General features: G+C 46.6%; 1 protein-coding gene across 1 annotated transcript; it reads left to right on the forward strand.

Moving 5' to 3' along the window:
* The first annotated feature begins 24,400 nt into the window (after positions 1-24,400).
* MSX2 (msh homeobox 2) lies at positions 24,401-30,382 on the forward strand. The gene is given in 2 exon segments (NM_001135625.3): positions 24,401-24,826; positions 28,949-30,382. Coding segments are annotated over 2 exon segments (804 nt in total). The 5' UTR covers positions 24,401-24,447; the 3' UTR covers positions 29,374-30,382.
* Positions 30,383-72,089: the final 41,707 nt, after the last annotated feature.

Raw genomic sequence — 72,089 nt, forward strand, 5'->3', positions numbered from 1 at the left:
ATCCTGTTTTAGAGTCACCTCCCCAGCTGGCCTTCACCTTACACTGTTCTAATTTCTACTTTCTTCATAGCACTTACCACTACTTAACACAGTAGGTGTATTGTCTACTTATTTATTACCTAGTCTCCTCTAGTGGCCAATCAGTTCCATGGACTTGGTCTGTGTGAATCACACACTTACATTCCCATAAGGGAATGTAAAAAAATTAGTCAAAACACAAACCATTTTATTTTGGTTGCTTTTTGAGATGCAGTCTCACTCTGTCACCCAGGCTAGAGTGCAGTGGTGTGATCTCAGCTCACTGCTACCTGTGCCTCCCGGGTTTAAGTGATTCTCCTGCCTCAGCCTCCCGAGTAGCTGGGACTACAGGCGCCCGCCACCACACCCGGCTAATTTTTTGTATTTTTAGTAGAGACGGGGTTTCACCATGTTAGCCAGGATGGTCTCCATCTCCTGACCTTGTGATCTGCCCGCCTCAGCCCCACAAAGTGCTGGGATTACAGGTGTGAGCCACCGTGCCCAGACTGTGATTCACTTCTTGATCCTGAGTAACTAGAGGGGTACCAAATACCTAAGAGTCACTCAATACATTCTTGTTGCATAAGTATTTTTTTTATTTATCACAGGGATCACTTCCTGCCCCTTACCTTTTTCACTGAATTCTGGTATTCGTTTGTATAGCTGGATCTTCGGTTACTTAATGCATCCTGACTAATGGACACTTATGTCATTTATACATTTTGTTATCAAAAATATGCTGCTATGAATGTCCTTGGGTGTATAACCTTTCCATTCTCTTGTGAGTAGATCCTTCAGGTGAATAAATGTTGACCAGGGGAACTGCTAGGTCAAACAGCATGTGCATTTTTTTTTTCTTGTTGTTGTTGTTGAGATGGAATTTTGCTCTTGTTGCCCAGGCTGAAGTGCAATGGCGAAATCTTGGCTCACCGCAACCTCCGCCTCCAGGGTTCAAGAGATTCTCCTGCCTCAGCCTCCCGGATAGCTGGGATTATAGGCATGCGCCACCACGCCTGGCTGATTTTGTATTTTTAGTAGAGATGGGGTTTCTCCAGGTTGGTCAGGCTGGTCTCGAACTCCCGACCTCAGATGATCCATCCACCTCGGCCTCCCAAAGTGCTGGGATTACAGGCGTGAGCCACCTTGCCCAGCCAGCATGTGCATTTTACATTTTGACAGATATTACCTAACTGATGTCTATTCGCCCATTTGAACTCATATGAGTAAGAAAGTAACTACTCAATGCCCTCTGCAATGCTTAATCATTACAAACAATATGTTAGGGAAAAAACAGAAGCGTAATTTTGTTTCCTTTCTTGCTTGCTTGCTTGCTTGCTTGCTTTCTGTCTCTCTCTCTCTCTCTCTTTCTTTCATGAGACAGGGTCTCACTCTGTCACCCAGGCTGGAGTGCAGTGGTGCAATTACAGCTGACTACAACCTCAACCTCCCAGGCTCAAGTGATCCTCTCACCTCAGCATCCCAAGTAGCTGGGAACACAGGTGTGTGCCACCATGCCTGGCTAATTTTTGTACTTTTTTTTTTTTTTTTTTTAGAAATGAGGTTTTGCCACGTTGCCCACGCTGGTCTTGAATTCCTGGGCTCAGATACGGGCGCTTCGGCCTCCCAAAGTGCTGGGATTACAGGTGTGAGACACTGCACAGGTCTTAGATTTCTTTAATCATAAAATGATTAAACATTCTTTTGTATACTTTGATTCTTATTATTTTGATTTCTGCAAACTGCTGAATTACATCCTTTTCCAATTTTCCTATCAAATTGTTCTTTTATTTATTTCAATCTTTTGTAAAGCAAAAAAAGCAAAAAAAAAATCCCTTTGGCATTTATGTTACAAATTGTCTTTGCAGTTTTATGGTTTGTGTTTTAACTAATTGTTTTTCTTAATGATTTTTTCATTTATATATAACGAAGTTCTCATTCTTTTCTATGATGGCCCCTAGCTCTGCATCTTGTTTCAGATGCCCCAGGAAGCTCTTAAAAACAGATTTGGAAGCCACGGTGGTTCATATTTATAATTCCAACATTTTGGGAGGCTCAGAAAAGAGGATCGCTTGAGGCCAGGAGTTTAAAACCAACCTGGACAACACAATGAGACCCCATCTCCACAAAAAAATTATTTTATTTCATTATTTTATTTTTATGTTTTTTAGAGAAAAGGTTTTGCTCTGTCACCCAAGCTGGGGTGCAGTGGCACAACCATGGCTCACTGCAGCCTCAAATTCGTGGGCTCAGAAGCAATTCTCCCACCTCAGCCTCCTGTAGCTGGGACTACAGGTGTTCACCACCGCACCTGGATAATTTTTAGATTTTTTTGTAGAATCGAGGTCTCACTACGTTGCCCAGACTATCTACAAAAGTGTGTGTGTGTATATATATCTATATCTATAGATGATAGATAGATAGATAGATAGATAGATGATAGATAGATAGATGATAGATAGATAGATGATAGATTTTTTTTTTTTTTTTGAGAAGGAGTCTCACTCCCATTGCACAGGCTGGAGTACAGTGGTATGATCTCGGCTCACTGCAACCTCCACCCTCCACCTCCCAGGCTCAAGCGATTCTCTTGGCTCGGCCTCCCAAGTAGCTGGGATTACAGGCATGTGCCACCACATCTGGCTAATTTTTGTATTTTTAGTAGAGACGGGGTTTTGCCATGTTGGCCAGGCTGGTCTCGAACTCCTGACCTCAGGTGATCCACCCGCCTCAGCCTCCCAAAGTGCTAGGATTACAGGCGTGAGCCACAGCACCTGGCCAAATATATTTTTTTAATTAGCTGGACATGGTAGCACATTCCTACAGTCCCAGTTACTCTGGAGGCTGAGGCAGGCAGATCACTCGAGCCAGGAGTTTGAGGCCACAGTGAGCCATGATTGTGTCACTGTACTCCCATCTGGGTGGCAGAGTAAGACTCTGTCTCAAAAAAAATAGATTCATGAACCCAAGCCATACAACTCTGATTTCATGGTCTTGGGTTGGGGTTGGGAGCAGGTCTGTCCCTGCAGATATGTGAGAATCAGTCACACATATACCACAGGAAGCAGTGCTCCTGGGGAGAGATGAGGCTGCAGTCCAGCTCCCTGCAGATCATGGTGGGGCTGGAGGAACAAGACCTGAGGGCAGCAAGATCCAGCAGAGGTCTGGGGGCTCTCAGGAAGGGCTTGCATCCAAGCTAGGGATCTGGGGGGTTGAATACAGAGGAGGAGGTCCTGGGGCTCAAGGGAGTAGACATAAGATTGTGATCCAGGGGCACTGAGTCCCCAGGCCTAAGTCTCCATGCTTTGTTCTAGATCTGTGTGACAGCAAGGTTGAAATGGCCTTGCTGGCCCTGCCTGCTCTGACAAGCACCAGCCAAGGAAGAACTGTGCAGGGTCTGGGTGTCTGCACTTAAAGGCTTCCAGGGCCCTGGCTGAGAGGGGTTGAGTTAGACTGGAGCTAACCTTGACCTTACTTTGCCTTAACATTGCCACCTGGAAAATGGGAACCACAGAGGCAAATAAAATTCTGGTTCTTCTTGCTTTACTGTTGAATTACTGGGTTTTAGGTTGGGTTCTGGTGGGGAAGCCAAGCATCCAACTGGTGAGGTACCACCTCCCTATCAGTTCAAGAGAAGGTGAGAGGCCGGGTGTGGTGGCTCACATCTGTAATCCCAGCACTTTGGGAGGCTGAGGCAGGTGGATCACCTGAGGTCAGGAGTTTGAGACCAGCCTGGCCAATATGGCAAAATCCTGTCTCTACTAAAAACACACACACACACACACACACACACACAAAATTAGCTGGGTGTGGTGGCACATGCCTATAATCCCAGCTACACAGGAGGCTGAGGAAGGAGAATCGCTTGAACCTGGGAGGTGGAGGTTACAGTGAGCCATGATCGTGCCACTGCACTCCAGCCTACGCGATAGGAGCAAGACTCCATCTAAAAAAAAAAAAAAAAAAAAGGAGAGAAGGTGAGATTGAAGGTCTGAAGGAAGAAAGGACCCAGGTTCTTCCAAGGATAAAAGGCTGTCACCAGAAAGGAAAGCCACTCGGATTTTTCCTCTGGACTCTATGTGTTCCTCCTTAGGTGTAGCCAGCCCTGGCATAAGGATGCCAAGCCTAGGTGTACAGTGAGGAGATGTGCAGGCCTGGTAAATAGGTGGCCTTCCAGCAGACCTGGGACTGAACCCTGCTCCACTGCTTACTACCTGATGACCTTAGGTGAGTTGCTTCACCTCTGTGAGCCCCAGTGTCCTTACCTGCCCTGTCTCCCTGGCAGACTTGTTGTGACAAGATAGACAATTAGACAAGATAAGGTGGGTGAAGCACAGTCCCTGAGCATGTCCTCAGTCAAGCCTTAGCTCCTTTCTCTGAACCTGGCCTGGCCAGCTGATGACACAGAGCGTGAGTTTAGAGAATGAGGAGGACTACAGAGGGCTTGCCAATCATAGCATGCCTTTTTATTTATTTATTTATTTATTTATTTATTTATTTATTTATTTTGAGATGGTCTCACTCTGTTGCCCAGGCTCGAGTGCAGTGGTGTGATCTCGGCTCACTGCAAGCTCTGCCTCCCGGGTTCACGCCATTCTCCTGCTTCAGCCTCACAAGTAGCTGGGACTACAGGTGCCCCCACCATGCCCGGCTAATTTTTTTTTTTTTTTTTTTTTTTTTGTATTTTTAGTAGAGACGGGGTTTCACCATGTTAGCCAGGATGGTCTCGATCTCCTGACCTCGTGATCCACCCACCTTGGCCTTCCAAAGTGCTGGGATTACAGGCGTGAGCCACCGCGCCTGGCCCGTTGCATGCCTTTGATGGCTAAACTACAGTGCATTGATCTGTTTACTTGGGCACATTAAAGCCTGATCCAATTTTTCTTTTTCATTTTCTTTTATGTTTTATATACAGATGGGGTCTCACTATATTGCCAAGGCTGGTCTAGAACTCCTGGCCTCAAAGCAATCCCCCTACCTCAGCCTTCCAAAGTCCTGGGATTACAGGTGTTAGCCACTGTGCCCAACTTTTCACTTTAACAACTGAAGTGAGCACATTTAGAGCCCAGCTATGGGAGAGGGGACTAAGATCAACATCAGAAAGAGGTAGGCAGGCCTGCACACCTCCTCACTGTACACCTAGGCTTGGCATCCTTATGCCAGGGCTGGCTACACCTAAGGAGGAACACATAGAGCCCAGAGGAAAAATCCGAGTGGCTTTCCTTTCTGGTGACAGCCATTCATCCTTGGGGCTCTGGGAGGGATAACAACAAGTTTCCAAGAGGGGAAAACAAACATGTACAAAGGCCCTGTGGAGAGAAGCAGCAAGGTGCATTCTGAGAGACAAGAGAAGGCCAAGATACCCAGGGCACAGATGGTAAGGCGCAGAGGAGGGCAAGGTCCTCCAGGGAAGAAGGAGGCTGGCCTGGCAGCCAAGGCAAGAAATTTAGGGGTTACACTAAGAGCACTGGGGAGCCATTGAAGGGATTTGAGCAGACGAATGACACAATCAGATTTGTATGTGTGATGAATCACTATGGCAGTCTTGTGGAGAAGGAGTTGGAATTGGTTTCATCTTCAAAATATTTCTTATTCCGCTTCGCTCCACCTGCATAATCGCCATCCTCTTCCAAGCCACCATCATCTTTTGCCAGAACTGTGGCATCAGCCTCTTTTTTCACACAGTCTCTCTGAATCCACTCTTGCCACCCTCCCTGCCTCTCTCCACACATACCCAATCCCATCTCATACAGCAGACAAAGAGGTCATTTAAAAATGTAAGTCATGGCCCGGCATAGTAACCGATGCCTGTAATCCCAGTACTTTGAGAGGCCAAGATGGGGAGGATCACTCGAGCCTGGGAGTTTGAGACCAGCCTGGGCAACGTGATGAGACTCCATCTCTACAAAAAAATATTTTAAAAAAATTAGCTGGGCCTGGTGGTGTGCAGCTGCAGTCCCAGCTACTAGGAGGCTGAGATGGGAGGATCATCTGAGCCCAAAAGGTTGAGCCTGCAGTGAGCTGTGATGACACCAATGCACTCCAGCTTGGGCAACAGAGCGAGACCCCATCTCAGAAAAAAATAGAAATTAAAAAAAATACAAATGTAAGTCAGATTTTCTCTCTCTCCACCTGAAACATTAAATTCATGTCTCCCTCCAATTTAGAATAAAACCTCAACTCCTGACTGCGGCCCATGGCATCCTGGCCTTCTGGCCCTGCCACTCTCCTGTCACTCTTCCTTGCTGGGTTAGCTTCAAACACACTCTCTTTCTTTCACTGTCTCAAACACATCATGCCCTATCCCAACTGAGGGTCTCTACCAGTCCTTAAATCTGGAATGATTCTCTTCCCTTCCCAACACACACGCACTCTTCCCCTTGCCAGTGCTTACCGATAGGGGATGGGTGACTTCTCCAGAGCACTGTCCCTGAAACCTGCCACAATCTAATTTATGAATCTTCCCTCTGTTATTCTCTCGCATAGATCCCTGCTCCTTTCCTTGGGGGCACTTGTCCTTGGGCTTACTGCAAAGTTAAGTTTTACTTTGTTAACATGTGGGGTTTGTGTGTGATTGTGTGCACGCTTCAGCCTCATAAGACCCTAGACCACACCGGTATTTCTGCCTGCCATTGTACCTTCAGATCCTAGAACCGTGTGGCCGGTGCTCAGTAGGCACTCGGTAAATATTTGTTGAAGAAAGAATAAATGAATGTCTGGGATTATAGCCTCTATAACTTGGCCTCCAAATATCTGGTTAGAGAAAACCAAAAATAATGCAGAACAAACCAAACCAGAGAGGAAAACCCATGGGGGCAAACCCTATAGTTTCCAGCAGTAAATTCTTGACCTTTTTGTTTCTCTTTCCAAGATTGTCTGTAAAAAGGGAAAAATAAGGTTTTTAAAAACCCTCCACCAATTACCTCTGAGATGAGACTTAATATGCCAAGTTTTTGCCTAGAGCACATTTTTACAGCTGAGTAATAAACCCCAGAAAAACATGCCTTATGATGGAAACATTGAACGTCGTCTGTTCCAGCAGGGCCATGGTGGCTGCCGAGACGGAGGAACATTCTTGTCAAAGAAGGAGGGAGAAAAGGAAGAATTGGATTGGGTAAATATTTATCCAAAGAAGCAGTGTTGTTGGTAATGAGGAATGTTGGCTTCCCTTCACAAACCAGATCTTGATTTGTTTTCTATCCCGATTACTTTTTATGACGCTTGGGTTTTCTTCACAGTGAAACGCTTGGGTGATAAGAGAGTGTGAGGGAGATTGGGAGAAACAGATATCTGTATACGTTGGCCCCCTTTGCAAACTTTAGAGGGCCTCCCAGTTTCATGTTCGAGACAAGGGTACAAATATCGCTGTCTCGCTCCCCATACTGCCTAGGAGACTCCAGAAGGAGGCATTTTCCAAGAAAGGGAATTATTTTTGGCTGCCATCGTGGTGCTGGAAACAGACCTCGACTTAAATTCAGAAAACCGAAGTTCGGATCCTACTTCACCCTGACAATAGCTGACTAAGCCTGAGCAAAGAGCTTGTTCCCTCCGAGCCTCAGTTTCCTCACCTGTCAGTAGCAAAGAGAAAACCAAGGCTATGTGCGGGTTGGTGGCACGCTGTCTCTCCACCCTTCTTCCTCCATATGTGCTACACTGGCCTGCAAGGGAACCCCCTCTGAAATCAGTGCCCGGGTTCTGACTAAACCCGAACATGCAGGATGGATAGGAGATGAATCGTAGAAAAATGGAGGCAGGGCAACGAAAATGACCTCAGTCCTTTCCTGCAGTAAATGGGAAGACACATTCTATGGGAAATCATGACAACAGAATAGGTTCGTTCCAGCCGAATCCGACTTAGAGTTGACTTTTAAAACGCCTTTAATAGTAAAAGTAACGGAGCACTCAAGAAGATTTTGAAAACGAACTCACAGATTTATCCCACGACCCCAACACCCTCAGTTACTTTCCCGTCTGCATATTTTCTTTCTGCCCATGTGTGGCCTGCACTTCCCCTCGTAATGGGAAACATGCTCCGTGAGAAACGGAGGAAGTGAGCCCAAAAGGCGCTCTAGGCTGCTTCTCTCTCTCTCTCTCTGTCTTTCTTCCTTCATTTATTTATTTTTTACTATGTTTATAAACAAAGCCGAGGAAGTCCCCTCCCCTAGACACCAACCTGCTTTTGTTTTTCCTAGGTTTTGTTGTTGTTGCTGCTGCTGTATTTAAATGGAAGTAAATTACTATTTCTTGAAAAAATTCATTTATTATTGATTTATTTATTTTTAATATGATACCAACTGGTTTTGAGCTCCCTCTCACCGTGGGAGTTTAGTCTCTGGCCCCGGCAACCTCTGCCAGTGGCAAGAGCTGACTTATTGCTGGTGTCAACACATGGCCAAGTTGGCTTCATCCTGAGCCCCGCACAGAAGCGCAGGAGCCTCGGCAGCTGCGCACAGTTCTAGCCGGCACTCAGGTTGCATTGTGCGGCATCGCCTGGGTAACCGATAGCCGGCCTCAGAAATGGAATAGGGTGGGAGCCGGGAAACAATTCCCATCACCCCGCCTCCTCCTCCTCCTCAAATAGTCAGCTGGTCTCTGTTAGTCATTTCAGGCAACGGTTTTCAAAAACCTCCGCTGCCATTTATTAAAATGCCTATTTTGTGCCGAAACAGTTCAAATGCTTGCTGTAGTTTATCACGAATACCCCCAACAGTTCTTCAAGGTCGGTGTGATTACCTCCCCTTCTAAAGACAAGGACAATGAGGATCAGAGAGGGTCAGCGACTTACCCAAGGCCACACAGCCCCACATTTCTGTCTGACTCTGAAGCCTGTGGTCTTCCTATGGCAGCGACGTCCAGATCAGAACTAATAAGCTAGCAAATGTGGTCTGCTTCTTTGAAGAAAAGACCTGGGTATTTTTGACTTGAGGACCTATTGTCAGTCAGAATGGGTAATTTCCATTCCACCTCTCACATTTTAATGCCCAGCACTGCTATTGCTAAATTCTTCTATTTGATGTCCATGAGCTTGGAGATCCATGTGACTGCTCAAGAATCGGTTCTGAGCTCATGCCAAGAGTAGAAATGTTAGTGACTGGGTCTGAGCTGCCCGTATTCTGCTCCATTGAGAATGGGGCTAATTACGAAGTCGGATGGATCCATTGTCAAGGAAACTTACCATATTCTCTTGGACCATTTAAGGGCTGAGCAAACATGCCGGCTGGACAGGTTGTCCTGTACTGGTGGCAATCCCTGGTTCTCCCCAGGCCCTAAAGAGCTGCCTCAGCTTCCCACAGAGTCTGGAGAAATCCTTCAGAACAAAATGATCCCAATCCTGGGCTTCAGGACTTTCTAAGAGCTCGAAGAAATTACAGGGGCCTGTGGGGAAATAAGTCTCCTCTACTGGTTGAGGAGAAGGATAGAGCCAGAGGAATAAAGAAAGACAGGGCAATAGAGCAAAAGGTAGAGGGCAAAGGGAGCTGGAAAGAAACTCTCAAGGGCTCCCATGAGCATTAATAGGAATTCCAAACTCAGTATCAGCAGCCTGTCCTACCTGGCCCTTTTCTAGGAATTCAAGCCTTGGGAATTCCGTTACTGCTGCTGCTTCTAACACATCCATTGCCAAATGCTGTATCGGTTAGAAAGCAAATCAGTGAGGATTAGATGAAACAACACAGTTAATTATCCAGTTGCCTTGTGAAGTCCCTTGGGATTCCATTGGCAAGGCTGTGTCCAAGGCTTGCACTGCACAGTGGTACATCTGTCTGCCCTGTCTGCCCCGCCCACTCACCCAGACCGGGAGTGGATGGAGCAACACTGCTCTTCTGTTCTAAGTCGCCTGCTGCCTCGGCCCAGGACTTAGGTGTATGCGGCTACTGAAATGGAACTCTGAGCTGAGCGTGGTGGCTCATGCCTGTAATCTCAGCACTTTCCGAGGCCAAGACAGGTGGATCACTTGAGGACAGGAGTTCGAGACCAGCCTGGCCAACATGGTGAAAACCCATCTCTACTAAAAATACAAAAATTAGTGGGGTGTGGTGGCGCACACCTGTAATCCCAGCTACTCAGGAGGCTGAGGCAGGAGGATTGCTTGAACCCAGGAGGGGGAGGTTACAGTGAGCTGAGATTGTGCCACTGCACTCCAGCCTGGGCAACACAGCAAGACCCTGTTTCAAAAAAAAAAAAAAAAAGAACTCTGAGGACAGAACGTTTGGGTGGCGTGGGAATAGCATGAGTATAGCATGAAGACAGCATGAAGAGAGACCACTGCCCATCCGTTTACCATGCAGACCTGCAGTGCCAGCGCAGCGTCCCCCTAATCCGGGATGTGTTAGGTAGCATCTCTACGTCTTCCAGAGTTCACTCTCAGTTTCCTCCCTGACTCTCCATTTCCAATGCCACTCCTTTCTTCCAGACCTTTCAGCAATCCCAGAAACTTTGCAGCAACCTCCTGCCTGGTCATATTGCTTTCAGTATTTTGCATAATGCTTCCCCGGATAGTTTCTTTTTTTCTTTTCTTTTTTTTGAGAGTGTCACTCTGTTGCCCAGGCTGGAGTGCAGTGGTGCTTGTCGGCTCAGGGCAACTTCTGCCTCCCGGGTTCAAGCGATTCTCCTGCCTCAGCCTCCTGAGTAGCTGGGATTACAGGTACCCGCCACCACGCCCGGCTAAGTTTTTTGTATTTTCAGTAGAGACGGGGTTTCACCATGTTGGTCAGGTTGGTCTCGAACTCCTGACCTCAAATGATCCACCCGCCTTGGCCTCCCAAAGTGTTGGAATTACAGGCATGAGTCACCGCACCCCACCCACAGATAGTTTCTTAAAGAGGTATGTCATAGAATTCTATTACTCCCCTGCTCAAAACCATCCATGGCAGAAGTTAAAACAGAGCAATGATCTCCAGTGCTGGCAGAGAAAGGGGGAGCCGAACACTGCAAGTGGGCATGTGCCCTAGAGCAGGGTTTTTAGGAAGTCATTCAGCCGTGCCCATTCAGGTTAAAAATACACACACCTGGCTCCAGCAATCTCAATTTTGGAAATTAAACCTTTAAAAATAAAAGTGTGGCGGGGCGCAGTGGCTCAAGCCTGTAATCCCAGCACTTTGTGGGGCCAAGGCGGGTGGATCACCTGAGGTCAGGAGTTTGAGACCAGCCTGGCCAACATGGTGAAACCCCGTTTCTACTAAAAATACAAAAAAAATTAGCCGGGCTTGGTGGCATGCACCTGTAATCCCGGCTACTTGTGAGGCTGAGGTAGGAGAATCACTTGAGTCCAGGAGGCAGAGGTTGCAGTGAGCTGAGATCGTGCCATTCCACTCCAGCCTGGGGGACAAGAGTGAAACTCCATCTCAATAAATAAATAAAAGAGTGTAACTATGAACATTTGCAAAGTTTTCTCTCAAGAATTGTTGGTAGCAGTAACAATTTGGATAAAAAATATAATAATATCCATCAATTAGAAAATGGTTAAACGCATTATAATATGCCACTACTATGGAATATAAAAAGAATGGATTGGGTTATTGATTGACATGATGAAACGTCTAGGATATGAGTTAAACAAGAAAGCAAGTTCCATAGGTAGATAGCTGCATATCACACATGCAGGTACACAAGCACACAAAGGCACCATCAATTTCCACCTTTCTGAATTTGTATCTGCTATTTTTGTATCCTTAGATACGAGCATCTAAGGATACACATGAGACTGTTTTTTTTTTTTTTTTCAAGACAGGGTCTCACTGTGTTGCCCAGGCTGGAGTGTAATGGCACAACCATAGCTCACTGTAACCTCAAACTCCTGGGCTCAAGCGATCCTCCCACCTCAGCCTCCCTGGTAGCGGAGACTACAGACATCTGGCTAATTTAAAAAAAATTTTTTTTTTTTTGTAGAGACAAGGGTCTCCCTCTCTTGCCCAGGCTGGTCTCAAACTCCTGAACTCAAGTGATCCCCTGCCTCAGCCTCCCAAAGTGGTGAGATTACGGGCATGAATGACTGCACCCAGTCAAGATTTTTTTTTTTTTTAGACGGAGTTTCGCTCTTGTTGTCCAGGCTGGAGTGCAATAGCATGATCTCCGCTCACTGCAACCTCCGCCTCCCAGGTTCAAGCGATTCTCCTGCCTCAGCCTCCCAAGTAGCTGGGACTACAGGCATGTGCCACCATGCCCAGCTAATTTTTATATTTTTAGTGGAGACAGGGTTTCACCATCTTGGTCAGGCTGGTCTCGAACTCCTGATCTCGTGATCCACTTGCCTCGGCCTCCCAAAGTGCTGGGATTACAGGCGTGAGCCACCGTGCCCAGCCTCAAGATTGTTAATACTAGTTGAGTTGGATGGCAGAATGAAGAGAAGATAAAGGAGATTATTAATTGCTTTCATGTCTTTGATTTGTTTCGCTGGTCATAGTGGAAACCTATTGCTTTTGAAATTCTAAGAGTCATTTAAGATAAGATGATAGAAAAAAGAAAAGAAAGAAGAAAAGTAAACAGCAGAGAAGGGAAGGGAGCGGGAGAGAAGGAAGAAAGAAAAAAAACCCTTCACCGTCTCGCCGCAGCTTTCCAAGGCCTGGCTCCCCGCTCCACCTGTCCTTCTCCCCGACTGCTTGTGCCCCGACTCCCCACATCTGTATTAGCACCCAAATACACAGACCAGGTCATTTCAATTCTCATGCTTTCTTACATCCTGCCCCCTTTGCCAGAAACCACCTCCTCTTTCTCAACCTGCCAAATTCTTTCAAAGTTCACCCCAAATGCCACCTCCTCCAAACAGCCTTTTCCTGCCTCCAAGGGTCCGTCAGTCCCTCTCTGCGCTCCTACATGCCCTGTACCCTCTGGTACCACATTCCACTGTACCTGCTACAGGGGCTGCACTTTCAAACGCCTGGCTGGTGGTGACTAGAGTCTGCAGGTTCCACCTAGAGAAACTGCCCTGGACGGCCTAGGGCCACCCTCCTTCGGACTGATGCAGAGAAGCCAGGATTCCAGATTTCTTTCTTTCTTTTTTTTTTTTTTTTTTTTTGAGACGAAGCCTCGCTCTGTCACTCAGGCTAGAGTGCAGTGGTACAATCTCGGCTCACTGCAACCTCTGCCTCCTGGGTTTAAGCGATTCTCCTGCCTCAGCCTCTAGAGTAGCTGGGATTACAGGTGCACACCACCACACCTGGCTAATTTTTTTATTTTTAGTAGAGACAGAGTTTCACCATGTTGGTCAGGCTGGTCTCGAACTCCTGACCTTGTGATTCGCCCGCCTCGGCCTCCCAAAGTGTTGGAATTACAGGCGTGAGCCACTGCGCCCAGCCCCCAGGATTCCAGATTTCTATGGGAAGCCCCCTGATTTTTAACTGTTGGCAACTTATTGAAGCGTTCAATAAACTGTCTTCAGGCCAACACAGTGAGAGTGAAAGAAAGAAATTCTGTGAGATATGTCTGGCTTCATCAGTATCGGGTAACTGGGTATTTGGTAGATCTGTGTTCCCACTGGAGTGGGAGACTGTTGAAGGCAAGAACCTGTCTGGGTAGTCTTTGCATTCCAGATTTAGCTGCAACCCAGCACACAGATACTTACGGAAGAAGGGAAGAAACACGGGAAACAGCCAGAAGGATGAAAGAAAGGGAAAAAAGGGCACACCAGGCAATGCGTTTAATCGTTTACGAAAAGGACAAGTGAAAACCTTTTTCCATCTTGTTTGCAACTTACAGATTGTTTTTGTTTTCTTGTTTGTTTGTTTTAGAGACAGAGTCTCACTCTGTCACCTAGGCCGTAGTGCAGTGGCACTATCTAGGCTCACTGCAGCCTTCGCCTCCGGGGTTCAAGCAATTTTCGTGCCTCAGCCTCTCGAGTCACTGGGACTACGGGCGCACACCACCACGCCCGGCTAGTTTTTGTATTTTTTGTAAAGATGGGTTTTCGCCATGTTGCCCAGGCTGGTCTTGAACTCCTGGCCTCAAGTGATCCCCCCACCTCGGCTTCCCAAAGTGCTGGGATTACAGGTATGAGCCACTGCAACCAGCCTTTGTTCAAAAATGAGGCGGGTGGGGGGGTGTTTTTGTTTTTGTTTTTGTTTTAGAGACAAGGTCTCACTCTGTTGCCCAGGCTGGAGGGCAGTGGTGCAATGATAGCTCACTGTAGCTTCAAACTCCTGGGCTCAAGTGATCCTTTCACCTCAGCCCCAAAGTCCTGGGATCACAGGCGCTTGCCACCGTGCCTGTCTAATTGTTTTGTTTTTTGTAGAGAAGAGGTCTTACTGTGTTGATCAGGCTGGTCTCAGTGAAGTCCTGGCCTCATGTGGTACTGCCGCCTTGGCCTCCCAAAGTGCTGGAATTACAGGTGGGAGCCACCGTACCTGGCCTGCAACTTGGGTGTATCTTAATTTTGACCACACGGTATAGATGTTCTATGGATACTGTAAAAATGCCTGCTAGGGAAATGGCAGTTTCCATATCCAGGCACTAAAGATGAGCCAGTGAAACAAAGGATACGGTGATGTTTAAACAGAACTAGGATTTCAAAGAATTCTTCCCCTCTTTTGCAATTACTACTCAGCTAGTAGATAACCAGGTTCAGAGTAAATAAGTTTGTGTTTTGACCAAATTCACCTATTCACTGTTTACTAATGATACTAACAACTCCAAACATCCAGGAAAATGTGGAGGCCTCTATTATCTCTGTCTTCATAATAATAATGTGGTCCTCTATTATCTCCACTGTAAATTCTTCCTGCAAACCTGGGAGGTCAGAATGATCACAACCCTCATAGTTTTACAGATAAGGGATCCAAGATTCAGAGAGGGAAAGTAACTTGCCCAAGGCCACCCAGCTGGAAGGAGGTGGGGCAGGATTCCATCCAGATTTTGTGCTGTTGGAAATGCAGTGTTCTCTCCTGTAAATCAGTGTTAACCCCAATTTCAGGCATCCACCTACACAATTGTTCCTAAGAACAATCATGATTGTTGCCTTTATCCCAGTACCAACAGTGCTATTATTTAATTAATGTTTAACTTAAGTTCTCATTTTAACACTAAAAAATAATCTGTAAAGTGAAATTTATGTCACAGTATTACTTATCAACCTTAGCTGGGTTAACTCTGAAAATGAGTAGAGTGAAAGCAACACTGTGTTATTTTCCGGCTTGATGCTGTGGTCTCCTGAAGGCTGAAACCTGGTGCTTTGTCCCCAGGGACACTGGCGATCATTATCGTGGTGTTCAAGTTGTACTAAGACAGTCTCCTGGCCGGGCGCGGTGGCTCATGCCTGTAATCCCAACACTTTGGGAGGCTGAGGTGGATGGATCACCTGAGGTCAGGAGTTCGTGACCAGCCTGGCTAGCACAGTGAAACCCCATCTCTACTAAAAATACAAAACATTAGCCAGGCGTGGTGGCAGGTGCCTGTAATCCCAGCTACTTGGGAGGCAGAGGCAGGAGAATCACTTGAACCTGGGAGGTGGAGGTTGCAGTGAGCCAACATCACGCCATTGCACTCCAGCCTAGGCAACAAGAGTGAAACTCCATCTCAAAACAAAACAAAACAAAACACCAAACACAGTCTCCTGAGTAAAGTGGAAGGATTAACAGACATCATTGAAAATGAAATCACTTTGTTGTCATGTACTTAGATGTTACTTCATACCCTGTCCAGAGGGTCTCCAAAATCATTTCTCTGGGAAAAGCTGGTGCCACCACTTGGGCACAGCTTTCTTGTGCTGCCCAAAAGGCCCTGAGGGTTTTTAGCAGTGTAATTTTCATAAGCCTCTTTGCAACTGTCCACACCAACAGCGTTAGCATTAATTGTGTCATTAGCAATGATCCATCTGGTTTCCTCCCAGTCTTCCCATCTGCTGAGTCAAAAACTTCCCTCCTTCCTTGAATGGGAGACCTGCAACGGGGAACAGAAGAAATTGTGTTCCTTGCATTTTATATGCATGATCCCATGTAATTCTCCTCAACCCCTGAAATAGGGATTAGTGGCCCCCATTTTCTGACGTGGAGAATTAAGTCCTACTCAGAGAAGTGGGAGGACTTGTCCCAAGACAAGCTGGACACAGGATAAAATTTGGTTTCCAACCTACCCAGCCTGACTCCTGTGATCCTTCCATCCGACTGGAAACCTCAGTCAGCCTGGTGGTAGACAGGAACAAGAAGCTGAATTTTTCATTCACTCCTTTTTATCACAGAACAACTATAGAACCAGAGCAGACTTGGAATGCAAATAAACCCCCTCCTTTTGCTAGTGAGGGGGATGAGGAACCCAGAGAGCAGGAAGATCTTTTCAAAGTCACCCAGCAAGCGAGTGACAGGTAGAGATCAGAACTCTTCCTTCCTGGTAGTGGGGGTGGGTGGGAGTGGGCGGGGGGTGTGTCTACGTCTCTTCCCTTCACTTTCCCACCTTCCCTACAAAGACTTGCAAATTCACTGGCAAAAGTCATAAGCTGTGGAAAGGTGGCAAAGAGAAAAAGTCCCAGTTTTATCAAGCTATAATACATACGGGGCATTCAATTTATAGATAGTATTATCGTGATGAGGAAGGCTTAACTATATTTAAAGTTTGTGGATCTCATAAAATTGTGAAGACATTACAATGCCTTTTGCAAAAAATTCCACCCATAGCTCTAATTTCTTTTTCCTATTTAAACAGTGGTGACTATTCTCTCTTAGGGTTGGAGGGTGGGTAGAGGATAAGGGAATGACATCTTAACAATACACAATTAAAAAGAGAAATTATACATGTCTTGATTTTTCATGTCTGAGAATCAAACCTTTCAATAAATGAAAATAATGATACCATCTACCAAGAGGCTTGTGAGAAGTAAATGAATTGGTGCCTGTTGTGTGCCTAGAACAGTGCATGACACATAGTAAGTGCTCAAAAAGCATCAACCGCTATTATTAGGGGGATGAGCAACTTAAAACTATCAGTTTAATATTTTCCTAAATACATATGGGTCTCTTTTTTTCCATTGTAGAAACACACCTTCATGTAGAAAGATCAAGATATTACTAAAGCAAGTCGGCAAAGATAACAGTGTGATGTCGAGTTTCTCTGGTTGATTTTATTTTATTATTATTATTATTATTATTATTATTATTATTATTATTTTGAGATGCAGTTTCGCTCTTGTTGCCAGGCTGGAGTGCAATGGTGCGATCTCGGTTAACTGCAACCTCCACCTCCCAGGTTCAAGTGATTCTCCTGCCTCAGCCTCCCAAGTAGCTGGGATTACAGGAATCTGCCAGCACGCCCAGATACCAAAATAATTTTTGGTATTTTTAGTAGAGATGGGCTTTCACCATGTTGGCCAGGCTGGTCTTGAACTCCTAACCTCAGGTTATCCACCCGCCTCGGTTTCCCAAAGTGCTGGGATTACAGGCATGAGCCACTGCTCCTGGCCTGTCTCTGGCTGATTTTAGCCAGGAATAAGAGAAATTCAATCTGAGGGATGATGAAGAGAAATCAGTTAGTGGTCTGGAGTCAGATTCACCTGGGGTCACATGCTGATGGAAACACTTAGATGCTACAAAACCTTGGGCAAGCACAACCTCCCCAACTCTTCCCATTTGTGAAATGAGTAACTATAGGGAAATGTGACAATTAATTGCAAGTCTAACGACTTTCTGGGTCTGGGGTGGAATGAACACTCAGTTTTCCCAGTGGGCAGGTTAAAATTCTGCCCCTGCCTTGCAAGAATCCAATCCAGCATTAGTTACAATTCTGAGAGCAGCCCTCATAATTCACAGTTCATTCTGGAGTCACTGGGGAAGGCAACCTTTCAGTGAGTCACCCCTGCAGTCTCCACCACCACCTGGATTTACTCATTTATTCAACAAATATTCATTGAGTCCCTCACCATGCCAAAGACTCTTCTGGGCACTGGACACAGTGCTGTGAATGCATGACAAATCCTGGGGGCCCCCAAATCGGGTCTTCATGGATCCAGGCCCCAAAAGGCATGGTTTCCACATCAGTGGGGCACTGTAAGGCTCAGAGCATTTCCTGGGCAAACCTAAGCAATGTGATGCATTCTCCTACCTAACTCCCTCTGTCACCTCCAGCAAGTGGCCTCTCCTTTCAGACCTACATTTCACATTTCACCTCCGCGGTGAAATGGGGTGATAGACAGGAAGGGGTGGAGGCAGAAAGGGAGGAGGGAGAGGGGATTCACACTCCTAGTAACAAGTGAGGTTTTGGATGTGAAAGCACTGCAATGAGTAAAGCTAAATGCACAGTTTTCTGATTACCAAGGCAGGGGCTCTTCCTGCCAATGATGACCAGCAGCTCCCTCCGAAGGCTGGCACAAGCCTGGGGCCCAGCTCCAACACCCCAACTCCTCGCCCAAAAATGACTAACAACACTTAGAATTATTGCTTCTAATTGTCTTTATCCTCCAAATGAAACAAACCCTGCTTATTCCCCACCAGGCAACTGGGAGAAGGGGGTGGAGCAACTGGAAGAGATTATCTGCCTTAATTAAAAAATACAATTATGCCTATTAAGTAACCCCTCACAGTTCCTTTTCCCATCTTCCCCACGTGTAGTCTGCTGCATTTTGAAGCTGAAACAACTTGGAGGCCACCAAGTAAGACAGACTTGAGATTTCTGTTGAATTATTTGGGAATCCATAATCCAGGGTACCCTTTGCCATAATCTAGAGTGGCAGGGCCGAGAGCAATTTATGTGTGTGTCCGTGCTAGTGACTGAGCCCATCCTGGACTCAACAGCCCATCTGTCAAGTTGGAAGAAAATGGAAATAGTAGATACTTCATTGCTGTGAGCAATTCCAGATGCCTCTCCTCTCACATTTACAGCAACCCCTGCTGCAGGCAAAATACATAAATTTTAGAATCAGTCAAATCCTGATTTGCATCTTTGCCAGGTATTTTCTAGCTGTGAAAAAACCTTATCAAGCCTTAAGCTTCAGTTCTTTCTTCCTTCAGGAGGAATAGGGCCCGTACATCACAGGGTTGCTTGAGGAATAAGTGGGAGAGAGCTGATGGTTATTGAACCTTGATTAAAACCTCACCTCTGCTCAGCCCTGTATGGGTGGTTATTCTGGTTTTACAGATGGGTAAACTGAAAGGGGTGGGGGACGGCAGAGATTTGTGAATGGCAGGGCAAGATCCCCTAGGTGTTCTCCTGGATGACCGGGCTGGTTCCCTAGGGCTGCAGCCACCAGCTTCCTGGAACCACCTCTTCCAGGGAGTCCTTTGGGTCTTTCTCTGCAGACAAATCAGCCTCGGCCCTGCTCGTGGCAACTTTCCTCCAATCAGGCAGGGGTTGGGAAGAGACCAGAGAGCTGTACCCAGGGATTGGGAGACAGGAGATACTTCCTGCTGTTTGTCTAAACCTAAAGTTTCTTCTTCCCTTAATCTCCACCTCTCACTAGATAGATCTGCCAATCTGCTTCCTTCCCAAAAGGTAGGTAGTTATTCCCATTTTACAGAAGAAAAAAAAAAAAAATGAGGCTCCAGAAAGTTGCATGCCTCAAATCATTCAATGAGTTCCATGCCTCGAATCATCCAATATTAGATCATTCGATTTCAAATGTGCACGATGCCCAGGAAGATCTATTGGAAAGGGAGGTAAAAAGTAACATCGATAATGACTTAAGAAATGAGAATAATATCCCACATTTACTAAATGCTAGGCACTCTCTCATGTTACAGATGCTGAATCTGCAGTGCAGAAAAGTGAAGTGATTTATCTAGTCTCACAGGAAATACATGGTTCAACCTTACTTGAAGCCAGTTCAGCTCTAGATCTTGAAGCCAGTTTAGCTCTAGGAGATCCGAAGCAGAGCTGTCTCCTGGGTCAGTGCCTGCTTCCAGCACACTCAGCGCTACTCGGTATTTTGTAAGGCTTGTCACCTAGTTCTCACCAGCAACCCCGTGGACTGGGCATTAGCATGCCTATTTTCTGAAAGGGGAAACCAAGACCCAGCAAAGTGACGGCGGAAAACGGTGAGAAGTAGGGCCTGGATTTGAATATAGAACTACAGAAGGCCGACCTGTACAGATCCTCCCCTCACACCTGCTGCCTCCAGAACTAGATGTCCCCAAGAACTCGCCATCCCCTCTCCAGGCTGTGGGACCTGCAAGGAGATGCAGCTTCTTTTACCTCTACCTCCCCCGCCCCCATCCCTGTGATGGTCTTCTTCCAGGGACACCGTGTTGAATTAGGTTTTACCACAGCTGAAGTCAGGCCAACCTCTCCCCTCTCTGCGCCTGGACGACTTCATCTGTGGAATGGGGAGAAAGCTCAGGCTTTAGGGGGCCTTCAGTAATCTGCATCGTGCTTTTGGCAAAAGCTCCTTCTCTCCAGCCCCGGCTCAAACCCGGGTTCGGTCCTGACTCCGGACCTTAGGGGGCGGGAACAGGAGAACAGGAAAGAACAAGCTTGGGCTTGCAGAGCTTCGCAAGCAAGACGTTTGTACCCCCAAAACCTCCAGCTGTGACCCTGAATATCTATCTACCCGACTTCCTGGGCTGTGTAACTCGGAAAGTGATCTCTCTAGACACCAGAGGACCGAACCTTCCCCATTCCCACTCTGCAACAAACCAGTAAGAAAAATGAGCTCAGAGACGAGTAGCCTTTTGCCCGAAGTCACACAGCCAATGTTTTGGGGGGTGGGTGAGCGGTGTTGTGGAATTCCTGGCGGATGTTGGCGCCCGCGGGTCTGCCCGCTTCTGATACCCGGGCTCGGTAGAATAGGCCGCTAACGAGCTCCCATTAGGAGGAATTGTCACTCCTCTGGGAGCGAGGTTGTCCCATTAGGGCGAATTGTCATTCCTCCTGGAGCGAGGTTGTCCCGGCTCCGCGCAGGCTGAGTGCTGGGGCCGAGAGCAATTAACGCGGCTCCGGCGCGGGCAGCCGCCTCTGCCCCGGGCAGCGGGGGCGGGGCAGGGCGGGGGCGGGGCGCCCGGCGCGGCTGGAGCCGGTCACCCGGCGCAGCCCCTTCCCCCGGAGCCCGCCTTTCATCTCCCCGCGCCTGGCGCCTGCCCGAAGCCCAGGCCCGTCTACAGCCCCCTTCGCTGCCCCTCCCCCGCCCCCTTCTAGCCGCTGGGATCCAGCGTTCGGCCCTCGGGGTTACAAACGCTGCGTTCTGCGCGCTGTGCTCCACAGTTTGCAAGGAGTGTTTTCTCCTTGGGACTCGCCGCGCGCGTACGCGGTTGATTCAAGAAGGGGCCTGGCGGGTGTAACGCGCCCCGGGGAGCGCGGGAAGGTGCAGGGTTGAGGATCTGCGCTCAGAGGCCTCAGCCGCGCGGGGGGGATTCCTGGGTCTCCCACTTCTACCTGCGCGACCTTGGGCAGAGTATTAGCGCTTCCCAGCCTTAGGCATTCATCTGTGAAATGGGAAAAATAATCTGCTAGCAGCGGTGTGTTGGAAGAAACCAATAAGATCCTGGATAGGTCCAGGCACTAAAGCATCCTTCAGAGTTGATGCTTCCTGGTGGCTGAGTTCCTATTGGAACCCCGCTTTTTTGCTAGCAAATATTGCAGCTACGCATACATCCCTGGGAACTAACATTTACTGAGTGCCTTCTACGTGACAAGGCCAGTCACTCCGCTAGATCACTGTCCCCAAACCAGGACGCTTCTCAGACCGAGCCAAATTCTCAGCCCCGGAAATTTTACAAAGAACCTACAGTGAGGTCTGGGACGCACCTTATCTTTCGATACTTGGCAGGGAGAAAGCATTCGATACATTGTGATTGCTTTTGATATACAATAATGTTTTAACCTGGACCTCCTATGCCTTCTAGTTACTTTAGGTAGCCTATTGAATTTAATCACCACCAGAGTCATCTCAGGTAAGGATTATTATCTCTCATTTTGGAGATTAAAAAAAAAAAAAAAAACGCTGGCTGGAGGAAGCAATTTACAGTGCCCAAGGTCAGTCCGCCAGGAAAAGGTGAATAAAACGTTCTGAAAACGCAGCCAAAGTTGGATTAAATGCAGACTTGGGGCTTTCCATAAAGGGCTAGCGTTGTGTTGCGGTTCCAGCCCTTTCCCAGCAGAAGTGAGCCCCTTTCCCGATTTGTCTCCACCTCAGCAGAGAGCTGGGGAGGGAACTGGCAAAGACCCCAGGAGCAGGCTGGTTCCTCTCTCAGCATCTTTCCTATTCATGGTCAGAGCTTGGCACTCTGATTTTGAACACCAGTAATTTTTTTATCTCTGTTTTCCTATTCCTGGCTTTATAATTTATTTGTCTCTGCCTGGACTTCAGTATTCCAGAGTAGTAAAGGGGACCTGGCTTTTCCTTTCCCAGAGAAGTTCATTAAAATAAAGGAGTTCCAGTGGTATTGATTTTTGTTTCGAATTTCTCAGGAATGAGCCTGTGTGCCTTATAGCTGACAGATATTAACAAGGAGTTTTCAGGAATAATTATAAAACATTGGCTGCGTTTAGCCTAACTGAAAGGTGAACCCTTTTGTACACTTTGGCAGCTGAGGGCTAAACGAATTTCAGATTTGCTTCCAAAATATATAGCCTGCACCTTGCCTTGTACATCTAGAAGGTACAGAACTTAATCTGGATTTACCTGTACTGTATTTGAGATGCATATCAAATCAACTATCACCAGGTATGACTCAAGGGGAAAACGCATACATCTCCAGGTAGTTTTCATAGTTGTTTTTTTTTTAAACTTTTTTGAGCCTCCAGTTGGTTAAGAAGAAATGTGCATATTCTTTATAGTGAGAGAAAAACTCAGAAGTTTTAGAAGACTGTGTTTAGGACTTATTTACTCTTTTACTTTTTCAGGACCATCTTTAATCAAACTGAATTAACTGGCCTGTGCAGACTGTCTTTATCCTCTAAGATTCAGGTAATACTTTTTTCCAGTTCTCTCGGGCCAGCACAGTTTCACTTCAGGGATAGGTTTGGGGTGAAGCAAACAGTGCCTCAGAGAGGTACATTGGGAAGGGTACATAAGGGTCTGTAGGTCTAGGGGTCAAGTTTCTAATACTCCTGAACTGGGAGGTAGCCTCCAAGCCTTGGTCATTTAAATAATTAAAAACAATGTCTCTCCCTTCCAATGCTCTAGGGAATGTTTAGCCAGCATCTGCTGTAGGCGAGGTCCTGAACTGGGTGACTTCCTATTTACCTCGTCAGTCTCAGGATAATCGTTCAGATATAGGAAAAGACAGCCGCAGCCTGAAAAAAGTCGTTTGAAGCTAACCTTCTAGGTCAGGCATTTTGAGGACCAGCGGAGAGATCCGAGGCCTCTAATCCTCGAAGCTCGCTCTCCCCTTCCCCAGGCTGAGACAGTCATCACTGAGGCTTTGGAAAGGAATTACCGAGGGTATAATTTGGGGTGGGGTGGAGACATCTATGTTTTTATAAAAAACCAGGTGCCATGAATAAAAATGTGCTTCCCAAAATGATATGTAGGCCTGGGGTGTGCAAACTTGGAAGCCGGTATTTCTGAGACTTGCAAACGAGAGGGAGGCACTAGATATTGGCGACTTTTCCTCCTCCCCCCCACCCCCATTACCCTCCGAGGCAAACACTGGCATTCAAACACGCACGACAAACACAGGCTCAAACAAACTCATGAATGCACACTTGCACTGTCTTGAGAAAAAGGTCGGATCCGGATCGCGCTCAGAAAGGAGGTTCAGGAGACAAGTACAGAGATTTCAACTTTCTAAAAGTGCGCTGGATTTGCTTTCTAGTGAGAGAGATGGGGACAACTGATTTAAATTCTCCACTCCGAACCATTTGGGAGAGAGGCACTCCTGACCACTTCTCGGGCTCCTTCCGGCCCCTCTTTTCCAGGGGAAAGAGTTGTAATAATAACAGTGGGCGCTTTTGAGCGCTGGCTAGTGGCGAGTTACTCTTCTAAGTGCATACATTTCTTTCACAGGGATACTGGCCTGTGAGTTTCAGCACCGACTTTCTGGAATTGTAACGTAAGCCAATTTTGACGCATAGTAGGGGCTTCGTAAATGTTTCTGCAATGCTGTTTGCGAATCTTGAACTTATTCTGGCTGTAGAGGGAGAGTGGGATGGGCGCAGGGTCCCTTTTAAAGAAGGGTCAAAAGAGAGAAGAAATGGGACTCGGCGAACTTCCGCTTTAAATAATCGCTCTTAATTAGGTCTCGGGCTTTTCAGTTTCGGCGTGATTATAACCCTTCAGGGATCGCCTAATAACAACTCTGCTGACTGCTCCTGTAATTAACTCCTAATTTATTTCAAACAAGAAAAAAAAAAAAAAAAAAAAGGAGGGGGCAGCCCCTTCGGGAAGAGCCAATCAGAGGCGAGCGTCTCTGGCGTCAGCGCCAGGCCCGGCGCGGATTGGCGGCGCGCGTCTCCCACTTCCCCTCGGAGGAAAGGCTCAGCTCCCAGCGCGCCCCTCCCGTCTCCGCAGCAAAAAAGTTTGAGTCGCCGCTGCCGGGTTGCCAGCGGAGTCGCGCGTCGGGAGCTACGTAGGGCAGAGAAGTCATGGCTTCTCCGTCCAAAGGCAATGACTTGTTTTCGCCCGACGAGGAGGGCCCAGCAGTGGTGGCCGGACCAGGCCCGGGGCCTGGGGGCGCCGAGGGGGCCGCGGAGGAGCGCCGCGTCAAGGTCTCCAGCCTGCCCTTCAGCGTGGAGGCGCTCATGTCCGACAAGAAGCCGCCCAAGGAGGCGTCCCCGCTGCCGGCCGAAAGCGCCTCGGCCGGGGCCACCCTGCGGCCACTGCTGCTGTCGGGGCACGGCGCTCGGGAAGCGCACAGCCCCGGGCCGCTGGTGAAGCCCTTCGAGACCGCCTCGGTCAAGTCGGAAAACTCAGAAGATGGAGCGGCGTGGATGCAGGAACCCGGCCGATATTCGCCGCCGCCAAGTGAGTGCGCGCCGGGGCAGGAGTAGGAGGTAGCGCGGGGTACTGGAGGGAGCGGGGGGCGGGTGTTCCAGGGCTGGGGGTACCGAGACCCTTCTGCGTGCGCTACACTCCCGGGAAAGCAAGCCCAGGGCCTCTGGACTCCTGGGTGCCCGGGGCGTTCGGCGCGCCCAGTGCGCCGTCCGCATCCAAGACACCCTCTGGGTAATAACCGCGCTGTGTGTGTCTGAGACTCCCTCGACATACAGATTGTTCTTTCAAGAGCGGACCCCAGCTGGGTTTACGGGGTCGCTCGGTGGTCCGTTTCTACAGCCCTCGGCCCTGCGCTCTGGCCACTTGGCTTGTTTTTGTTTCACTGTTCCCCGGAGTCTCTGCCTGGGGAGTGAAGGAGATGGATCCTTGTCCAGTGAGCACTTGGATGTACCAGGAACGAGACAGGTTCAAAACTCAACCCTGAGAGTTGTGCCCCCATTTTAAAGATGAGCTAACTGGGCTTAGCCAGACATTGAGGAGAAACCATTTTCTTTCGTGAGTCCCGCGGGTGTCGAAGCCGGATCCCACGAAGGGATGGTGGCACCAGGGATGGTGGCATCAGAGTCTGGTGCGGGGAGGAAATGTCTCTCTGTGGTCTCCGCAGCCAGCACCTCCCCGGCAAGGTTCTAAGCTTCGCCGGGAGCGGGCTGGGGCCAGAAGCGCACGGGCTCTTCTTGGCTCACAGTGATAATGAACCGCCTTCCAGCAGGGCTTGAGAGTTTGCAGAGTGATGCTCACTAGCTCACCAGATCGAGATCCTCACTGGAACCCCCAAGTGTAGACACTGGACTTGTGACTACCCTATTTTTCAGACGTGGACGCTGAGGCTTTTAAAGAAGACGGCCTTTGCTTGTCCCAGGTTACCAACAACCACTGATTGGCCAGGGGGACCTGTTGCCCGCGCCCTGCTCCTCTGTTTGATATGCCCTGACCACTTTTGCGTCCTCTCCCCAGAGAGACTAGGTAGAGATCCTCACCTGCACCCCACTTGAGAATTGAGGCTGCAGAGAATTCTCCGCTTCAGCATCCATTTTTGGTCCCTGAGTCCTTTTACAATTTGGAGACGTCATCCTTGACAGCCTCTTTTACTTTTATCTCTTGGCTTTTATGGTTTCTCTACCCCCTAATTTCCCGCCACCCCATCCCCTACCTGTAGGAAAGGTGAGGGTGGGGGCTGTGGAGGGACTTTCTCCAAAGCTGAGAGAGATCCTTTCACTATTTACATCATTCAGCCCTCAAGACTAGACGCAATGTATTTTGTTAACAAAACAAGGCCGTATACCCAGGCGTCAGTGGCTGTCCCCTCTGGCAGTCTCTCTCCACCCTGTTAGAAACTCTGAAAGATTCAAAGGGCGAGGAGATTAAGGGACTCAAAGAATTTAAACTCAAGTTTGGATAGTGCTTTATAGCACTTTTCACCGTATTATCTTATCTCCTCTGTAGGGCAGCAGCCGGCCTCTTAACAGATGAGGACATTTCGGCAAAGTTCAGAGAGGAATCGGCAGTTTGGGCCTGACCAAAAAAAAAAAAAAAAAAAAAAAAAATCTTGGGGCCATTTAATGATCACCTACCAGGTGGCAGACAGGGCTCTGGGTACGCTTAAAATTTTAGTACTGTGGACCACATTGAGGGATTAGTGTTACTTACCCACTTTATCGACAGTGAGGTAGAGGCTCAGAAAATTAAAAGACTTAATTTGTTTGACAAATATTGAGTACATAGCTTACGGCTATGCCCAGCCAATGATACAGGCCTTAAATGGAGTAGTGTCCAGAGGTTAGGAATCCTGCCATCCTTTAGGCCTGTGGGTCTGGAAAGGCAATGACTACTACCCCTCCAAACATCCCTGCCCTGTGCTCAAGCTTCCCTGCTCTGGGTAAGGCAACCTCGGGCCCAGGCTGTGACCTTCCCATGAAAAGAACCAGAAATTCTGAGAACCGAGTTTATAACCTGCACATTCTGCACATGTATCCCGGAACTTAAAGTAAAAAAAACAAAAAAACAAAAAAAAAAACACCATGAAGAATTGTCGGTGCTTTGGGCCTGGAGGTGGCAGCGGGAACCCTGTGGTCAGAGCAGTGGGTCCTGAGAATGCCAGGCGACGGAGCCTGGGGCGAGAGGGAGCTACCCGCCCGGGCCTGATTTTGTTATTTGGAGGAAGTAGGATAAACGCTGTTTTGCCTTATATAATCGCATCCTTCCTCTGGCTGGTTTAAAATTAGGTGGGGGTGGAGGGATGGGGAGTGTTGCATTGGGAGGAAGCCTCATAGCTTCATGGTTTTGATACACATGTGCGATCCCGGTCACCTGGATTTCATAATTCAAATGTAACCCGAAGGACCAGCTGGAATTACCCTGCCCAGGCGCGCAGTGCTTCAAAACCCCACGTAGAGCCAGAAGCAAGAGTATATACACACTAGGAACTTGGTATCTGAGCTGAGACACCTGGGTCCTCCTGAGGGCCCGGCCTAGTTTAGAAAGGGCGAGAATTTTGCTGGTCTCTTGAGAGTCTCTGACAGTGTTGTTAATTTGTAAATTAAGAAGCTGGCTCCCCAGCTGTCTAGTAACTTAGGGATTAGCAAATGCAGAAGTATAGACTTTTATGGTAGTTTCTTATCCTTCCCTTTCCCAGATTTCTGTTCTTTGGTTGGTTACAAAGCCTCTTATCTCTTTTTGATTCAGTAAAGTGATGGGTAATAATGCGACACTGGAACAAATCCATCTCTTGTTGGAAATGGAAGCTGGGTTGGGACTTGTGCTGTGTCACCCTCAAGTATGAAGTGTAAACTCTTTCTTGGGCCACCAAAGTAACTAAACAAGAAATGCAACATTCTCCCATGAATACATTAGAGTTAATACCGTGGCCACATTTGGAAAATTAGCATAGCTCGTAAAAGCCAAATGCAGAAAATTAATTGTTAAGTATTCTATCACCACAGCTCTATCCTGCTCCGCCCACCCACCCTTGAGGAAGACAAGCCCAAAGTTAGTTGATGCTATGGAATCACAAGGATGTCCCAGTCTGTGATTTGCTGTAATTGAATCCATTTTAAATGTGGAGTCTGGATGCTGTTGGCATACCTTTATTTTGCTTGTTTTTCCCCCTGACAAACAAATCATTTACACATTTGCCCGAAGCCATAGAACGGGTAGAGGGGATGACTAAGATGTCATCACGTGCTCTCAATTCGGAGGCAGCATGATTTCCCCTGACATTTACATTTATGGGCTAGCTAATTTTTCCCTTCGTCTTAGTCAAGTTTATATTACAGAAGCGCCCAGCCAAGAACCTTATCCCACATCCAGATCTGTAAAATGATGTTCAGATTTTATAATCTGTGGACTGGATGCAATGACAGCTGTGTGACTGTTTATTGCGTGGGACTGCCCCCAAATTCAAAGATGCTATTAATTTACCACAGACCTTATCTGCACGATTATCCTTCATAAATATGCTGACGCAATCCACTTTTTCTGGTTCAGAGAGGAGACCAAGGGAAACAGCTAACCCGGTTGCTAAAACCTTTTTCATTTTCCTTCCCATATGTGATTGTCTCCATGTCCAAGGGAGGCTGGGCTAATCATGAACCTGGTCTCCCATTTTTAAAGAGAAGATAAATTATGCTCAGAAGAGATAGCGTTTCATTTCTCACTGACCACTTGATTCCCTTGTCTTACATTAAACGTTCTATTTCTGTTATCTCTAATGCTGTTTGTTTTCCATATAGAAGGTTCAGTTACACCATTACATTTCCAAAATTTTTCTTAAAAAACTCATTTTTAAAAAACGAAGCAACTTACCCATTTATATATGGTCCCCCTCCCCCCAAGAAACACACATAGTTTTGACAAAGGTACCTTTTTCAAAGATGAAACAAAGTATGTCTTTCCATACATAGATGTGTGTGTGTGTGTGTGTGTGTGTGTGTGTATGTATGTATATATAGATTTTTTTTAAAGCTAAGTGCTTTCAGTTGAGAGGGGAGGCCCGAAAGGAAAAAACCTAGAGAGATGACGGGGGAGATGGGGTTTTTTTAGTATTATTTTAATGTAACTTTCTTTTGCTAATCCGCTCCCCTCTCTGTTCTCTAGGACATATGAGCCCTACCACCTGCACCCTGAGGAAACACAAGACCAATCGGAAGCCGCGCACGCCCTTTACCACATCCCAGCTCCTCGCCCTGGAGCGCAAGTTCCGTCAGAAACAGTACCTCTCCATTGCAGAGCGTGCAGAGTTCTCCAGCTCTCTGAACCTCACAGAGACCCAGGTCAAAATCTGGTTCCAGAACCGAAGGGCCAAGGCGAAAAGACTGCAGGAGGCAGAACTGGAAAAGCTGAAAATGGCTGCAAAACCTATGCTGCCCTCCAGCTTCAGTCTCCCTTTCCCCATCAGCTCGCCCCTGCAGGCAGCGTCCATATATGGAGCATCCTACCCGTTCCATAGACCTGTGCTTCCCATCCCGCCTGTGGGACTCTATGCCACGCCAGTGGGATATGGCATGTACCACCTGTCCTAAGGAAGACCAGATCAATGGACTCCATGATGGATGCTTGTTTCAAAGGGTTTCCTCTCCCTCTCCACGAAGGCAGTACCAGCCAGTACTCCTGCTCTGCTAACCCTGCGTGCACCACCCTAAGCGGCTAGGCCGACAGGGCCACACGACATAGCTGAAATTTGTTCTGTAGGCGGAGGCACCAAGCCCTGTTTTCTTGGTGTAATCTTCCAGATGCCCCCTTCTCCTTTCACAAAGATTGGCTCTGATGGTTTTTATGTATAAATATATATATATATAATAAAATATAATACATTTTTATACAGCAGACGTAAAAATTCAAATTATTTTAAAAGGCAAAATTTATATACATATGTGCTTTTTTTCTATATCTCACCTTCCCAAAAGACACTGTGTAAGTCCATTTGTTGTATTTTCTTAAAGAGGGAGACAAATTATTTGCAAAATGTGCTAAAGTCAATGATTTTTACGGGATTATTGACTTCTGCTTATGGAAAACAAAGAAACAGACACAATGCACACAGAAAATATTAGATATGGAGAGATTATTCAAAGTGAAGGGGACACATCATATTTCTGCATTTTACTTGCATTAAAAGAAACCTCTTTATATACTACAGTTGTTCCTATCTCTCCCCCGCCCCCCACCACCCCACCACACACGTATTTTTAAAGTTTTTCCTTTTTTAAGAATATTTTTGTAAGACCAATACCTGGAATGAGAAGAATCCTGAGACTGCCTGGAGGTGAGGTAGAAAATTAGAAATGCTTCCTAATTCTTCTCAAGGCTGTTGGTAACTTTATTTCAGATAATTGGAGAGTAAAATGTTAAAACCTGTTGAGAGGAATTGATGGTTTCTGAGAAATACTAGGTACATTCATCCTCACAGATTGCAAAGGTGATTTGGGTGGGGGTATAGTAATTTTCTGCTTAAAAAATGAGTATCTTGTAACCATTACCTATATGCTAAATATTCTTGAACAATTAGTAGATCCAGAAAGAAAAAAAAAATATGCTTTCTCTATGTGTGTACCTGTTGTATGTCCTAAACTTATTAGAAAATTTTATATACTTTTTTACATGTTGGGGGGCAGAAGGTAAAGCCATGTTTTGACTTGGTGAAAATGGGGTTGTCAAACAGCCCATTAAGCTCCCTGGTATTTCACCTTCCTGTCCATCTCTCCCCTCCCTCCGGTATACCTTTATCCCTTTGAAAGGGTGCTTGTACAATTTGATATATTTTATTGAAGAGTTATCTCTTATTCTGAATTAAATTAAGCATTTGTTTTATTGCAGTAAAGTTTGTCCAAACTCACAATTATTTTAAGAGGTGTTCTCTGTTCTTAGCTGGGCTTAGCTCGAAAGTGCTACCCACATGAGGGGGGAGCTGGTCTTTTTTAATATTTTAATGTAAATCAACCAAGAGTTGTGGCCAGATTCAGCCATGTTGGGGTGATTGGTGGTGGTGGGGAGTGAACCGAAACTACTGAAATACTTTGAAATGTTTCCTCTGGCAGCTTGTTACTCATGGAAAAGAGGTGGAATTGCTGCGAGGAGTTTTTCAGAAAAAGTACAGTGAAAGATAAGCTTTAAATAAGTGGTGAGGCGGAGATCGGCCAGTATCTAAGTCATTTGTACATGATCAAGGGAAAATCTTGAACTTGAAATCTCCCAGCTACCAACACATCAAACTTAAAACTGAGGAAAAGGGTCCTTATAGCTATTTGCAAGTGGACGTGGTAACGAGGTGCATTCGCTGGGCTGGGGGATGGAAGCCGGCTCCCCTTTCAGGAGTGTGTCAAATCGCATTCCGTTTACCATTCCTATCTCCTTCCAAGGAGATGGACTCCGAGCAAACACTCTTCGGTTTGAAGTGGGAAGGTGGTTCATTCAAGTCCCTTTGCTACCCAGCCTCCCTCTCCCAGTGGAAACAATACAGAACTGCTGTCAGGCTTGGGTTTTGAGGCGTCACGATAAAATGGTGACAGGTGGAGGACGCTGAGAAGGATCTTAAACTCAGCTTTCTGTTGCACAAATAAATCTGAAGTGGTTCCTGATGATTGATACCTTTCCGAGGTCAGTGTTCGGATGGGAGGCTCCGGTGACTCGGAACAGAGGCAGAAAGGATGCGAGGACTTCTTGCTGCGTAAACAGCGCGGCGGGCAGATTGGCACCTGGCACCTACCAGGACTGGCGCTTCGTCCCGCGTTTCCATTGTGCCCGCACGCACTTTGAAAGTGGGCGCCGGAAACTCCGTTTCTCTTATGGGGCCGGGGTCGGGCAACGTGGTTCAGAGGTTTCACAAGCTCCAGCACAGAAGTGGTCCAAACCGAGGGGACGGAGGCTGATTTTGTCTTGCTCAGTCGCTCCGCCGGAGCTGAGCCGCTGGAACGACCCAAACCTACCTGAAAGCGCGTCTCTGCAGTCCCGCTGGACTTCTCCGGCTCGAACTCCTAATCTCAGCCCGGAATCCAGCCATATTCATTTAAGGATTGCGTTTTCCAAAGGCCAAAGCCTTTCCCGGTTTCGTCATCAGCCGCCAGGTTGGGTCCCTAATTAGCCTGTCCACCGAGCTTCCTTCCCGGCGCCGCTTGGACCCCGCAGCCCCGGGCGATCTCAGCCCGGGTGGGGAATCCGGAGACGCCGGCTCCGGGTTAAGACTCTGCTCGTCCCCAGGAGGACGGGGTCGCGATCCAGAGTGCGATCCGGAGAAAAGGGGCTGCATCTTGCGTGGCTGGCGGGTTAGACTGGAATCCGTCTGGGGAACTGCGCACCATCCCCATCGCTCCAGACGCCGAAACAAAACCTGAGGCTCGGAGAGGGGAAAAAGAGTTGTTCAGGCTCGAACATACGCATCCCAGCCTCATAGGTGGATGGGGTTACCGAGCTGAGAACCAAGCCGGAGGTCCGCGAAGCCGGGCCGCCCCCTTGCTCTGGGCCTCCCTTCAAGCCTGCAGTCTGGGGTTGGGTTCCGAGTCACCGCGGTCCGGGCCTCGGTCAGGCTTGGTCGGGCACACAGGGCGTTTCAGAGGCCAGATTGACAACCTGTGGCGGCAAAAGGACTCTCCCTCACCAGGGACCCGCGAAGGCGCGCATTGCAAGATGTTAGTGTGCGGGCTTTAGATATCCTTGCGTCCGATGCCAGAAGCCTGGCACGCAAATTTACCCACCCTTCCATACTTTCAGTGCTTTGTTCGAAACTTTTCAAGAGACACAGCTCTGCTTTTTGGAAAGAGAGGAAGAGAGCAGGGAAATCGCATTTATGGAGCCCCTGCAGAGTGCAGAACTAGGCTTCCCCCCCACCCCCGCCGGTGTTCTCATTTAGTTGCCACACACTCCTTGGAGAGGTATTATAGATGTCATGTATAGTTGAGGAAACTGAGGCACAAAGAGGTGGCTCACTAAGGTCACAGAGCTGATAAGTAGCGGCAGGGAAATCCAGGCCTCAGTGTGAGCGGAGGAGGTGGGTATGAAAGATGGTGAGGGCAAATCAGGCAGGAGGTGTCTCAGAAATGACGCCAGGGCCTGGGGAGCACTCTGGATCCCCAGACCCTGAGATCCCAGGTCTGCAGTCTCTCTCCAGCTCCCCTTCCTATCCCTCATTGCTCCTCTAACACAGTGGACCTGGGGCTCAGATCCAGCCCTCCCCTCTCCCCCTCCCAGCCCTGCCTGGGCGATCTTGGGGGGAATGGAGGGAGCAGGGCGGCAGGAGGTAGGCAGTGAAGGCCTGGCTGAGAGCGGTGGCTGGCGAAACGTCTGCCTGACCCGACTGAAAAGAGGATCCCTGCCTTTGAGCAGAACCTTGTCTGACCGAATGAAAACTCCCACGGCCATTCTTTGCTATAAAAGCCGCTCATTTGCCACGGGTTGGAGAGGCCATTCCCCCACCCCCACTCCGTCTCCACTGTTGGGTTTGAAATAAGCATAAACCTCATTTATAAAAGAACCCACGTCACACACACCCTCCCCGAAGTCACAGGGCCTGGTTGGTGAAGTTGACTGTGTCTGTTCCTCTCTCTCCTTCCATTTTTGTAAGCAAAAATGTTTTCCACCCCGCATTGGTGATGCTGCAGGCTTCTTTAACAAAATAAAGTGGTCACAGCAACAAGGAAAAGCCCTCGGTCAACTCCCGGACCCCTTTACCCCCTCTCCCACCCCCAGCCACCCTCTCACCTCCTCCCTCCTACAAACTAAATAAAAAGCAGTAAAATTACTTTCCAGAATAGCCCGCTTCAAAGCAGAACAGAGGACTCGGCTGCAGGAATCCTGAGTCTTGCCCTGATAAGGTTCATAATAATCAAATCCAAACTCCATCCACCTCCCTTGACTCTTTCCAACCTCCTCCGGACCTCTCTGCATTTGTTGATGAAAACACTTTGATGTCCTGAGTCCTCCAAACAATTATTATTATAATTTTAAACAACCTGGTATTTTCCATTACTAACGGCTGAGGCTTTGAAGTTACACCTCATAATTTCCTAAATTAAATAAATCATTTTAAGTTTGCACTGGGAGGCTTTTAATAGCAGAGAAAGGAATATCATTATCTTATTGAGACCCAATTGTGGTGGCTCCAGTTTGGCTGTAGCTGGGGGCAAAGTAGGCTCACTCTAACAGACATACTTTATTAACCTCCCATAACTCTTGAAAGAACATTTTTATATTTTCTTTGATTTCCCCCCTCCCTATCTTGTTTTAATGCTGTCCCAACCTTTAATTAGTGCCTAATATGAAAAGCATTATTTTTTCAATGCTATGTAATTTACCAGCGGCAACAGGCCAACTTAACAATTGTTTATTAGACTTGGTTTTTCACACAGGGCAAAGAATGCCGCTCCAAACCCAACTTTTCATGGGTGGTTGCACTAATTAATACAGTGTCTGAGACTCCTAGGGGGTTTTTTAATATTGAAGCCTATGGGGGCGGAAGGGGGTTTTAGAAGTCCAGCTCCTGCCGACGAAGTTCTCCCTCTGATTTCTTTCATGCTGTTTTGATCCTGTCTGTGGAGTCAGCACAGACAGAAACTGTTCCCTGGCTCCGAAGACTCCAGGATCCCGAGGCAACAGCCCCTCAGCACCTCCACTTGTGAATTATGTCTAGCGGCCTAGGCTTGGGGTACAGAGAGCCCAAGGCTCACCCCAGACTTGGATGTGGGGGTTCCCCTCCTCCTGCCTGGAGGGGGAAGGACCTGGCTTGATGGCTTGGGCTGGGAAGGAGTCAGGCTCTTGGGGGCAAATGCCAGGTCTCCCAGGCACCAGGCAGCGCTTGGCTCTGGGCATAGAATTTGCTGAAATTGAGTCAGGGACAGGGATGGGGTGGGGGAAGGCTAGGGGAGGACCCAGGCTAGCTTCCTTCCTGTCTTTTCTGCCTCTGACTTTTCGGCTCAATTTTCCTCATTCTTTTGTCTCTCATTTTCCTTTCTCATCTTTTGCACTCCCTCCTTTTCACCTCTTTCTCTTCCTTGTTTCTTTTTTGCTGTCCCGCTTTTATTACCTTTCCTCCACCTTTCATTCTTTCTCCTGTCTGTCGCACTCTGTACCTTTCTAATTTTTTACCTCTATCTTCTTATTGTCGGTAACTTCTTTTCAAGTTCTCATTTTTAATTCTCTTTTCCCTCTCTTCCCCCACCCCCTTCTTTGCCTGTCACTTTGCTCCTCCATGGCATCTCTCAATTTTTTTTGTTTTCTAATTGATTCTCATTCCCACCGTCTCCTATTTCCCCCCTTCTCTTCTCTTTTCCATTCTCTCTTCCCCTGTTCCAGCGATTTCGTGGCGGATTCTGGGAGCCCAGCCCAGTGCGCCAGGAGCGGTGCGCCCAGCGCAGGGGGCTCCTAGTCACCTCGACCCTTCCGGCGCCCTTCCCTCCTTAGCTGCACCTGGCAAGCCAGCAAGGGAGTGACCCTTGCGCAGGAAGGGGGCGCGTCACCCGGTTTCCCCATAGAACCGTGGGCGTCGCAGGCGAGAAGGGAAGCGTCCAGGCGCTCGGCCCCTTCCGCCCCGCCCGCTGCCGGCCGCCCGTTTGATGTCGCGGGCCCGGCAGGAATGCGGCCGGGTTATCAATCACCCAGCTGGATCCCGAAGGTCTCTGCCTAATCACATTTAATTGCTCGTGGAGGCCCACTCTCGCCCCGGGCCGGCCGCCGCGCTCAATTACTCCCCAAATACCTGCCATCAATAAATACGCACTGACACCGGCCCGGCCCGCTCCACCGGCACGGAAGATCGCAGCCGACCAGGCGCCCTCCTCCCTGCCCCTTGTCCCCCATCATTAAACTTACACCTCGACGCCCAAAGAAGCAAGCCAAGCAGATAATAACAGCCCCCTGTAACTGAGCGCTTCCCAAGTGCCAGACACTGTTGCTCGGCGATTTACACCAATCAACTCACGGGTGCTAGTGAGTGCTCGTGGATTTCACCACCGTCCGGGAGATGGTAGGTATTACCATCTCCTTTGGAGCCAAGGGAACCAGGCTCAGATCATTCATTAATGCGTCCGAGGTGGGGTAGATAGGCAGTGCCCCAACTGGGATGGGACTTTGCAACCCCGTGATTCCACAGCCCATGGACAAAAGCACGAGGCAATAGTGCCTCCCAGAGGCCAGATATTGACCTGGGGTCCCGGGCACTAAGGTGTGCTGACCAGCACCTAAAGCCAGGTGCTTCTTTAATCAGTATTCAGGCAGCATTTTATTAGTTCCTCTCACCAACTTTGTGAAGTAGGCACTCTTAGCCCCATTTTCCAGAAGTGAGCTAGGGGGAGTTCACCCTCCAACTGAGGCCCAGGCCTCTCTCCAGCCTGAACACTTCCACCACCCCGGGCTGCCCTCCACTCCCTCTCCCCCAGCATTCTGCACTCCATTTTCACTCTATACCTTCCAATCAACCCTGAAATTCAAGAACTATGGTTTCTCCCATTTTCCCAGAGCAGCAAACTGCCTAAGGAGGTGACACAGCAAGGCAGGAATCACACAGTGGGTGAGCTCAGAGCCCAGAAATCCATGTCAGCCCCAGCCCCAGTTATTTGCATTACGCCATCCTGCTTCTGCTGAGAGGCTATGCTTTACAAGAGAGCACATCATGTCTACATTTTATGTGGTTTACCATTCATGAGGAGGCAATAATTACACTTCTAAACAAAGATGAAGGGGGTGAGTGTCATCTGAAGTCAGCCTGTGACTTCCTTTATTTCATACCCTTTCTTAATCCCCTGTATTTTTGTATAAAATATATGCCAGTGTCCAAATACTCTCATATTCAGGATCTCATGTGGCCCTCAAAGCAATAGGTGGGGAATGACATTCCCATCTTAAATAAAATAAAAAGGGTGCTCTGAGAGGTGAGGTGACTTGCCTAAAGACACACAGCAAGGAAACAGAGCCAAGCTTGACAGATAGCTGTGCAGCGTCTTTTCACCTGGATGAGGTTAAGTCTTTGATAGACTAGAAGAGTGTGTGTGTGTGTGTGCGTGTGTGTGTGTGTAACCACCAAAGTGTACATTTCCCTGAAAAGGGTTTCTGGGTTGCAGGGTCTGATATAAAAAGCACTATTTTAGTGGCAAAGCTCTGCCTATTTTTATTTCAGTGCTGAGAATGCTTGATGATGGAAAAACTGACTTTGTAAAGAAATTGTGTATAAGGCGCTAAAGTGCCTCTCGAAATCCCATCGCAGAAAATTAGCTGAAAGGTAGTGGTGATGGATAAGGCAGTTATTGATGTGAAATTGGCCAATTTGGGGAAAGTCTGAAGGCTGCAAGTGTTCATCTCCTCCTCCTTCCCACTGCCTCAGCGGCTCGCCCCGTCTAGTCTTTCCGGTTGGATTTCTCTTTGTTTAGCAATGGGAACAGAGAGGAGCCAAAAAGACAATGTAGAAAATCCCAGGGGTGGGTGTGGGGAATATGATCTCGATTGAGAATTCCAGGAAAGCAACTGGGCAGTGAAGTCATCGAGAATGGATGTGGGGTGGGGGCGGGGCAACATGCTTCAGCCTCTGTGCCCTCAAGAGGTGCTGGCACAGGGTAGTGCGATGTAGCCACCGCCTTTGGGACTGACCGTGCAGATCTAGTAGCCACTGCCTTTGGGACTGAGCGTGCAGATCTAGTAGCCACCGCCTTTGGGACTGAGCGTGCAGATCTAAATTATTACCAGGTTAGGGGCATCCGTGTCTTGCATAGACACCACTAAGCCACAGCCCACTTTCATGAGAAGGTAAAACTGTTTTTCCCCCTTACAAAGAGCAGGAAAATGCCAAGGAAATTAGGCCTCAGAAGGAAAGATTTCCAGAGCCTGGGGCTGCTGAAATATTTTTTCAGGGCACTCATGCCCACATTTTTCTCCACATGCAATCCCTATCTAAGTCTGGGACTAGAAAGAGGACCCACAGGCTATTTTTTAAGAATAAGATTAATAAGATGAATGTGAAATGACACTTTGGGGTCCAAAATGACAATATTGACAACATACAAACTCAACCTTCTTTCTCCTTTAATCAGCAGTAAGTTAATAATTATTATTGCTGAATTTCAGCACATACCGGTTATCCTGAGTATTGAACCTGTGTTGCCCCAGGACTTTCCTGAAATTCTCAACACAGAATTATTAAAATTCACTATAACTAAGAAGAAAAAGAAGAGATGTACTGTGCATCTCATTAGATAATAATTGAATTAAATGAGCACTTTCTGTGTGCCAACAAGTCCTTTACATAAGGACTCCATAATTTCATTTTAATACACATAGTAGCACAGTCACACATCATCCTCATTTTATAATCAAGGAAACTGAGACCTTGAGAGATTATGTAGCTTGCTCATGGTCTTGCCCCTGGTGAACGACAAAGCTGAGATTTGAGCTATTGACTCTGAAGGAACTCGCTCTCAAAACTGCTGCTGCAGGGCATTCACTGTTTGGGGTTTGTGTCTCCTATAGGAGCAGAAGCCAGGATGAAAGAAATGGTCTTTGAGTCCATTGGGTTTCTGAATTGATTTAAATAAGAAGTTGTAGGCCGGGCATGGTGGCTCATGCCTATAATCCCAGCACTTTGGGAGGCCGAGGCGGGTGGATCACCTGAGGTCAGGAGTGTGAACCAGCCTGACGAAGATGGTGAAACCCCACCTCTACTAAAAAAAAAAAAAAAATACGAAAATTAGCCAGGCACAGTAGTAGGCGCCTGTAATCCCAGCTACTCAGGAGGCTGACGCAGGAGAATTAATTAAACCCTGGCAGCAGAGGTTGCAGTGAGCCAAGATCGCACCATTGCACTCCAGCCTGGGTAACAGAGTGAGACTCCATCTCAAGAGAAAAAAAAAAAGAAGAAGTTGTCATCAGAGGCAAAATGACATTTCAGGCTAATATCGAATCAGAGGCAGAATAATATTGAAGGGCAACACTATAGAATCTTAGGGCAGAAGGGAATTTTATTATCATAGCATGCAAGAGGTTCAGAGTGAAAGTGACTTGCCCAAAGTCACATAGCAGTTGTGTGAAAGAACAATATTTCAAAAGAAAAAAAAGAGAGAGAGAGAGAGCCATATTTCTAGTTCAGTTCAGCTAAGCTAGATAGAACTAGCTCAAATGGCTCTGGAGATTTGATTTCTGAGCAACCTGAAATCCAGTTCTTCTGTACCTTAAATGTTAAGTAGCTCACTAAGAGAAGCAGCAGGATCAGGAACAGCAGGATGGGAAGTGGGTTTCGGTTTTCAAAAATATCTATCCATCCCCTACAGCCACGTCCACATTATACGGATAATATACACTATATATACGTGTGTGTGTGTGTATACACACACACACACACACATATATATATATATATATTTTTTGAGACGGAGTCTCGACCTGACACCCAGGCTGGAGTGCAATGGCGCAATCTCGGCTCACTGCAACCTCCCGCTCCTGGGTCAAGAGATTCTCCTGCCTCAGCCTCCCACCTCCCGAGTAGCTGGGATTATAGGTGCACGCCACCACGCCTGGCTAATTTTTTGTATCTTTAGTAGAGACGGGGTTTCTCCATGTTTGCCAGGCTGGTCTCGTACTCCTGACCTCGTGATCTGCCCGCCTCGGCCTCCCAAAGTGTTGGGATTACAGGGGTGAGCCACCGCGCCTGGCCATATGTATATTATTTGATTTTATCAAATACATAATATTTTCTCAAGCTCAGTGTAAAAGTATTTTTAGAAAACATTGCTATTTTTATTAATCTTTTAACATGCCATCAAGATCAAAATAGTATGCTTGCTAGGCAACAAGACAAATCTCCAACCCCGTCATACTTTCTTCCTAATAGATTGCTCTGGCTATACTCCTCCTTTTATTTTGGTGCTTACACCAAAGAGCACCAAATGATATATCTGAGTTACTGAGCTCAAGTTCAAGCTAGCCACTGACGGCTCTCTACACCTCACTTTAGCATCTGTAAACCAGGGCAGGGATTAGCAGCCAGGAAAGAGATAGGAAGCCCATTAGGTCAATGTATTTTTCTGTTTCATTCTGAACTGTATCCCTAGTGCTCAGAGCACTGCATGGCCCATAGTAGGTGCTCAGTGAGCACAGGGCCCATTCAATGAATGAAGGTAAATGCTTTACCAAGTCATATAACAGTTCTGGGAAAACTAGAGGGCTCTGGGTTTGGCTGACTTTTTAAAGCTTTGGAAAATGTACAGGTTTGCCATGAGTTAAAACCTTTAAAAAGTTGGTTTGGTTCACAAAACAATAAAAATCATTTGCCTTTGGCAAGATGGGCCAGGTAGTGTTATGAAGGCAGTTATAAAAATATTCTTGATTTGGTTCAAGTCTCTGATGACTAGTCACAGATGAACATTAAAGAAACTTTCACAGCCTCTACTGGTGGGTTAGCCAGACTGTATAGAGCCAGTTCAACTTGTCCTTATATTTCACGAGCGAAAAATGTTTAAAACACGGCATTAAATGAAACCCTTCTGAGTTATAAAATTGTGTAGAGTTAAAACTCTTCTTTAGAGTTTGTTTTACAGTATGGCCCAGTAGTTAATTAATGCACTCTCCAAGAGGGATGCAAGGGGAGAGAGTTCTGACTCTGACTTACAGCTAGTTTGGAAAGAGGGGAATCCTCAGAAAACCTTCTTTTATTGTCTTTAAGGCCTCAGTGTTCTTTTCTGTAACATAGGACTCCTGGTTCTTCTTATAGCCCTCAGATGTATGTTCAAAGGCATAATTAAGGCATAGTTAACATTTCTACCCCCTCGAGGCCAGTAATGGAGGTTTTTGTTGTTTTTGCTGTTGTTTTGAGTCGGAGTCTTGCACTGTTGCCCGGGCTGGAGTGCAATGGCGCGATCTCAGCTCACTGCAACCTCCACCTCCCAGGTTGAAGCGATTCTCCTGCCTCAGCCTCCTGAGTAGCTGGGATTACAGGCACCCACCACCATGCCCAGATAATTTTTTGTATTTTTAGTAGAGACAGGGTTTCACTATGTTGGCCAGGCTGGTCTCGAACTCCTGACCTCGTGATCCTGACCTTGTGATCTGCCTGCCTCGGCCTCCCAAAGTGCTGGCATTACAGGCATGAACCACCACACCCAGCCCAGTGATAGTGTTTTAAAGCAAAAGAGCACTTGTAGGGATTAGATAGGAAATTTAAAAGTAGTAATTTCAGAATAAAAAGTGTCATCCCTACTAGCCTGAACTGTGTTCAACTCTTAGTATCTCTAGGGGTTGAGAGAAACACATCTTTTTTAAGGACTTAATATGTAGGTCACAGGACCCAGAGCTAGGGGTACAGTAAACCTTTGTGAAATTTATCTTGATTTTTGAGGTAATTGGAAAGAAATTTGATCATTTCACACATTACTAATTCATACATTGTAAAAATCTCCCCCAAACTCTGACAGTCTCTCGGCACTTATCAGAACACAGATTTCTAAACCCAGGGCCAGAATGAGGTCTCACGTTACTAGGACTTCATCACTTTTCAAAAATATACAGCAGGCCATTTGCTGGTAGGTTATGAAATATGATCATAAATTAAAACTAAATGACTCACATAAAAGGACAAAGAGCACTTTGTGATGCCGAGAGCTCCGGTTTGATTGTGTTAGTTCATTTATTTGGGTATTTAGAGCATTTCAGAATGCCAAGTAACTCCATCTACTCTCAGTTGATGGTAGGCACGTGGTACCATTACTGCAAAGCTTTGCCTATAGCCCACTGCAGAACCAATGAGTAAGACCAGACATTTGGACACCTCTTTATAGTTTACAATGTTCTGTCACCTACGTTTTTTCTGCAAGGCAGGTAGCATGAAGTAGAGGAAGCAGGCTCACACATTTAGGGATGGGTCACAGGTACTCAGAAGAGGCGGGACTTCACAGGAAATAGAAAATTTAAGCTAAATGACACGTGACTTTTTTATTTTTTATTTTTATTTTTTTATTTCAATTTTAATTTTTTTTTGAGACGGAGTCTTGCTCTGTTGCCCAGGCTGGAGTGCAGTGGCGTGATGTCGGCTCACTGCAAGCTCCGCCTCCTGGGTTCACGCCATTCTCCTGCCTCAGCCTCCCGGGTAGCTGAGACTACAGGTGCCCACCACTTCGACCAGCTAATTTTCTGTATTTTTAGTAGAAACGGTTTCACCGTGTTAGCAACGATGGTCTCGATCTCCTGACCTCGTGATCCGCCCGCCTCAGCCTCCCAAAGTGCTAGGATTACAGGTGTAAGCCACTGCACCTGGCTTTTTTTTTTTAATGAGTTAGGGGCTAAGAATGTCAGTATATGCGAGAGATTGGTGGAGGAGAGATAATGTGGTAATATTTATGCAGCCTTTTTTTTTTTTTTTTTTTTGAGACGGAGTCTTGCTCTGTCGCCCAGGCTGGAGTGCAGTGGTGCGATCTTGGCTCACTGCAACCTCCACCTCCTGGGTTCAAGCCATTCTCCTGCCTCAGCCTCCCGAGTAGCTGGGAGTACAGGCTCCCCCCACCACACCTGGCTAATTTTTTGTATTTTTAGTAGAGACGGGGTTTCACCGTGTTAGCCAGGATGGTCTCGATCTCCTGACCTTGTGATCCGCCCACATTGGCCTCCCAATATGCAGCCTTTTGAAGTTAGTCCTGGCAGGTATGTGGTGGGAGGTGTTTGCTGCAATTGCAACTTTTCTGGTATCATTGGCTTTATATGTGCCCAGTTAATTCATAACCAGCGCCCCGCCCACCCCCACCCCTCCAGGAGAGCAGGCAGATCAGATAAGGCAGGAATACCCTCCAACACACTTAGGGCTGCCAGTTGCTCTTTTGCAATTTTTTTTCAGTTCCACTATATTAAAATTGAGGGGAATGGTAGAGGGAAGAGAGTTAGAAAACCAAATGCCACATGTTCTACTTATAAGTGAGAGCTAAGCATTGGGTGCAGCTGGACACAAAGATGGGAACAATGAAGACTGGGGGCTCCAAAAGTGAGAGGAAGGGAGAGGGAAAAGGTTGAAAAACTGTCTATTGAGTGCAGTGTTCACTGCTTGGGCTACAGGATCATTAGAAGCCCAAACCTTAGCACCATGCAATATACTCACATAACAAACCTGCACACGCGCCCCCGAATCTAAAATTAAAGACAAAGAAAAGAAGGTGGTTTATTATTAGTCTTTCTCATATATCTCAGTTCTTTTCCTCTTGAGCACTCCCTCCCTTCCTTCCTTCATTCCTTCCTTCCTCCCTCCCTTCCTCCTTCCCTCCCTTCCTTCCTCCCTCCCTCCCTTCCTTCCTCCCTCCCTTCCTTCCTCCCTCCCTCCCTTCCTTCCTCCCTTCCTCCCTCCCTCCCTTCCTCCCTCCCTCCCTTCCTTCCTCCCTTCCTCCCTCCCTCCCTCCCTTCCTTTCTCCCTCCCTCCCTCCCTTCCTTCCTCCCTTCCTCCCTCCCTCCCTTCCTCCCTCCCTCCCTTCCTCCCTCCCTCCCTTCCTTCCTCCCTTCCTCCCTCCCTCCCTCCCTCCCTTCCTTCCTCCCTTCCTCCCTCCCTCCCTTCCTCCCTCCCTCCCTTCCTTCCTCCCTTCCTCCCTCCCTCCCTTCCTTTCTCCCTCCCTCCCTCCTTCCCTTCCTCCCTCCCTCCCTTCCTTCCCCTCCCTCCCTCCCTTCCTTCCCCTCCCTCCCTTCCTTCCTCCCTCCCTTCCTCCCTCCCTCCCTTCCTTCCTCCCTTCCTTTCTCCCTCCCTCCCTCCCTTCCTTCCTCCCTCAGTCGCTCCCTCCCTTTCTCCCTCCCTCCCTTCCTCCCTTCCTTCCTCCCTCCCTTCCTCCCTCCCTCCCTTCCTTCCTCCCTCCCTCCCTTCCTTCCTCCCTCCCTCCCTTCCTTCCTCCCTCCCTTCCTTCCTCCCTCCCTCCCTTCCTTCCTCCCTTCCTTTCTCCCTCCCTCCCTCCCTTCCTTCCTCCCTCAGTCGCTCCCTCCCTTTCTCCCTCCCTCCCTTCCTCCCTTCCTTCCTCCCTCCCTTCCTCCCTCCCTCCCTTCCTTCCTCCCTCCCTCCCTTCCTTCCTCCCTCCCTCCCTTCCTTCCTCCCTCCCTCCCTTCCTCCCTCCCTCCTTCCCTTCCTCCTTCCCTCCCTTCCTTCCCCTCCCTCCCTTCCTTCCTTCCTTTCTTCCTTCCTTCCTTCCTTCCTTTCTCCCTCCCTCCCTCCCACCTCCCTCCCATTTGCAGTGTTCTGCAACCATCAACATGCTCCATCTCTAGAACTGTTTCATCATCCCAAAGTGCACCTGTTAAACCCTAACTCCCCATCCCCCTCACTGCTGACCCGGGCAACCATCCTTCTACCTTCTGTCTGTATAAATTTTACGACTCTGGGTGCCTCATATAAGTGGAATCATACAGTGTTCATGCTTTCATGTCTGACTTATTTCACAGAGCATAATATCAGGTTTATATATCAGCATAATATTTTCAGGTTCATCCACACCGTAGCATGTATCAGAACTTTCTTTCTTTTGGTGGCTGCATAATATTTCATTGTATGTATATACCACATTTCATTTATCCAGTCTTCATCCATTGATGGACACTTGGGTTGTTTGTACCTTTTGGTTTTTGTGAAGAGTGCTGTTGTGAACATTGGTGTGCAAATGTCTTAGTTCCTGATTTCCAGTTAAAAAAAAAAAAAAGGAGGTCAGGTGCAGCAGCTAACGCTTGTAATCCCAACATCTTGGGAGGCTGAGGCAAGAGGATCATTTGAGCCCAGAATTTCAAGACAAGCCTGGGCAACATAGTGAGATTTCATCTGTAAAAATAAATAAATAAATAGAATTAAAAATTAGCTGTGTGTGGAGGCACGTGTTTGTAGTTCTAGCTACCTAGGAGGCTGAGGCAGGAGGGTCACTTGATTCCAGGAGGTCAAGGCTACAGTGAGCAGTGATTGTGCCACCGCACTGCAGCCTGGGCAACAGACCAAGACCCTGTCTCAAAAAAAAGTTTATGTTTATTTGATGATGTATGTCTATCTTCTCCTATAAACTATGCAAACTGCTTGGGGTCTTATACTAAAAAATCTTCCAGTTTGTTGGGGAAAGAGCCAGGGCATTACACACCTCGCAGAGGAGTGTAGTACAGTCACCAAGGGAAGCATCAGAGCTGTGGGAGTTGGAAGAAAGGAGAACCTAAGTTTTCAGGGTTGGTGGGGGTGGTGAACTTCCAACTATTTATTGAAGGACAAACATCCTTTTCTAGGTGGAGGTGGGGAAGGAGAACAGAGACAAATGGAATAGAATATTATCGAACTGTGTAGGTGATTGGATTGGCTTATTAGGAACATCAGGAAAGATGAACTAGGGTGGTATTGCCCAGTGTTCAAGGGTATTGGCTCTAGGTCAGTGCTCTTGGGTTGAAGTCCTTGCTGTACCTACCTTGTCCTTGGGCAAACTGCTTGACCTCTCTGGAACTTGATTTCTCCATATGCATCAGGTGGATCCTAACAGCACTTAGACAGTTGCTGTGAAAATACAATGAGATAAATTGTATCAGGTACTACTCATGATGCCTGGCCTGAAGAGAGTCCTTTTACATGGGGAATTTGCTGCCTTGTGTGAAAGATTCTGGTCCCGATCCTTGGGCGTTGAGTAGCCTTTAAAAGTTTTCAAGCAGGAGTGATGGGCTGATGGGGTCTTACTGCAGGCAGGGACTGGGGCTCCAACAGAAGGTTAAACTAGCTGTTTTCTCTGGTGGCTTTTGGAATAACACAGGAGAAAAGGCTAAACTACTGAATTTCGAGGCAAGTAGGTATGACTGAGCAAGACTTCCAAATCTGACTCATTTTTCCCAAGAACAGCCGGGCAGAGTGTTGGGTTTAATAATTCATCTAGCACTGGTCATCCTTCATTAATCTCCTTTCCTGTCCCCCAGTGCCCACCACAGTATTAGGCACATAGAAATCCTGTCTTATTCTATTTGTGCTGCTATAACAAAATATCAAATACTGGGTAATTTATAAACAATGGAAATTGATTTCTCCTAGTCCTGGAGGCTGAGAAGTCCAAGATCAAGGGGCCGGCCAGGTTCAGTGTCTGGTGAGGGCTGTTATCTGGTTCCAAGATGGTGCCTTGATGCTGCAGCCTCTGGAGGGGAGGAACACTGTGTCCTCACGTGGCAGAAGGACAGAAGAGCAAAAAGGGGCTGAACTCACTCCCTTGGCCCTTGTATAAGGGCACTGATCCCATCTATGAGGATAGAGCCCTCATAATCTAATCACCTCCAGAAGGTGTTGCATTGGGGATTAAGCAAACCTGAGTTTTGGAGAAGACACAAACATTCAAACCACAGCAGGCCCCACATAAACACTGCATGGACTAGAATAATTCTACAGTCATACCTTTCTTCGTCACATCCTCCCTCCCTCCCCTGCTCTCTTCTCTTTGCTTCTAACAAGGTGTCTGATGACAGCCTGAAGGATTACGGGGTGGAAGTGAACATGTGCCAGTTGAAAACATAGAAACAGAAAGCATGCACCAGGAATCTCAAAGCCCCGAGCTTTTACGACCTCTGAAAGACCAGCAGCACTCCCTTACCAAAGACTTCCACTCTGTGCCTCGGCTTTAAGAATCAGTCTCATGAAAGCCGTTTCCAACAAGCATTTAAAATCATCCATCCAAAAGATAACTAAATCATGGCCATTCATTGCTCTCAGCCCATCACACTGCAATGAAAACATGTATTTAACTGAGAAAACACTGCGCCTCCCCTCTCCCTGGCCTCTGTCCCCTTTCTTCTCCCTTTCTTTGAGGGCTCAAAATGTTATGATTCATCTCAGCGCTGCTCAGTGCTGCAGTGAATTACAGGCCCCAAAGATTTCCAAACCCGGAGGGGTGCAGGGAGGGAACGGCCCCCAGTGCATCCCCGGCATTCTCTCTCCAGCCAACTGTGTTTGTGCCTTGACTCCTTTTGATCATTGCTTATAACAGTAGCCAAGCAGAGGAAATTAAGCTTTTGTATTTAAACTAATCCATGACCCTGGATAATTTGTAAGAGACATCTATGAGGGGTTAAAAATGAGCCTCCAACTGCTTGATGTGGAGACATCCAGACACACCAATGGCTCTCTTGGTGGGATCACAGAATTTCAGTGCTGAATGAAAGGATGTCAGAGCATGCGGTGTCCTTCGGGGACATCTGTCTAGTCCAACTTTCTTGGTTTTAATGGAGAAACTGAGGCCCAGATAGGGGAAGGGACCTGTCTAGAACAATGTAGGGAGTGTGTGGCTGGGTAGGGATTTACTGCCGGATTTCTGACTCCCTGTACTAGGAGAATGAGAGAGTTGAGAGCAGTGTTGTTCTGAAGTACCCACTAACCGATGGCTCCTGTCAGATGGACATTGCATGTGCCTGTCCTCTGAGGCCACACTTCAGACCAGCATGCCGTGCTGCCTTCAAGAGAAGCACCAGCCCCTGGTTGAATGCTACAGTACAGTTTTATTTTTCAAAGGTTTTTATATAGGGGGGTAAGGATCTAACGAAGAGACTAAGGGTTTGAGCTGTAGGGTCAGAGCATGTGTATTTTTTTTTTTTTTTTTTTTTTTTTTTTTTTTGAGACAGGTTCTTGCTCTATACCCATGCTGGAGTGCAGTGGTAGCTTACTGCAGCCTCGACCATTCAGGCTCAAGCGTTCCCCCCACCTCACCCTCCCAAGTAGCTGGGACCATAGGTGCACACCACTACACTCAGTTATTAATAATTTTTGTATTTATTGTAGAGACAGGGTCTCCCTAAGTTGCCCAGGCTGGTCTTGAAGTTCTGGGCTCAAGCAATCCTCCTGTCTCAGCCTCCCAAAGTGTTGGGATTACAGGTGTGAGCCACTGGGCCCAGCCAGAGCATGTGTATCCTCTGTGTCTCAGTCTCCTGGGGTAATAGCAGAACCCATCTCATGGGGTTGCTTGTAAGCATGAAAGAAGTTAATTGTGGTAAAACGCCAACCTCAAGAAATGTGAACTGTCACTATCATTTCCATTTGTCACAGAGGACAGCCAGTAGACAGCAAGTATGTGCTTATAAATGCCAGGACCTTTAAGCCCAGTCTTAGCTTCCCGCACCAGCTTACAATGCCCTGAGTAAAAGACTCTAAATGGGGAGCATCAGAGACACTGGCTTTGAGTCCCAGTCCCACTATGAACCAGCTATCTGACCCCGGGCAAGAGTATCAGCTCTCTCTGCCTCAGTGTTCTCATCTGTAAAATGGAAACATTAGCCCTGGCCTTCCACTTGAGAAGCATTGATTCATTCATTCGGTATCTACAGATCACTTACTCAGCACCAGGTACACGGAACAACAAAACACAGATGCTACTACTGTGGAGCTCACATTCTAGCAGAGGAAACAGTGCAAGGAAACTCATAAACACAAATGAACACGTTCTTTATTTATGTGAAATCAGCCATAAGTTACATGGAATGTATGAGCCTCCCCTTTTATAAGTGTTTGCTGACTCCCAAATGTCTCTTCTAATGAACAGAAACTGATACTTAAAAAGTTTGTTTTCCTTCATTTTTTATTACGGAAAATTTCAAACATATACAAAGGAGAGAGAATTGTATTAAAAACTCCTACTTACCATCACCCCATTTTGCCAGTGATCAAGTTATGTCTAACCTTGTTACATCTAAACCACTCTCACCCACTTCTCTCTTCCAGGATAATTTTGAAGCAAATCTCAGAAGTTATATGATTTAATTCATAAACATTTTAGCATTTATCTCTAAAAAATAAAAAAAGATTGTAAAAAAAGTAAGCATACTATCATTATCCCATCAAAAAATTAGCAAAAATTCCTTAATATCATTAAACATGCAGGCAGTATTTAAATTTCCTTGTTCGTCTTATAATTTTAAAAAATTACATATTATTGAAATTAGCATGGAAAGAAAGTCCATTAGGATCTGTTGATGTCTCAAAGTTTCTTTTAATGTGTTGGGTTTCCTTCTCCCTCTCCTTTTTTTCTTGCAATATACGTGTTGATAAAACTAGAACTTTTGCCTGTATGTGTTCCTGGAATCTGAATCCCTGAGAAATAATTTAGCATTTTCCTCTGTCACCTGTAATCCTCCTAAATTGTCAGATCTAGAAGCTTGATCAGATGAAGGTTTTGGAAACGTGATTTTATGGATGGCATTATGTTCTTCCATCACAGGCCACTTAATAGCTGGTTTTCTCTCTTTTGGTTGTTTAAAGTTGTTGATGATCGATTCGATTCCTAGATCCATTTCTTCATTAGGGGTTGTGAATTAGCAACATCCTAATTCTATCATTCTCTACTCCTTTATTAGCCCTGATAGGTCTATAAAGAAAAACTTCTCTCCATCAACTATTTGGTTGCCCTGAGGGATAGTCAGTGTGTGAAAGAGAGGAGGAATGTTGATCCTTTCTGCTCAGTTATCATTTCTCAAAAGAATGAGTTGGTTCTACAGCCTTCTCCAAAGGACAATGGGCTCATGGCTTCAAACATATTTTATGTGTTTCGATCCATTCCAGTCATTTTCTTGTTGATGAGTAAATGGCCCCCTCGTTGTCCAACACAAGCTTTTCCAAGTTGGCTCCTGTCTTTTTAATATAACGTCAATAATCTTCAAAAGCCCCTTTGCTTTCTGGTAAAAGGTGATCTAGGCCTACCTTGTATATTTCCTGCCCCAGACAAGGGATCAACCATTTCTCCAAATGAGTGCTGGTCCCTTTACGTGGGAAATGGAGTTCGAGGCTGCCATCTGGGCACTAGAGGTGCTCCTTGCTTGGTCCTGGGCTTCCTGTAGACAGGAATGGGGTAGATATAGTCCCTGTCTTCCTGGCTCCCTAATCAGACATGGAAGACAGGAGTGGAGCACACAGTGGGAGAGGTGTTAGGTGCTAGGGAGGGCAAGTTTAGAGTGCCATGCCAGTGTTAGCAGATGGTCTAGTCAGGACAAATGCTCAGAGGAGACTTCTGGAGAAAAAGAGGGGGGAGAATTGGGACAAGAGGGGAGCTACTTCCTGCTCAGCCAGTAACTAGATTTCCAGCCTCAGGGGGAGGGTTAAATGAGGTGGGATGTGAAACTGATCTGTAAAATGTACCATTCTAGACAATAATCCTCTAGTGGTGGAATTTAAAACACCCAATCTGCGGGAAAGAATTTACTACCAGTGGGCCAACATTGGCACCGTTCAAATCAAAGTGGGGAGACTATGTGTTCATGTCACAATCGCTAATGAGACATACATTTTCCACTTTAATCTCCACAACAACTCCATGGGGCAAAGACTAATATTATGCCCATTTCACAGATGAGGAGTCTGAGGCTCCCGTGAGGTTAGGGAAGTTGCTCAAGGTCACCCAACTAGTAAGTAGTGGAGATGAGATTTGAACTCAGGACTATTCTTATGTTGGAGATCAGTCTCTTAACCATTCTGCTGTGCTCCACGACCTTGGAGGCCCCTTTTAAAGGGGTTCAAAGTTCCTTGCTTCTCAAGCTGCTGGGAGTCTTAATCTTAACCTTCACCTCTTATCTTACTGTTGGCCACATTGCTCCCTTGTTCTCAGCTCCCAGTAAGACTTGAAATTGCATCCTGGCCCTTAGAATCTGCAACAGAGCAAGCTTCTTCACCTGTTTGTTTCTCTCTGAGCCTCAGTTTCCTTATCTGTGACGTAGGGATAATAATATTCATTGGTACAGTTATTGGGATGATGGAAAGACGTGATCTATGTAAAGCATTTAACACACTGAGTGTTCAATAAATTGCAGTTATTGTTAGAAATAGTGAACCAATCAATAGCTCACATGTATTCCATCATTTGATGGCCATTACAACCGGAGTGGTAGGAATATCATTATCCCTAGTTTACAGAGGAGAAAACCGAAATACAGTAGGTGGGATTCCTGTGTCTAAGGCCACATAGAAGTTAGTGGTAGCAGCAGCACTTGAACCCAGACAGAGCTTTTGGGCTTGAACACCACACTTTGCTGCCTTAATAGGAATCTTGTCCAGCAGCTGCCCGCCATGTCAGCCTTGGGGGCTTGTCACTAGCTCCCACCTTGCTCAAAGAAAGTGGAGCTCTGCCCAGAGATGGAAGTACCTGCTTCCAGAGGCTCATTGCAGGGTGATAAGGTGACCCACCACTGATTCCCACTCTGAAACCCTCAACAGCCCAGAGTGGATGTCTTGCTCAACCTGACACTGAACCAGGGGCAATGAGTTCAGTAATTACCAGTTTAGTAAATTGCCTTCCTTCTTATGGAGCACAAAATAAGAACATTGGCATCCCCTTAGTGCGGACCCTGAGAGAAGGATGGTTTTTAAAAATTAACTTTGTATGCAAAACTTTGTGTTAAGCCACACATTGTAACACCACCAGGAGAGACAGAAGGAAGAGCACGAGGGCCATGTTGGCGTTTCATCAGCAAGCTGCCAAGTTGCCCCCCACACCCCCACTTTTCTCTTTTTTTTTTTTTTTTCCAGAGCTCTATTTCTTCAATCAGACTTTATTAAGAACATAGGTTTGAGTCTACAGGAACAAATTCTTCTGGCTCTTTAAGGAACATATTTGAAGGGGAGGGAGTTATTAGGCTGCATTACTGCATAAATGATACAACATGCTTACCAGCATGAATCATCCGACCTAGAGTGACAGAAAAAAAAAAAAAAAAAAAAAGAGCTTGAAAAGTAAGCACAGCCAAAATATGGGCAGGCCCCAGCTACACGGGCCAGATTTCATCTCTTTTAAATCAAAATCATAAAAATAAAAATAAATTAAATTTCAGTCTCATGGTAACAATTCCCATGGAGGAAGGCTGAAGTATTTTGTCTGCACCCCTCCTGCCCCCTTCCGAATCACAGACTCCCCGCAGTCAGAGATGGCGAAGCTTCCACCGGGTCACCTCGGCCGGCCCCTGGGCTCCCCCGACCCCGCCCTGGCAGCGCCCCCCGCCGCGAGCTCCCGGGAAGGAGGAGCCGGCGCGGCTTTGATTAGCAACACTTGCGGGGGCCGCGGCGCACCCTGACAGCCCGGCAGCTCCGCGCCAAAATGGATGGGTCTCGGGCGGCGAGGGCACGGATACAAATGCGCCGCCGCGTTCTCAGGTACACAAATGCGGCCTCGGGCGGGCGCTGGTTCCCAGGCGCACGGAGGCGGCGGCCCCTTCAACTCGGGGCGCGGGCGGGAGCGGAACCCGCGTTAATTACTGTACGTTTCCACTGTAAAGAGTGTCAGCCGGGGAGCGGGGCCGCCGCGCCCGCCCGGCCCCGGCGCACAAAGGCTTCATATATTCTGAATGAAGGCGAATCGCAGCCTCGGCCTCCTTGAAAAGAGCCGTGAGGGAGACTTAATTCTCTCCCTTTCAGCTGTGCTCAGACTGTGAAATCCACACAATCGCGCCCTTCTCTTTAAAGGGAGGGAGAAGAGGGGCCGCGGCCGCGCGCCCCGCCATCAGCTGCGCGCACAGAGGGAGAGTTCACTCCGGGGACAAGGGCGGCGCGACCGGCCCGGGGCTCTTGGGCAGCCGCGTTTCACCTCCCACCGGCTGCAGCCCCCTTCTCCCGCGGCACTTTCCGGCGTCTTTTGTGGGGCGAGTCCTGGCGAGGGTGTCCGCCGTCAGGTGCACAGGCCCCGTGCTCCCCTCTGTTCGGCAGGAGATCGGGGACTTCCACAGGCGGGCTGGGTCTGTTCCCAGGACCAGAGGTTCTGGGTGGAGCTGTCCTGGGCTCCCGGCCTCCCCAGAGGCCTGGCTACACCCAGTTCGTGAAGCTCCTTCAGTAATGAAAAAATAATGAAAAGAAAAATGCCAGGGACAAGTACAAATAGATTACACTAAGTGCAAAGTATTGGTGTTGAAAGCTTGATGCTTTTTAACAAATATGTAAGCTCAATGCATGTGACACAAGATTATTACAAGATTTAGGAAAAATAGGTATACAGTCATGTGTCGCTTAATGACTGGGATACATCCTGAGAAATGTGTCCTTCGGCAGTTTTGTTGGCGAGCATCATAGTGTGTACTTACACAAACCTAGCCGGTATAGCCTACTACACACCTTAGACTCTAAGCTGTAGCCTAATGCTTCTAGGCTACAAACCTGTACCGCAGGTTACATTCCTGAATACTGTAGGCAACTGTAACACAATGGTATTTGTGTATCTAAACATAGAAAAGGTATAGTAAAAATACAGTGTAAAAGGTAAAAAACAAACAAACAAACCCTGTATAGGGCAGGTCCATTGTTATCCTATGGGACCACCGTCATATATGCGGCCTGAAACAGCCTTATGCAGCCATGATTGTATGTTAATTTCCTTGTGGGTCCTAGGTGCCTGCTCAGCAAAGGGGACCCAGGTTTGAGCCCTGTGACGAATCACATCCTTTTCCAGAATCTCTGCAACTGATTATGTAACCCTATTTGGGGAGAATATCTCAATGATAAAGTGGACTGTGAACCTGAACCTTGGGACAAATGTCCTCCGGGCCCACTCTTTGTAGCCCTGAGGTTCAGGCTGCTCTGAGGCATGTGATAATCTACAACTGCTTCAGCTCCTGAGTTCCAGTATTATACAACTTGACAGGATCTTAGCAGTTTACCTGGTTACCGACCTAGTGCTGTGACTTTTCTGTCATTCTCTCCTTGTCTCCCTTTCAGTCGGCAAAGCTGGGGACAAAATAGGATGACCCTGGAGCCACCTTGGAGTATGACTGTTACCTTAATACCTGAAGTGTATAGAACACACCATTTGTAGCTTGGCTTTAAGAAATTAGGGGGAAAGGTGCATCCATCCCCAGTGAGTCCCGCTGGGTTCCCATGCTTTTCCTTGGAAGAAGGGAGCAAACATTTTCAATGACATCTACTATTTTAGTATCTATCATGAGCTGAGCACTGAGAATGGATTATGTTCACAAAACCCGTAGGAGGTAGGTACTATTGGGGCCAAAGAGGGTGAAGGATCGTCTAAACATCGCAGTCAATAAATGGTGGGGGTGGGTTTGAACCCCAGTGGAAATGATTCCCAAATTCTTTTTGATTATGTCCAGGGCCTCTTTATCCTCGACTAGCAGGGCTGGGCCTATCACACGCTTCCTACCACTCCATCACTACAAACCCATTGAGACAGGTGTTTTTCTGGGTCCTCTTCTTTCCATTTAACATATAAAGAAATTGAGGGTTCCAGATGATTATACAGCTTAAGGGCACCCAGTAAATAGCAGAGACGAAGCCTGTGCTCTTTGCCGTGTGTATGTGTGTGTGCGTGTGCGTGTGTGTGTGTGTAGGGAGGGAGGGCTGTAGTATAGAAGACTGACCCTATCCCTAAAAATTCTGATTCTGTAAGTCTGGTGTATTATTCAAGCTCAAAAACAACCAACTTCACAGACTAATCTTAACACTTGCATGTGAAACTGCCAAAATTGCAAACACCTGCCATCTGCAGAATGGGTTCCAAGGCACCCTCTTGAGGAAAGATTCAGTGAACTGAACTCATGGGTCCCTGAGGGCTCTTTTAAGGAGCCCCTTTTTTGGAATCCCCATTGGGTAGCTCAGAACAAAGGCCCTCTCTGGAGAAGGTGACTGTGCATTCCCCCAGTGCCTAGATTTGCGTGGATTTCTGTGCAGCTTGTGGATTCGAGCAGATCTCTGGGGTCTTCTGTAGCTGGATGGGTGTGGTGTGTACAACAGGCAACAGAAGCTCAGGAGCCATTAGTGCTGGGCCGGGGAACTCAGGGGCAAACCTACGGCTCACCTACCTTCTTAATCCCCTAGACTAGCCGTTGGCTATATGGTGACATACAGGACACCCACAGATCCCTATCATTCAATGACATATATTTATTATTGGTTATTAAGAAAAATTGGAAGACAAGATTTTACAGAAGAATGTATAAATCATCTTCAGGCCCGTCACCCAGGAAATTCAGTTAATAGTCTGATATGTTTCTTCCTGGTCTGCTGAAGAGTGGGTGCAAGAGCCCAGACTATCTGGGTCCTAATCATGCTCTTATTAGCTGAATGACCTTGGGCAGATTTCTTTTTTTAAAAAAATGAGGTGGAATTCACAAAAATACAACAATACAATAGACAATTCTTCAACGCACATTTCAGTGTCATTTTATACGTTCGCATTGTTGTGCGACCAACATCTCTATTTAGTTCCAAAACATTTTCATCACCCTGTAACCACGAAGCAGTCACTTCCCATTCACTACCACTTCCAACCCTTGGCAACCACTAGTCTAGTTTCAGTCTCTATGGATTTACCTATTCTGGAGATTTCATATAAATGGGACCACGTAATATGTCATCTTTTGTGTCTGGCATAATGTTTAGAGGTTTATCCCTGTTGTTGCATGTATCCAGCAATTCTATTTTTGTTTTTTTTTTTTGAGACGGAGTCTCGTTCTGTCGCCCAAGCTGGAGTGCAGTGGCGTGATCTCAGCTCACTGCAACCTCTGCCTTCTGGGATCAAATGATTCTCCTGCCTCAGCCTCCTGAGTAGCTGGGATTATAGGTATGCACCACCACGCTCAGCTAATTTTTTCTATTTTTAGTAGAGACGGGGTTTCACCATGTTGGCCAGGCTGGTCTCAAACCCCTAACCTCATGTCATCCACCCTCCTCGACCTCCCAAAGTGCTGGGATTACAGGCGTGAGCCACTGCACCTGGCCAGAATTCACTTTTTTAATGGTGGAGTAACATTCCATTGTATGGATATGCCCCATTTTTGTTTATCCATTCAACAATTGATGCGCATTTGGGTTGTTTCCACCTTTTGGCTATAGCAAATAGTGCTGCTCTGAACATTCTTGTGCAAGTTTTTGTTAGAACACTGTTTTTCAATTCTTTGGGGTATATACCTAAGGTGGAATTGCTGGGTCATAATCTGTGCTAATAATTCTATGCTTAACTTTTTGAGGAACTGCCAAACTGTCTTCCACAGCAACTGCCCCGTATTCTATGACCACCAGCAATGTACGAGGGTTCCATTTTCTCCACATCCTTACCACCACTTGTTGTTTTCCCTTAAAATATTATTGTAGCCATCTAGTGGCTGGAAACTGGTGTCTCACTGTGGTTTGGATTTGCATTTCCCTAATGACTAGTGATGTTGGACATCTTTTCATGTGCTTGTTGGCCATTTGTAGATCTTCTTTGAAGAAAGGTCTATTCAAGCTCTTTACTCATTTAAAAAATTGGGTTGTTTGTTTTTTGTTGTTGAGTTATAAGAGTTCTTTTTATATTCTGGACATTAGGCCCTTATGAAATATGTTATTTGAGGCCGGGCACAGTGGCTCACACCTGTAATCCCAGCACTTTGGGAAGCCGAGGTGGGTGGATCCCCTGAGGCCAGGAGTTCCAGACCAACCTGGTCAACATGGCGATACCCTGTCTTTACTAAAAATACAAAAAAATTAGCTGGGCGTGGTGGCGGTTGCCTGTAATCCCAACTACTCGGGAGGCTGAGGCAGGAGAATTGCTTGAACCTGGGAGGTGGAGGTTGCAGTGAGCTGAATTGCGCCACTGCAATCTCTAGCCTGAGAGACAGAGCGAGTCTCTAGCCTGAGAGACAGAGTGAGACTCCAGCCTGAGAGACAGAGCGAGACTCCATCTCAAAAAAAGGGAAGGAAAATAAATATGTTATTTGAAAGTAACTTCCCCCATTCTTGAGTGGCATCTTAACCTTGTGTGCTTCCATTTCCTCATCTGAAAAATAGCAATAGCTACATTATAGGCAAGTTGTAGGGATTAGATGAGAGGATTAATTTGTGGCAGTTAGCATAGTGCCTGGTATGTAGTTAAGTGCTCAAGAAATGTTAGTTGTGTATATACAGGCATCATTCTGAAATAAATTGGGCTCATAGTCTTCAATTTGAGATTATGAGTATCTTTTCATGGTACTGTATATTTTTGACAATATGCTGATTTTTAATGATGGTCTAGTAGTCTGTCATTAGAATGAGACATAATTAAACAATCCCCTATTTTTAGGTGTTTAGGTCTCCACCCAATTCCCATTTAAATCCTCTCGGTTTTGTCAAGTTGTCGGTGCTTCATTTGTTCCCCCTAGTTTGATGCAGGCTGGGTAAGTATAATAATACAACAAAATCAGCCAACTCATAATTTTAAACATAAAACAATGAACATCTTTAATAAGAAGATGAAACTTTCTCAGATACATGAACATTTTACATGGACAGATTCACATATATTACACACACGCACATATACACACACAGAGGTAGCCAGCTTCCACGATGGCCCCAGTGATTCCTGTCCCTCTGGAGTTCAGGCTCTTGCTCTGAGTGTACACTGGATTCCATAACTTGCTTCTTTTTTTTTTTTTTTTTTTTGAGATGGAGTCTCGCTCTGTTACCCAGGCTGGAGTGCAGTGGTGTGATCTCGGCTCACTGCAACCTCCGTCTCCCAGGTTCAAGCAATTCTCCTGCCTCAGCCTCCTGATTAGCCGGGATTACAGGTGCCCACCACCATGTCCAGATAATTTTTGCATTTTTAATAGAGATGGGGTTTCACCATGTTGGCCAGGTTGGTCTCGAACTCTTAACCTCAGGTGATCCACCCACCTCAGCCTCCCAAAGTGCTGGGATTACAGGCATGAGCCACCACGCCTGAGCTCCATAACTTGCTTCTAATGAACAGAATAAGGTGGAAGGACCAGGTCACGCAAGGCGGTGTGGCATCATCGCACCTTAGGAACATGTGTACGCAGACACACAGAATTTATATTTTGGCACATGGTCACAGGTCTCAGATGCTTGCTTGTTGATCTAATGCTTAGAAAATAATGAAGTATAATGTTTTATTTTTGTTACTGCTTTTTCTTTTTTTTTTGTTGAGACAGAGTCTTGCTCTGTCATTCAGGCTGGAGTTGCAATGACGTGATCTCAGCTCACTGCAACTTCCGCCTCCCAGGTTCAAGCAATCCTTCTGCCTCAGCCTCCTGAGTAGCTGAGATTACAGACAGTCGCCATCATGCCTATATTTTTGTAGAGACAGGGTTTCACCATGTTGCCAGGCTGGTCTTGAACTCCTGACCTCAGGTGATCCACTTGCCTCGGCCTCCCAAAGTTCTGGGATTACAGGCATGAGTCACTGAGCCCGGCCTTGTTACTGCTTTTGTAACATCTGGAATATGAAAAGGTAAGATGTGTTGCTTATGTTAACACAATTCAAGGACCTTGGCACTGTCAGCGTACACTAGTTGTCTAGCAGACATCACTTTACTCCGTGGATGCATTCCCAGAACACTACATGAGGGAATACTGGCATTTTTGGAAATTGAATCATGCTTAACATTGATGAGGACTGCTAGCCAAAGGAGCCTATAGTGAGCACTTTTGTACCTGGAATAAATTTGGTAAATAAAGAGGCATTTCCTGACTTGTCAATATTACAATTTCAACATATTCTGTTTTCTATAGGTAGATACAACTGCATCATTCCTATTGTCATTATCATTTTCTTGACTTTAACAAAATTCACAGGTTTCAGTCAGATTTCCATAAATAGGGAGTTCCAATGATAGTAAAAAAGGCATGGACAGAAACAAGATTCTGACATCACACACCCTTCCTGAGGAGGAAAACTGCAGGATATCAACAGGTAAATGAACTTACACTTCTAGAGAAAACACTATGGGGCCTGGGCATGTGAGATTTGTGGTAGAACCATCTTGAACTGATTTCTCCAACTGCAGGCCAGACATAGGGCCCCACGAGATCCAGGTAAATGTGAGATACTAGCTTGTTATAAGTAAATGTGAGATACTGGCTTGTTTTAAGTAAATGTGAGATACTAGCTTGTTATAATACCGATTGCAGGGCCTCACCTCCAGGGTTTCTGATTCAGTAGGTCTGGGATGGGGTCTGAGAATTTGTATTTCTAGAATGTTCCCAGGTGACACTGATGCTGCTGGTCGTGGACCACACTGAGAACTGCTGGCCCAGACTATCACTGGAAGTATTCATGAGAAACTCTCAGCAGAGGCTGCCTGTCCAAAGAAGAACTAGGGGGCCAGGATAGGAAGGGGGACTTCCGTTACACTATACACCATTTTTGTATCATTTCGGTATTTTATCATGCACATGTCTTATCTGTTCAAATAGTGTACCTTAAGTTCATGTTTCCCAGCACAGTAAAGGAAGGTTTTGTTGTTCCCTGAGATGCAAAATAGTTTTGTGGTTAGGAGCAGGGTCTTATCATCTGGCTCAGTCACACTGTGATCTTCTGTAAGGTACTGTGGTAGTTTGAAAATATGTCCAAACTCTTTGATACATTTCCCTTCAAAAGATACAGCCTATGTCCTCTGCCCTTGAATGTGAGCTATTCTTAGTGGCTTCCTTCTAATGAATAGAATATGGCAGAAATGTATGACAGTCGAGATGTCATAAAAGGACACACAAGACACTGTGGCTTCCTCCTTGGTCCCTCTCTTGGATCATCCACTCTGGGGGCAGCCAGCTGCCATGTTGTGAGGATGTTCAAGCAGCCCTAGGGAGAGGCCTACATGGTGAGAAACTGAGGCCTCCTGCCAACAGCCATTGAGTGAGCCATATTGGAAGTGGATCCTCCAGCTTTTAGTTAACTGTAACTCTGGCCAATTTCTTGACTACAACCTTTTGAGAGATCCCAAGCCAGAACCACCCAGCTAACAGTTTCTAAATTGCTGACCCACAGAAAATGTGAGACAATAAAAGTAGTTTAAGCCACAAAGTTTTGGAATAATTTTTAACATTGCAATGGATAACGAATACAGCAAGTTAGTCTTTGTAAGCTTCAGCTCCTTCATGTATACAATGGAACTGATACTAGTGTCGATGCCATAGGGCTGTTAGATTTAACTGAGACAGTACAGATAAAGCCTGCAAATGGTGCCTAGCACATGGTAACCACTCAGCAGATACTAGCTATTGTCATTCATGCCCATCTGAACTTCTGGTCAGTGGTTTCCTCCCTGTCAGTTGGGCTTCATCCAAGGCAGTGCACAGAGCTAAATTCCTGGCCAGAGGAGTCACACACCTGTCACCATCCTGTGACTGATGGCCTGAGTTTTGTCCTTTTCTCTATGCACCAGAGGAAAGAGATTGCCTTCGTTTTCAAGCTATTCTGAGCTGTGTGGTCACACCTGGAAAAATCTCTACAAGTTGTACAAATAGGCCTCCCTGAAGCTGGGAAGAGGAGAAAACTCACTCTCTTTCCTCTCACTGCTCCTGTAATCGTCCCACCGTCAAATAAGCCCACTTTGTCCTCCTGAGTTTTCCCAACAGGATTTTAAAATCACGGCTTAGAGAATCAGGCTGGATTTTAATGACTATTTTAACTGTCAGGGCATTAGAAAGTCTTAGCCCTCCTTCTTATAGCTGGGATTTGTAATGGCTTAAGTTTAAATGATCTCCATAAGGAATTTATTTTCGGTTTAATGGTCTACCCAAGGTCTGACTTTCCAAGTGATTTTCTTGCCAGATACAGAAACAGTGTCAAAAATTTGATATGAGTCAGGATTTGACTGAGCTGAAAGATGCCGATATGTTGGTGACATGCCTTGAAAAAAACAGCAGGGAGGAAAGTGATTGTTTTTGGGGCAGCCTGTGTAAGGCATGCTTGCACACTAACAGAATGGAAGTCTTGGTACTAGGAACTACAAACATGGTGCAGAACTGGGCTCAAGGCCTGACATTCTGCCAGGGGAGCACAGCACAGAACCAGAGCTGAACCCCAGAGCCAAACCCCAGAGCCAGCAACACAGCCTCAGGGGCTTCTCTGGGACCCTGATCCTCCAAATGGTTTTATTGGGTGATGGTGGCAGAGGGTGAGTGTTGAGGGGTTTAAGATATTCTCCTTTCATCAGAAAGATAGGCTCAGAAACTACAGCAGACTCTCGCCTACAAGTGTTGGTAGCACCCTAGACCCCACTGAGCTGAGCTAGGGAAGTTAGAGGCAAGAAAATGAAGGAGGGAGTTTATTAGTTAAGATGATTTTGTTTGCAAGTGGCAGAAACCCAACTTATAATAGTTTAAACAAAAAAGCAAATGCATTAGACAGAAATGAAAAGTTTAGGGCAGGGCACTGCCTTCAGGCCTGGCTTGATTGGACATTATTTATTCAGTTATTGGCCTCGATTCCTTTTGCGTTGTTCCCTTGGTCAGGCAGGTTGTCCCCATGTGGTGATAAAACCTGGAACTAACATTGGCTCCATGTTTCCCTCCTACCAACCCAGCAGCCCCAGGGAAAGAAAGGACCCTTTTCCTAATGCTCCAACTGAAGTCATCAATTTGACCCTCATTCTTCTGGGGTGGATCTCGTGTTGATTCTTGAACTGTCACTGGTCTGGATCATGGTAGGAGGGCTGCCCTAGCAGAACCTCCTGTTCTGAGAGGGACAGAGGGGTGGCTTCCTGAAGGAGAATGGCTGTGGTGCTGCAGCACACGCCTCCTCCAGTTTGCAGACTGCTGCTTCGGAGAATATAGTAGCTCCTGTATCCGCGGCTTCGCTCTCTGTGGTTTCAGTTACCCATGGTTAGCTGCGGTCTGCAAATATTAAATGGAAAATTCCAGAAATAAACGGTTCATAAGCTTTAAATTGCATGCCATTCTGAGGAGCGTGATGAAATCTGAAGCTGTCTGCTCCATCCCGCTGGGGATGAGACTCCTCCCTTTGTCTGGCACATCCACATTGGTATTCACTGGATTTGCTGCCTGCCCGTTAGTCACTTAGCAGCCATCTTGTGACCAGGTGGACTGTATCACAGTGCTTGGGTTCAAATAACCCTTATTTCACTTCATAATGGCTCCAAAGTGCAAGAGTAGTGATGCCTGCGTATTACGTTTGTTCTGTTTTATTGTCAGTTATTGTTGTCAATTGCTTACTGTGCCTAACTTGTAAATTAAACTTTTTTAAAATTTACTTTTTATTATTTATTTATTTATTTTTTGTTTTTTAATTTTATTATACTTTAAGTTCTAGGGTACATGTGCACAACATGCAGGTTTGTTACATAGGTATACATGTGCCATGTTGGTTTGCTGCACCCATTAGCTCATCATTTACATTAGGTATTTCTCCTAATGCTATCCCTCCCCCAGCCCCCCACCCCACGACAGGCCCCAGTGTGTGATGTTCCCTACCCTGTATACAAGTGTTCTCATTGTTCATTTCCCACCTATGAGTGAGAACAGGTGGTGTTTGGTTTTCTGTCCTTGTGATAGTTGACTGAGAATGATGGTTTCCAGCTTCATCCATGTCCCTGCAAAGGACATGAGCTCATCCTTTTTTATGGCTGCATAGTATTCCATGGTGTATATGTGCCACATTTTCTTAATCCAGTCTATCACTGATGGACATTTGGGTTGGTTCCAAGTCTTTGCTATTGTGAATAGTGCCGCAATAAACATATGTATGCGTGTGTCTTTATAGTAGCATGATTTATAATCCTTTGGGTATATACCCAGTAATGGGATTGCTGGGTCAAATGGTAATTCTAGTTCTAGATCCTTGAGGAATTGCCACACTGTCTTCCACAATGGTTGAACTAATTTAAACTCCCACCAACAGTGTAAAAGTGTTCCTATTTCTCCACATCCTCTCCAACATCTGTTGTTTCCTATAAATCAAACTTTATCATAGGAGTGCATGTATAGGAAAAAACATAGCTTATGTAGGGTTCGGTAGTATCTGTGGACCCCACTGGGGGTCTTGGAATATATCCCCTGTGGATTACGGGGGGAAGCTACTGTACAGAAACCTAGCTTTGCTTATGGTGACTGGCACAGATATGCATGCAGTGATAGTGTAGTTTGACTGCTGAGGGGAAAAGAAAGGGTGTTTTTGAATTTGGAAACCAAATCTCCTAGTTGGCAAATGATGGAATATTTTTTGCCTTTTTCCCCAGTATCTCCTCACTGTCCAGACTTGTGTTTCTTTCCCTATAATTTTTTTTTTTTTTTTTTTTACAGAGATGAGGCATCACTATGTTGCCCAGGCTGGTCTCAAACTCCTGGCTTCAAGTGATCCTCCCAACTTAGCCTTCTAAAGTGTTGGCATTACAGGAATGAGCCTCCACACCTGGACACGACTTGTGTTTCTTTCAGGTTACCTTTCTAGAGCTTTCCTCTGATTAACAAAATTCTCCTCTGAACCCCATGTGATGCTGGGCTTATGACTTTCCCTTTATGGGCCTCAGTTTCTTCTGGGAAAAAAAATGGATATAATAATTACCTTGTAGGGCTTTCTTAAAAGGCCAAAAGAAAAGGAATCAATATAAACTAAAGTTACTTAAAATACTTACTGTGTGCCAGGTACTGGGCGAAGTGGCAGTCTCATGAGGTGAGAATTATTACCACTTATTTACTTAACAGAGAGGTTAAGTAATTTGCCTGGATCACACAGTGACTGAGGGACAGAGTGGGGATTTGGACTCATGTTGTCTCCTGGTAGGGCTGGAGCTTCTAGATACTACTCCCTCGCTCCTGCTTATCAGCAGAGAATTCAACGATGCACACACATAAAATTAGTATGCAGGGCTGTTAGAATCTATAGACCCTCCCCCACCAGGGATGTGCCAGCTTAGACGGGAAAGGAACAAATACTTTATTTTCACTAACCTCTCACTGAAATTTGGGCATTTTGGGCATTTTAAAAATATTATGAATGTAGGGTACAAACCAGTAAGTTGTTTTTTTTGAGACAGAGTTTCGTTCTTGTTGCCCAGGCTAGAGTGCAATGGCACTGTCTTGGCTCACTGCAACCTCCGCCTCTGAGGTTCAAGCGATTTTTCTGCCTCCCAAGAAGCTGGGATTACAGGCATGTGCCACCACGCCCGGCTAATTTTGTACTTTTTTTAGTAGAGACGGGATTTCTCCATGTTGGTCAAGCTGGTCTCAAACTCCCGACCTCAGGTGATCCTTCCGCCTTGGCCTCCCAAAGTGCTGGGATTACAGGCGTGAGCCACCATGCCCGGCCAAACCAGTAACTTTGATAACTGTGATACCCATATCACATTACATTTGCAGATATTTTATATCACTTATGCTCATTACTACTTTAAATTACGTTAGATATTAAATCACGGTATTTTGATCTTGTTTTTGACTGTCTGCTGTTCTGATAGATCCTTTCTCATATTACTTATTTTAATTGACAGATAAAAATTGTATATATGTATGACATATGACAAAGTTTTGAAATACATATGCACTGTGGAATGGCTAAATCAAACAGATCTTGTTATTTAATGTAGAATAAAGAAAGCAGGCTGGGCACAGTGGTTCACACCTGCAACTCCAGCACTTTGGGAGACTGAGGCAGGCAGAACACTTGAGGCCAGGAGTTCAAGACGAGCCTGGCCAACATGGCGAAACGCCATCACCGCTAAAAATACAAGTTAGCTGAGCATGGTGGTGTGCACCTGTACTCCCAGCTACTCAGGAGGTTGAGGCAGGAGAATCATTTGAACCTGGGAGGCAGAGGTTGCAGTGAGCCGAGATCACACCGCTGCACTCCAGCCTGGGCAACAGAGCGAGACTCTGTCTCGACAACAACAACAAAACGCACATATACAAGTTTCTTGTAAATTTTTTAAAAATTAAAAGATTTTTTATCTCTAATTTTAAACGAATTCTGTAAATACATCTCAAAGGACAAATGTGCTTCTCTGCGTAGCTTCAAAAGTTGCCTGTTTTCATTTCATTCTAGAACTAAAAATGTTCTTCTAAAGCTAAAATGAACCACTGGTGATCTTACAGTTTCTAATACTGTAAGGTCCACAATAGGATAGGTGTCAGCTGAGTTTATTGCATATTGTAAAATATATTCTTAAAATTGTATTTTCGTTTTCTAAATTTCCTTTGTCATTTGCTGTATTTTATTTTATGCATTGAAAAGCATAGGTCTACGCCCTGGGGTCTCTGGCACAAAAGGGAAGAACCTAGGAGAAGGGGGAGGAAGGGAGGCAAGGCTAGACAGGGCAGGTTTAGCCCCTAGTTGTTCCTACTGAGGGTGGTGCTGGAGAGGGCAGGAGCCCCACACAGAGGCGAGGCTGGGTGAGAACCCATGGGCTGTGCCCTCCACCATGCAGAGTGACACGCCCAGAGCCGGGCTGTGAATTCCCAGTTGCCAGGAAGCTGCTGGCCATGACAGGAGGTGAAAGAACTGAGGGCCTCTGACGTCACAGTTTCAGTGACACAGATCTCCCTAGTGGCCTCAAGCCTGTGGCTGGGCCGAGGTCCTGATGTGGGATCACCGTTGGTGTTCACCCCTGGACACCCACCCAAGGGCTCAGGAATCAGACAGGCGTGGGGCTCACCGTGGGCTCCTCCAGGTGCAGACCGTGGCCACCCTTTCTGTCTCAGAGTCTTGGATTCCCCATCTGAAGAGTGGGTGCTGAATCTCTGCCTCCCAGGGCTGGTAGATGGTTGGATCAAATAAGGAATCTGAAAGTTCTTCATGAACTGTAAAGTTTTATCTGAATGGTAGTTATTGTCCTTATTCCTGTCTTTTTTATTTTTATTATTATTTTTTGAGATGGAGTCTCTCTCTGTCACCAGGCTGGAGTGCAATGGCGCGATCTTGGCTCACTGCAACCTCTGCCTCCCGGGTTCAAGCGATTCTTCTGCCTCAGTCTCCCGAGTAGCTGGGGCTACAGGTGCGTGCCACCACACCCAGCTAATTTTTGTATTTTTAGTAGAGACAGGTTTCACCATGTTGGCCAGGATGGTCTTGATCTCTTGACCTTGTGATCTCTTGACCTTGGCCTCCCAAAGTGCTGGGATTACAGGCGTGAGCCACCGCACCCAGCCTATCCTTATCCCTGTCTTCAGAGGGAGGAGAAAGAGACGTTTTCATTAAGGCCATCATTCCCTCACCTGGAGAGGTTCAAGAACAGGGAGGGGCAAATGGGGTCAACAGTTGCCCATGGCTGTCAATGTGCCCCTGGCTACACTGGCCACAGGGAGGGGCAGTTTAGATTCCTGTGCCTTCTTTACTAGGAAGACAACAGATGCCTTGTTCTTGCCCAGAAGGAATCTTTTCAAAAAAGCTATGCGCCTATGTATTTACGTAAATACCTGTGTATGTACGCATATATCCCTTTAAAGCCCTCTATTTTTGGAAGGAAATTGGGTTTCTGGGACATAGCTATAGTTATTCAGTTGTCTGATACAAAGTACAGAAGATGGGGAACACAGATGAGATGAACAGGCAGAATGTGTGACACTTCTTTTGAATTTACATTTAGATCCTAGCGGGGCTTCCTTGGACTAATGAAGCGTAGACAGTGAACTTGCTAAGTATGACTTGAGAAAGTAAAAGCTGCACGCAAGCGTGCGCGCACACACACACACATACACACACGCACACACGCATATGCACGCGCACACATGCGCACACGCACACGACCACACGCAGCACACACACATACACACATGCACACACGCGCACACATGCACGCACCCACACACACACGTATGCACACACACGCACACACGCGTGCGTGTGCACACACTTCGATTTCTTACTGAATGGGATGTGAGTCTCTGCTCATTTAGTCTTTTTCTGGTTCCATAAACTTGTCCAAAGTGATATTCCTGTCCCATCCTCCCTCCCTATCTGAGCCCCTTCCCTCTCTCTCGTCTTTCTTTTTTTCTGGAGTGATTGATCCCTTGACTTAGGCTCAAATCCCAGCAGTACCACATACAGGATGTTCTTGGGCAGGCCACTTAGCATCTCTGGGTCTTAGATTCCTCCCCTTAAGTGGGGATAGTAATAGCCCTCCTAGGGTAGCTGTGATGATTAGTTGGGATGGTTCAGAAAATGGGCTTGGTGCAGTCCTTGGCAAGGATTTAGAGCCCCATGATTGCCATCTGTTCCCTGTGTGGGGGAAGGTGCAGTCGGCTGGGCACAGGGGCAGGAAAACTGAAGAGAGGCTTAGTTTTGTCATAAACTTTTGTACAAAGTGCTTCAGGGACACCAAAGTAGAAGTGACCACATAAAACAGTAAAACACTGAATTGTTCAGAGGCTGAGGGTCAGAGGGGATGACTTGCTCAAGACACTGGGGATGTGTGTCATATCACTCCCTTTATATCAGCTCTGTTTCCTTGCAACTGTCTTGAACTCTCAGAGAATAGTCATAAATAACATTTATTTGCAGTAATTATTGTAAATGTATATTTGAGAGCTTTTTGATTTATTTATTTTTGAGAGAGGGTCTTGCTCGTCGCCCTGGCTGAGTGCATCACAGCTCACTACAGCCTCAACCTCTGGGGCACAGATGATCCTCCTGCCTCAGCCTCCCGAGTAGGTGGAACTACAGACGTGTTCCACCAAGCCCAGCTAATTTTTGTATTTTTATAGAGACAGGGTTTCGCCATGTTGCCCAGGCTGGTCTCGAACTCCTGGGCTCAAGTGATCCTCCCACCTTGGCCTCCCAAAGTGCTGGGATTACAGGCGTGAGCCACCATGCCCAGCTGAGAGCTTATTCTGTGCCAGGCAACATGTTATTCAATCTTCATAACCACAAGCAAGGTTTGCTCTGTTAGTGCTCTTGCAGTAGAGATGAGGAAACTCAAGTCACAGAAAGGGTAAGCCCCCAAGTCAGCATGAATCGGGGGCAAGTGGGCATTCTCTGTGGTCCCAGTCTCCACAGCCCCCTGGTGTCCCCTACTCCGTACTATCTCCTTACACAGAAGGAGGATGACAGTTTATTTTCCCAGGCCATTCCTAAAACCACAAAATAAGTCCTTTCTACTTTCATTTTGGGTTTAAAAGAGATAATTTTCAACCTGGGGTACATCAAACCTGGGTTGGAGTCTTGACATCACCACTCACTGACATGTGGCCCTTGGAGAGACCCTTCAACTTTTTGAGCCTCAGTTTCTCCGCTGTATATTAGATTGGTGTTTTTAATAAATCTGCAGTGGAACCCAACATTGAGGACGTTGTGCTCCAAACTGACCTACCACAGTCACCTCGCACACCCTCCTGCAGCCTCTCCATCTTATTCCTGCCCACACCCTGAGCCCTTCAGGGTTGAGTGCTTATTTTGGAGTTCCTCAGTGCTCTGTGGTCCTCTGTTTTCCTACTTATACAACACAGGGACACTCAGGGCAAAGCCACGGGCCTGGGCCTTGGAGCAGCACCTTCTACAGATGTCAGAGTTTGGAGCTGGGCCTTTTAAAGGATACTCAGAATTTGAGAGTGGGAAAGACTCTGCTGGGACTTTATATCAGCCCAGCTGGTGTTTGTGAAAAATCTGTATCAGGCTTCCTAAAACACCAGTTAAAAAAGGGACAAAGAGGCCACAGACCCTGCCTTCAGGGCATCTCCAGTCTGAAGTGAAGGTGTAGAATTAAGTAGAATATTTCAACAAAATGCCGTAAGTTCTTTTGGGACCCATTCACCCACCCGCTCTCCCATCCATCTACCCACTCACCCATCCATTCACCGATCCACCCTCCCATCTATCCACATACCTATCCCATCCATCTACCCACTCATCCACCCATTCACCCATCCACCCTCCCATCCATCCAACCACCCACCCATCCTTCCACCCATAAACCCTCTTATCCATCCACCCACCCACCCATCCTTCCACCCATAAACCCTCTTATCCATCCACCCACCCATCCACCTATCCATCCAACCACCCACCTACCCACCTACCCATCCACCCATCCACTCTTCCACTCTTCCATCCATCCACCCGTCCATACACCTTCCCATCCATACGCACACCCACCCACCCACCCACCCATTCATCCATCCCACAAACATTTGAGGGCCTCCTATCTGCCTATTACTGGAGACAAAATAGTGAGCAAAATGGATAAAGTTTATGATCTTTTGGCAGCTAATAGACAAATAATCAAAAAACCTATTTAACATGCCAGAAGATGTAAATGTTATGGAGAAAACTAAAGCATGATGGGGAGTAGAGAGGAATAGATAGGAGGATTGTGTGTGGGTGTGTGCAGGAATGTGTGTGCACGTGTGTGGTGTGTTTTTGTGTAGTTGTAGATTGTGTGTGTGAAGGTTGTGTGTGGGAGTGTGTATGTGTGCACGGGAGTACTGATATGCAGAAGTATGATGTGTGTGTGTGTGTGTGTGAGTGTGTATGTGTATGTGTACATGAGGCTTTCTTTTGAGAGGCAGATTTAGAAGAACACTCTGAAAAGGAGACATTTGGCCAGGTGCAGTGGCTCACGCCTGTCATCCCAGCACTTTGGCACTTTGGGAGGCCGAGGTGGGTGGATCACCTGAGGTCAGGAGTTTGAGACCAGCCTGGCTAACATGGTGAAACCCTGTCTCTACTAAAAATACAAAGATTAGCCAGGTGCAGTGTCTCACGCCTGTAATCCCAGCACTTTGGGAGGCCGAAACAGGCAGATCATGAGGTCAGAAGTTCGAGATCAGCCTGGCCAACACGGTGAAACCCCTACTAAACCCCTACTACTTTGTCTCTACTAAAGATACAAAAAAAAAAAAAATTAGTGGGGCATGGTGGCACACTGTAATCCCAGCTACTTGGGAGGCTGAGGCAGGAGAATCGCTTGAACCTGGTGGAGGTTTCAGTGAGCCGAAGCTTTCAGTGAGCCGAGGTTGTGCCATTGCACTCCAGCCTGGGCGACGGAGCGAGACTCTGTCTCAAAAAAACAAAAACAAAAACAAAAATTAGCTGGGCATGGTTGCTGGTACCTGTAATTCCAGCTACTCGGGAGCCTAAGGCAGGAGAATCGCTTGAACCCTGGAAGCATAGGTTGCAGTGAGCCGATATCGCACCACTGCACTCCAGCCTGGGTGACTAAAGTGAAACGGTCTCAAAAGGAAAGAAAGAAAGAGAGAGAGAGAGAGAGAGAGAAGGAAGGAAAGAAAGAAAGGAAGGAAGGAAGGAAGGAAGGAAGAAAGAGAGAGAGAAAGAAAGAAAAGGAAAGAAAAGAAAGAGAGAGAAAAGGAGAGATTTGACAAAAACCTAAAGAAATGAGGTAGCAGCCACTTGAATGCCTCGGAGGGAAGCATCCCAGGTGGAGGGAAGAGCAAGTTAGAAACCAGGATAAGGAGAAAGAGATTCTCATTTTTCCAGGACAAGTTGCAGCATGAAAAGTTCACTTAAGTAGATGCTTTAAAATATGAAACTAGAATTTCATAGCAAATATAGTGAAATAAAAAGTGTGACTGGGGTTTTATCTTGAAAAATGAAATGAAAAAGTCACAGTGGATGTTTATTTTTATCTTATGTTCCACAGAATATACATTATAAATGCACTGGTGTGCAAAATCTTAACCTAACGAATGGCGTTGGGCTTTAGGATGCTATGTATGCACCCTTCAGATCGCATCTGACTTCCACAGCACATCATGGAGAGGATCGGTTTTATAAAAATATTTGAGGGTTTTGCCTGTTTTCCTAAGCCTCATTTTAAATGTTGCTATTTAAACTGACTGTCTTTGAGGTGCTATCATTTATAAAGATCTTTTCATCAATTGTAAACTCTTCTAACTCCACCATTTCCCCGCTTGTCAAAGCCTTGCTGAGTGATTGGAGCCAGCATGACTCTCTTGATTTCATACGATCCTGTATTTTTGCTAGGTTGTACTACTGGGTGACAGCACAGGACAGTCAGCAGAAATGACAAGAGCATGGACTCGCCTCTGCACCGAAAGAACTCAGATAAGGGAAGCCATATCTGAGCACGACTCAGTTCATTAAATGGCCAGTTCATTAGTGAATATTTCCATGTTACAATGGCCTATGCCTCCCTGTGCAAGCTCATACCAGGGGACTCAGTGAACTCAGCTGAGGGGACCTATCTTTTTATGTGTTTCTTTTTTTTTTTTTTTTTTTTTGAGACAGAGTCTCGCTCCATCACCCAGGCTGGAGGGCAGTGGCACAATCTCGGCTCACTGCAAACTCCGCCTCCGGGGTTCACACCATTCTCCTGCCTCAGCCTCCCTAGTAACTGGGACTACAGGTGCTTCCCACCACACCTGGCTAATTTTTTGTATTTTTAGTAGAGACAGGGCTTCACTGTGTTAGCCAGGATGGTCTCGGTCTCCTGACCTCGTGATCTGCCCGCCTCGGCCTCCCAAAGTGCTGGGATTACAGGCATGAGCCACCGCACTCAGCCTCTTTTTATGTGTTTCTACAAGTGCAACCTAATTCCATAAGCATAAGGAGTTACCCCAATACCCCATTACTTAGCAAGTTCCTTACATATATTTTCTAACTGAATTCCTCACCACCACTCTGTGAAATAGATGTTATTTTTACCCTTCTACAGATTAAGAAACTGAAAGGCTAACAATTGATGTGCCAGCTCACTGTGGTGGTGTCAGACTTGAATCCTTACTCTGTAGCTTTCCAAATCACCAAGTACTCCTGGAACACGGTGCTTTTGTGGTTTCCAGCAGTTTCCCACTTATCATCTTTTATACACTGGTTAACCACGGGCTTGCCCATCAGGAGTTCTGTGTTCTAGCTCTGTTCTGTTGTTGGGTGATATAGGCAAACTTCTTCCTGTCTCTGGGCCCTATCTGTAAATGAGACAGCTCCCCTGGTTCTGTCTCAGGAACTGAGGTCACTTGTTGAGAAAGGGAATAGCTCTGCTATCCTATGAATAATATTACCAGGGATCAAATAGCTACTATGTATTGAGTACTTTCTCAGTGCCAGGCACTGTGCTTCATGCTTGGTGAGCACCATCTTATCCATCTTCAGATAACTCTGTGAGGCTAAGGAAAATGACAATGGGCAAGAACAGCTTTGGACAAGCCACACACTGGTGGGGATGGAGCTGGGGTCTGGCTGCCTGCCTTTCGCTGGGGATGCACAGGTCAACGCTTGCAGGAAGATCCCAGAAGCAGCAGAGAAGTGGAATTTTGGACATACAGCTCAGGTGTTTCCTGGGAACTCTAGAGTTACTCAAAATTGTTTTTGGTGAATGATCAGCTTGTTTTTGTTTTTGTTATTTCACTTAATCGATGGTGGACTAATGTGTCTATAAGACACAATAACAATGGATTTCTAGGATACAGTGATTGCGAAGTGATTTCTAGGAAGTGCTTGGATGTTGCGCAACATTGAGTGCAAACACTGCTTTCAATTTCTCCTTTGGATCTTCTTCAAGAAGAAAAAAGGAGGTCAGAAAGTTTGGAAGATTAGGCAGAAGAAGATACGGGAGACAGGCTAGAGTTTTGGAGGAGAGCAGCAAAGCACAGCCTTAGAAATACAACTGCTGGGGTACGGAGGCAGGGAGAGGAGGGATATCTACAGAAAAATTT

Source organism: Pan troglodytes, chromosome 4, assembly GCF_028858775.2.
Source record: "Pan troglodytes isolate AG18354 chromosome 4, NHGRI_mPanTro3-v2.0_pri, whole genome shotgun sequence".
NCBI classification, from domain to species: Eukaryota; Metazoa; Chordata; class Mammalia; order Primates; family Hominidae; genus Pan; species Pan troglodytes.